At 47.0% G+C, this 68666-nt stretch overlaps 1 protein-coding gene and 1 pseudogene across 1 annotated transcript; both read right to left on the bottom strand.

Annotated features, from left to right (window-relative positions):
- Positions 1-12758: 12758 nt before the first annotated feature.
- Positions 12759-12938, bottom strand: LOC142576925 (U2 spliceosomal RNA; annotated as a pseudogene).
- Positions 12939-17088: 4150 nt separating this feature from the next.
- Positions 17089-28032, bottom strand: LOC142574863 (phosphate-regulating neutral endopeptidase PHEX-like). The gene is made up of 3 exons (XM_075683863.1): positions 27247-28032; positions 23264-24984; positions 17089-17702 (listed from the first exon to the last, which is right to left on the bottom strand). The coding sequence occupies exons 1-3, from the start codon at positions 28030-28032 to the stop codon at positions 17309-17311; spliced, it is 2901 nt and encodes a 966-aa protein (XP_075539978.1). The 3' UTR covers positions 17089-17308.
- Between the last annotated feature and the right edge of the window lie 40634 nt (positions 28033-68666).

The following is a 68666-nucleotide window of genomic DNA, read 5'->3' as shown; positions in this document are numbered from 1 at the left end:
AGCTGTGGGAAGCTAGACGCGGGCTCACCAAGAGGTGGAAGAAACAAAAATACAACAGGAAGCTAAAGATAAAGATCGCAGAAGTCACAGCGAAAGCAGAGGAGTACGCGGCGCAATTGGCAAGGCAAAATTGGCAGCAATTCAGCGACTCCCTCAACGGAACTTTGAACACAGCGAGGACGTGGCATATCCTCAAGGCTCTCATAGATCCGACCAAGTCCAAGGCAGAAAACAACAAAACCATCTACCGGTTCATCCACCAGTTCGAGGGACCAGACTCGGAACTCCTGGAGAAGGCACGCGTTAAATGCTTCGGGGACACAAACCCAGCAGCTTACGCAGCGCGCTACCGCGGAAGAGAAAACGTTAACCTGGACAGACCCATCACGCGAGAAGAGGTCTACGCAGCGATTCGAAACACAACCAGAAACACAGCCACGGGTGCAGACAAGATAAATAACGCACTCATCCGCAACCTCAGTGAAGAGTTAGTCGCAGAATTAACCGACTTTCTCAACAAACACTGGGAAGCTGAGACCGTTCCCGAGGAGTGGAAGCATGCGGAGGTAGTGATGATTCCTAAACCGGGCAAGAAACTGCAAATTGAGAACCTCAGACCGATCTCGCTTACATCGTGCCTGGGAAAACTGTACGAACGACTGGTGACGCTGAGACTACAACAGTACATGGAGGACAACGAACTGTATCCCCACAGCATGTTTGGGTTCAGAGCAAAATTATCGACCCAAGACGTACTGCTTCAAATCAAAGAAGAAGTACTCGGGAACGTCCCCAGGAGTGGGGAGAATATAATAATGGCATTGGATATCAAGGGGGCTTTTGACAATGTAAGCCACGAAGCTATCCTCACGGGCATGAACGACCTGAACTGCGGGAGGAGAGTCTACGGCTACGTCAAAGCCTTCCTTTCAAACAGAACGGCAACGATTGGCCTCGGAGGGCTCCGTTCAGAGAAGTTCCTTACTCCAAATAAAGGGACGCCTCAAGGGTCGGTCATCTCCCCCACGCTTTTCAACATAGCAATGATTGGCTTGGTAAAACAGTTAAATGAAATCGACGGCATACACCATGCCATGTATGCCGACGACATCACCATCTGGGTTAACACAGGCTCGCTCAGACAGAAAGAAGAGAAGTTACAAGAAGCAGCCACCTGCGTAGAGGACTACGTCAGAGCAAGAGGGCTAGCCTGCTCCACTGAGAGGTCCGAGCTGCTGAGAGTTTGGAGAGGAAAGCAAAACCGCACAGTCCCCACCAGCGACGAGTTAAAGCTCCACGTCTACCTCGAGGGGAAGCCGATACCGGAAAAGACGCTCATCAGAATCCTAGGGATGTGGATACAGTCAAACCAACGCTGCACCCACACCCTCGCCCTACTCAAGGCAACCACCCTACAAGTGGCCCGCATGATCACGCGCATCTCACACAGACGCCACGGTATGCGAGAGGAGGACACACTCAAGCTGGTCAGAAGCTTGGTCGTCAGCCGAGTGGCATACACCCTTCCATACTACAGTCCCATCAAGAGTGAGGTACAACAGGCGGACGCGATTCTTCGCAAAGCCTACAAAACCGCACTCCACCTTCCCCACAACACCTCAACCGAAAAGCTCCTAGCCTTAGGACTACACAACACCTTCGACGAATTGAAAGAGGCGCAACTAGTCTCCCAACAACGCAGACTACAGCAGACCCCATCTGGAAGGGAGCTCCTGAAGAAACTAGGCTGCGCCGATCAACTTCAAGAGATACAGAGGACCGAAACAATTCCGGACGAGTATCGCAACCCACTGAAAGTAGCACCCATACCCCGGAACATGGATCCCAACCTACACAAAGCACGCAGAGAAGCGAGGGCTGAATACCTACAAACGACACTAGCACCCCAAGAAACGACAGTATACGAGGACGCATCCACGTACGCCAGAGCAGCGGGGCAGAGCAACAGCAACGCGGTAGCAACGCTGATTGATTCGAACCTACGCGAGATCACCAGCGCATCACTACAAGGCTGTACGATAGTCGAGGCTGAAGAAGCGGCCGTCGCTCTAGCGGCAGCGGAGGGATATCGGTCTAAACGGTCTCTAACAATCCTTACAGACTCGCAAACAGCGAGCCGCAACTACCTACGCGGCAGAATAGGGCACGGAGCGCTCCGCATACTCCGCTCCGGAGACCCCATAACAGAACGACAAACAAAAGAAGAACCAATTAGGCATACGATAGTATGGACGCCGGGACACACGGGAGTGGCAGGGAACCAAGAGGCGGACAGGATAGCTCGAGGGTACACTTATTACCGAGCATCCAACATAGGCGACCTCGAGGAGACCGAACCTGTACTCCAAGACTATTCGGCGATACTAAATTACTACAAGGGCTGCAGAAAGCGGTATCCACCACCGCACAACTCCCTTAGCAGAGAGGACTCTGTCGCGTGGAGGCAGCTACAAACGGGCTCGTACCCGAACCTAAACGTACTCAGCAAAATTTATCCCACACAATACAATGACAAATGCCCCTGGTGCCACGAAACACCCACGCTGTATCACATAACGTGGGCATGCCAGAAGATAGACGTGGTACCCGTTAAACCAAACCCGAGTGCGGAGCAATGGGAGGGAGTGCTCTCGAGCGATCGCCAGGTCGACCAAGAAGGTCTGATTCGGCGAGCACAACTGGCAGCAGCATCCAGCGGAGCCCTGGACTAAGGGCAACCGACCGTTGTGCTGGAAGATGGACGATTCCATCTGAAGACCGCAGAAGACCAGTGAATCTAGAGCTGATAAAGTTTTTCACTCACTCACTCACTCCCGCAAACGAATGGTGGTTCATATAAAGGGCGTGTTCCCTGGTGGAATGATGACTGTAGAAATGCACGAAAAAGGCACAATAAGGCATGGGGAATATTGCGCAGATTGCTGAATACAGAAAATCTAATTGAATTTAAACACATAAAATCGCAGGGAAGGCGGATACGACGTCAGGCTAGCAGAGAAAGCTGGGCAAGGTTCCTTTCAGGTATAACTTGGTACAGAGAGAAGGCGAAAGTTTGGAATGGCGTAAGGAAGGTAAAAGGGCAGCAAATAAATCCGTTGGCTCTGGTGCACGATCAAGGGAATACCTTAGAAGAACTGGCAGACACCCTAGGGGAGCACTTTGATCATGTGTCAAGCTCAATACACTACTCAAACTCCTTCATCATGTACAGACAAATAGAAGAACTTAACGCATTTGAGCGGAAATCTCCACAAAACGCACGATACAACCGTCCTTTCTGCATTGCCGAGCTGAGAGCTGCCTTAATCGTATGCAACAGCTCTTCACCGGGACCTGATAGAATAATGTACAACATGATTAAGAACGTACATACTTACACACAACTGGCACTGCTTCCACTTTCCAACACTATTTGGGCTGCTGGATATCTTCCACCTGCATGGAAAGGAGCGATCGTGGTCCCCGTTTTGAAGCAATGTAAAGATCCTTCGTCAGCGGCAAGCTACCGCCCGTTAGCTCACACGAGTTGCCTACGTAAGCTGTTTGAGAAAATGGTTAACCGGTGACTCATACATATCCTTGAAATCAACAAAATGCTTGATCCCTACCAGTGTGGCTTTAGAGAGGGTCGGTCCACAAACGACCGTCTCGTGCGCATTGAGGGGAATATGCGTGACGCGTTTGTACACAAACAGTTTTTCTTATCGATATTCTTCGATATGGAGAAGGCGTACGACACAACGTGGCGATACGGGATCTTGCGAGACTTGTCAGTAAATGGGCATCCGTGGCAATATGCAACCTGATAGAAAGTCACCTGTCGAATCGTACCTTCCGGTTGAATGTCGGGCATGTATTCTCACGTCCATTTCTATAGGAAAAAGGTGTAACCGAGGGAGGTGTCCTCAGCTGCACACTCTCTATAGCTAAGATCAATACACTCCGCGCTTCATTACCACCAGCTATATTTTATTCCGTCTACGTAGATGACACACATATAGGTTTTAAATCCTGTAACCTTGCAGTGGGCCAAAGACAAGTACAGCAGGGATTGGACAAGATATCTAAGTGGGCAGACGAAAACGGGTTTAAAATCAACCGCCACAAAAGTTCGTGTGTTCTCTTTACAAGAAAGAGAGGCTTGGTTCCAGATCTGTGCATGGAACTGTGTGGGCAAGAAATACCTGTGAAGAAAGAATACAAATTTCTAGGTATAATACGTGACTCTAAGCTTACTTTTATCCCACACATAAAATATCTCAAAGCTAAATGTCTAAAAACAATGAACTTACTCAACATACTATCACATACAACATAGGGTACAGACAGGAAGTGAATAATAAATATTTATAAGAGCATCATTGAATCACGGTTAGACTATGGCGCCGTAGTATACAACTCTGCCGCCCCGAGTGCACCAAAGATCGAATGAGTGGTCACTCAATCTGCAGACATCTTACACCAGCTTCACACATTTCCTTACAGTGCACTCTAATCCTGAAAATCCATGTTGCGAAACTATTAGCGACTCGACATGTAGTGCACTTTTCGGTAATCGACCCTCTATGAGACAGCCTTTCTCACTCTGTGTGATGGAGCTAAGCGTGGAAATGGATGTTCCACTTTTCGAACACCGCTCAATGCCTACAGCGAAGCATCTAGCGCTTTCGGATGGGCGGGTGATAGAATGTGATATATTCATTTTAAGAGTTACGAAATACGCACCAGAGTTCGAAATACGAATGCATTTCCATGAACTCCAATTGAAGTACTGTTGTGCGGAATTCTACACCGATGCCTCAAAATCGCATGTTGGTGTGTCTTACGCGGCTGTTGGACCCGCTTTCTCTGAAGCAGGTGTTCTGTACCACGTTACAAGCATCTTCACTGCAGAGGCCTACGTAGTACTGTCTGCGCTAAAACACATACAGAAATTAAAACTAGAGAAAGCGATAATATTCACGGACTCGTTAACTGTTGTAAAAGCACTAATGTCCTTAAGAAAACACAAAAATAATATTTTCATTGAGCTTTCCTCTCTCGCGTGCAATATTTGTTCGTCTCGTAGACATCTGACAATATGCTGGGTCCCTGGTCATAGATGCATCGAAGGCAATGTGCGGGCCGACCAAATGGCCACATCATTACACCTCCACCCCCCCCCCCCTAGCTGGTAATTACACCACTGATATTCCTGCCACAGACCTCAAGCCTTTTTTTTTTGCGAATGAAACTGCAAAGCTGCTGGCACCTCATGTGGGACCAAGAATTAAATAATAAGCTCCATTTGATTAAGCCAACGATAGGTTTCTGGCCTCCCGTTACAAGAACAAGACGGTATGGTGTCCTATTCTGCAGACTCACAATAGGACACACATATGGTACTCAAAATTTTCCGCTTACTGGCAACAAAGCTCCTTACTTGTGGTAGATGTGGTGAAAGGCTCACCGTCCTCCACGTCCTCGTGGGGTGTCGGGAAGCCGAAAGAGAAAGAAGGAAACATTTTCATCTAGTATACCGGTATTGTCTCCCTCTCCATCGCGGTATGTTCCTTGGTAAGGAACCCCTTTTTACCGCCAAAGCTGTCTTAGGTTTCTTGAATGATGTGGTTTTACATGTTTATAGCCCAATGGTATCGTAGCGCTTTCTCTATCTAGAGGATACTGCTGCGAAAGTAGTCCTTCTATAGCACACGCCTTCAGGTTCTTGCGCTTCAAGGAATCTGTTAGTGCAATAGTGCTTTTCGAATTTTTATCGAAATGACAAATCGTACATAGTAACTCTTTTACATTGCACCTTTCGCGTCCTTGGCACACTTCATAGCCATTGTCATAGTTTTATTACATGCAGCGCTTTCACACTTTACAGTGACCATCTTTTAGGCCTCTCTACAGCCCCGTAACATTCATTGCTCGTAATATATAGCTTCACTTTGATATAACTACAATTGGCTTGGCGCTCTTTGGCCAAACCTGGCCCTTGCGCCATAAAACTCCCCACATCCTCATCATTATCCCAAAAGTGGCGACTCCATCTCTTCAGGAGGTATTTTTGTTGGACCAAAGCATCCTTATGTTGCTGACAAATAGACAGTCTTCGCTTCTGGCTTTGCAGCTCACCCTCTAGTTCTTCGATTCTCATGCGCACAGCAGCCACATTTGTTGTCGAAAGAAGCTCGTTTGATGAACTCCGTAGTAGAAACAAAGGTAAAAAACAAATCGTAAGACATGAGCAGTAACATAATGTGTAATTTTTTAAACAATGGAAATATTTTATGTTCACTTTTGACAATCTGCTTTGAATTCAAACAAGAAAAGCTCACAGTCAACTTGAGCTGCACATACAGGGAGAAGGTTGTGGCTAGCCGATCTAGGACGACTTTGGATGGCTGACCATACTGCAGATGTGTGGCTGGGCAAGGAGGCAGCTAGGAATCCTGAGTGAAAAATATAGCAAGACAATACGACACAGCAGATGGAGTGACAAACGAGCTTTAATATAAACATTTGTAGTTGCATGAAAAATGGATCCCATACTAACCTTATATCTGCGCCCCTGATTCTTTGACACAAGCTGAGAGCTGCTCTGCAGTTCACATTGACGCTTCATTAGCTGGACTCAGCTGCTTATGCAAACTTAGGTCTGCCTAATGCAAACAGTGTAATGCTCTTCTGACCCCACCCTTCATGCATTGACGCGAGCGCATTTAAAGAAAGCCAAAGCCATTTACGGAGGCAAAAGACAACTGACCGATACAGTTTGTGCTAGCGTAATACTAGCTGTAGGTTATAATTGCGAAATTAGTCATGCCACAAGAAGCCAACAAACACTGACACCAAGGGCAACATAGGGGAAATTACTTGTGCTTAATAAATGAAATAAAGAAACGATAAACTCATGGAAGTGAAAGTCGATGAAAAAACAACTTGCCGCAGGTGGGGAACGATCCCAAAACCTTCGCATTACGCTTGCGATGTTTAATTATTCTGCGCGTTGTAAAGTGTACTCAATGTGCCATGGAAGGACTGGTTCTTGTTCTTTCGGAGTCGGCATATCTCTGTTCCGGTAATTGATTTTCCAATGATGACCCAGCTGCGGCGTTAGGAAAAGTGAAATAAATTATTATGTTGTTGTCTTACCCGTCAAGAGAGAAGCACACATTCATTTGATTTAGATAAGAATCTGATTTTTTTCGTTTTTCTAGCACGAACATTATAAGTGATAAACGAAGAAATTTAAACCGCTCGGCGCGGTATCATTAGCAATAACTACGCCTAAATTATTTCCACCACCCACACAAGCCGGCACAGCCAGCTATGCGCAAGTAGTGCCAACGTTCAACCTTTAAACACAAGTGTTCACGGCCTTCAGGCTAGTCTGCTTTCATTAGCGATTGATGTTAATCAGAATCAAACATTTATATCCTATTTGGGTTCATCATCATCATCATCATCAGCCTAGTTACGCCCACTGCAGGGCAAAGGCCTCTCCCATACTTCTCCAACTACCCCGGTCATGTAGTAATTGTGGCCATGTTGTCCCTGCAAACGTCTTAATGTCATCCGCCCACCTAACTTTCTGCCGCCCCCTGCTACGCATCCCTTCCCTTGGAATCCAGTCCGTAACCCTTAGTGACCATCGGTTATCTTCCCTCCTCATTACATGTCCGGCTCATGCCCATTTCTTTTTCTTGATTTCAACTAAGATGTCGTTTACCACGCGTTTGTTGCCTCACCCAATCTGCTCTTTTCTTATCCCTTAACGTCACACCCATCATTCTTCTTTCCGTAGCTCGTTGTGTCGTCCTCAATTTCAGCAGAACCCTTTTCGTAAGTCTCCAGGTTTCTGCCCCATATGTGAGTACTGGTAACACACAGCTGTTATACACTTTCCTTTTGAGGGATAGTGGCAACCTGCTGTTCATGATTTGAGAATGCCTGCCAAACGCACCCCAGCCCATTCTCATTCTTCTGGTTATTTCAGTCTCATGATCCGGATCGTTGGTCACTACCTGCCCTAAGTAGATGTAGTCCCTTACCCCTTCCAGTGCTTCGCTACCTATCGTAAACTGCTGTTCTCTTCCGAGCCTGTTAAACATTACTTTAGTTTTCTGCAGATTAATTTTCAGACCCACCCTTCTGCTTTGCCTCTCCAGGTCAGTGAGCATGCATTGCAATTGGTCTCCTGAGTTACTAAGCAAGGCAATATCATCAGCGAATCGCAAGTTCCTAAGGTATTCTCCATCAACTTTCATCCCCAATTCTTCCCACTCCAGGCCTCTGAATACCTCCTGTAAACATGCTGTGAATAGCATTGGAGATATCGTATCTCCCTGTCTGACGCCTTTCTTTATAGGGATTTTGTTGCTTTCTTTGTGGAGGACTACGGTGGCTGTGGAGCCGCTATAGATATCTTCCAGTATCTTTACATATGGCTCATCTACACCCTGATTCCGTAATGCCTCCATGACTGCTGAGGTTTCGACTGAATCAAACGCTTTCTCGTAATCAATGAAAGCTATATATAACGGTTGGTTATATTCTGCACATTTCTCTATCACTTGATTGATAGTGTGAATATGGTCTATTGTTGAGTAGCCTTTACGAAATCCTGCCTGGTCCTTTGGTTGACAGAAGTCTAAGGTGTTCCTGATTCTGTTTGCGATTACCTTAGTAAATACTTTGTAGGCAACGGACAGTAAGCTGATCGGTCTATAATTTTTCAAGTCTTTGGCGCCCCCTTTCTTATTGATTAGGATTATGTTAGCGTTCTTCCAAGATTCCGGTACGCTCGAGGTTATGAGGCATTGCGTATACAGGGTGGCCAGTTTCTCTAGAACGATCTGACCACCATCCTTCAACAAATCTGCTGTTACCTGATCCTCCCCAGCTGCCTTCCCGCTTTGCATAGCTCCTAAGGCTTTCTTTACTTCTTCTGGCGTTACCTGTGGGATTTCGAATTCCCCTAGGCTATTCTCTCTTCCACTATCGTCGTGGGTGCCACTGGTACTGTATAAATCTCTACAGAACTCCTCAGCCACTTGAACTATCTCATCCATATTAGTAACGATATTGCCGGCTTTGTCTCTTAACGCACACATCTGATTCTTGCCTATTCCTAGTTTCTTCTTCACTGTTTTTAGGCTTCCTCCGTTCCTGAGAGCCTGTTCAATTCTATCCATATTATAGTTCCTGATGTCCGCTGTCTTACGCTTGTTGATTAACTTAGAAAATTCTGCCAGTTCTATTCTAGCTTTAGGGTTAGAGGCTTTCATACATTGGCGTTTCTTGATCAGATCTTTCGTCTCCTGTGATAGCTTACTGGTTTCCTGTCTAACGGAGTTACCACCGACTTCTATTGCACACTCCTTAATGGTTCCCATGAGATAGTCGTTCATTGCTTCAACACTAAGGTCCTCTTCCTGAGTTAAGCCGAATACCTGTTCTGTAGCTTGATCCGGAATTCCTCTAGTTTCCCTCTTACCGCTAACTCATTGATTGGCTTCTTGTGTACCAGTTTCTTCCGTTCCCTCCTCAAGTCTAGGCTAATTCGAGTTCTTACCATCCTATGGTCACTGCAGCGTACCTTGCCGAGTACGTCTACATCTTGTATGATGCCAGGGTTCGCGGAGAGTATGAAGTCGATTTCATTTCTAGTCTCACCATTCGGGCTCCTGCACGTCCACTTTCGACTAACGCGCTTGCGGAAAAAGGTGTTCATTATCCGCATATTATTCTGTTCTGCAAACTCTACTAATAATTCTCCTCTGCTATTCCTAGAGCCTATGCCATATTCCCCCACTGACTTGTCTCCAGCCTGCTTCTTGCCTACCCTGGCATTGAAGTCGCCCATCAGTATAGTGTATTTTGTTTTGACTTTACCCATCGCCGATTCCACGTCTTCATAAAAGCTTTCGACTTCCTGGTCATCATGACTGCATGTAGGGGCATAGGCTTGTACCACCTTCAATTTGTACCTCTTATTAAGTTTCACAACAAGACCTGCCACCCTCTCGTTAATGCTATAGAATTCCTGTATGTTGCCAGCTATTTCCTTATTAATCAGGAATCCGACTCCTAGTTCTCGTCTCTGCGCTAAGCCCCGGTAACACAGTACATGCCCGCTTTTTAGCACTGTATATGCTTCTTTTGTCCTCCTAACCTCACTGAGCCCTATTATATCCCATTTACTACCCTGTAATTCCTCCAATAACACTGCTAGACTCGCCTCACTAGATAGCGTTCTAACGTTAAACGTTGCCAGGTTCAGATTCCAATGGCGGCCTGTCCGGAGCCAGGTATTCTTAGCACCCTCTGCAGCGTTACAGATCTGACCGCCGCCGTGGTCAGTTGCTTCGCGGCTGCTGGGGACTGAGGGCCAGGGTTTGATTGTTGTATTCATATAGGAGGTTGTGGCCAAGTACTGCACCAGGGTGGCCAATCCTGCTCTGGTGAGAGAGTGCGTTACCGGTTCTGGTCACCGGGATCAGGCCGCACTCCAGGCCTGTTTGTGCAATTTTCTCAACACACGGTTTTTTTTTTGTATTTCCCGGTGGAGAATTGCGCGGCACCGGGATTTGAATCACGGTCCTCTTGCACTGGAGACGGATACTCTACCATCCCCGCAGGAGTTAAATTAAAAAAAGAATTATGGTGTTTTGCGTGACAAAAACCACTTTCTGATTATGCACGCCGTAGTGGAGGACTCCGAAAATTTCGACCACCTGGGGTTCTTTAACGTGCACCTAATTCTAAGTACACGGGTGTTTTCGCATTTCGCCCCCATCGAAATGCGGCCGCCGTGGCCGGGGTCCGATCCCGCGACCTCGTGCTCAGCAGTCTAACACCATGACCACTGAGCAACCACGGCGGGTCCCGCAGGAGTTGTACGCCTCATTTAACCTACAGTGGTGCCCTATTTGATCAGTCAAGGTGGACCAATCTGAGCTCGGTTATACCGCATGGATGGCACTCGGCTAGAGAACCTGGTATTTATGACCTGCACATGTGTGGCCACACATAATTGAGGATATATATATATATATATATTTTTTAGGAGGGTTTCCGTACAGTGATAAAAGGAAGGAAAATACATAAAAAAAGGAACATAACATGTGATTTGAACTCGTGATCCTTCAATGTTGCCCGGAAAGGTAGCTTCGTCGGTTGGTTCGTCAAGCCAACGGTTACTTTCAAGAGCCAAAGCTCCTGCTCCGAGCCTCATATTTATGTGGAAAGGGACTGATGTTGTCCGCGGCAGTCGATTTGGTTGGACGGCATAATTTCTTGGAAAAATGGCCACCAGAGGAGCAGCGTGATCTCGAGCGGCTTTATAGACTAGGAAAACTGCCTTAAAATATTTAGACTTGAGGGGAAGCTTCGTTAACAAACTATAAGACGGCAATCAGCACTCGTATACGACGAGATAAATTATTGAGACGTGGAAAATTCCCTTGAAATAAATCTGGTTTGCGAGACAAATGCTTGTATGTATTGAATCTCTTAAAAGATGAGGGGGGAAATATGCGCTCACCGAGAGGGCATCGTCAGCACGAGACCACCACCAGGCGCCTTACTGAGATGTAGAGAGCTTCGCGGCCGGAACAAAGTCTCCCCTCTCTGCCGGCCCAGGGTGGAAAATGCGCTTTCCGATCGCTCAAGGTTGCGCGGACATTGTATAGATCTAGCGTCTAGGAAAAAGCTTAAACAGGTGCGGGGGCGGCACGCATAGCGTGGGAAGCTAGCCGCCGGAATAGCTATCTCAAGTACTGCTGCTGGCAAGGGCGAAATACCTTCGTGTAATTATAATAACCCTAATAGGACTTCTTTCAAAGAAAAAAAAAAGGACAAGAAAAAGAAAAGGGGAAACGGCTCAGAAGACAGAGAGACAAAATCAATTGCGACTGAAAAATTGCCGTGTAGTAGCGCTCGTTCAAAATTTATTTCTATTGAGATCGATATACTTCACGAACTAATTAAAGTGCCATTTTCGCAGTGGTATGAATCGCCTTCACCGATTACGGCACTCGCCTGACTTCGTGACGAACGAAGCGCGAATTGCACGTTGGCCGCAGCCAGTGATCGTTCTCGCTGTTTCAGCTCGTCTTCCGACTTTAAGCAGCCAAACCGAATGTCATCCTTATGTCATAAGTCGTGCAAGGATGGGTGCCTGGATATCAACAGTATCGCTCATTCTTGACACGCCAGTGTCATTTGCCCTAAGTTAATAAAGAAACAGAACGCACATGGAGCCAAGCTAACGAGCCAGTGTTGGAAGACGCGCCCGGGAAACACTGATCTCAAGCCAAATAAACGAAAAAAAGAAACGCTGCCACACGCGTGGTGTGTGGCGCTGCTGAAGGTGGCGGCGCAGAAGCCCCTCCCGAGGCGGGTGATCTGTGAAAACAGCTTCTCCCCCTTGCAAAGCCGAACGATGGGTGGGTTTCACAGGAGCGATTGCTACTTTCGTTAACGATCGATATATTGACCTTCTCAGCCACTTCTGAACATAAAAGGCTGCTGTAGTAGTAAGTTGATGCAACTATGACTGTTTCAAATCGCAGCGATAATGATGATGATAATGATTTATTCCCTTTCCCTTTGAAGCGGAGCAATGACAAATATCCACCTAGCCTGCTTGAATTATTCAGGTATGCTGCACATGTTTTACACTGTAGCATTTTGCAGCGAAGCTGTTTGTGGCTAAGCTTCCATGCTGCTTTGTTCAGCGTTGTCAAAAAACGTGGGCCGACCGCGGAGGTAGTGCAATAGCTGACTGACCCGCGGAGGAAGTGAAGCAAGCTTCAAGCATTCCGCCAAGTCGCAAAAATAAGTTTAATGTCTTGGGTCCCAATAGAACCAGTCTCATATATTAAGCTGGTAAGAACAGATACTACAATTTGACACGCGTCGGCCATGTCTACGTTCGCACCGTCCTCTCTTTGTCGGCGTTCCAAGCGCTTGCGTAACTACTTTCCTTCCGCTCTGCCGTAGTGGCAGTCACGTCGAAACGTCACGTGTGTCTAGTTTCCTGCAGCTACTGTGGACGGTGGTCCCATCGTCCACGCAAATGCTTACAAAAAATCAGAGTAAATGAGTTCCTACCTTTGTTCAAAATTCTGTGTCACCACTGTGCCTTGTGGCAAACAGCTTCGCTGGTAATCCACCTTCACAGAGTGGAATGGCTCATAAGCGGATCCAGTCGTATCAATCTATTCGCTCCGTTTTTTCACCAATAATGTACACGTATCGCACTTATCTCGATTACTGACGGGTTGTTACCTCCGTACACTTTAAGTCCAAGCGCTTCTGGAAGTGGTTCATTACCTACGGGTCTCACTGGGTGAATTTGTTCTGATTCAATTAGGATATGCTGAGTGGTCTTTGGAATTTTTCGTGTGTATGCTGCCGCTGCAGCAGGCACATGTCTCATCTTCTTGCGAATATTTGCTACACTATGTTTTTATCCTTTGGCAACCAGCTCGAGCCTCAAAGAGCAAGGCACTGCCTTTGCGTTGTGCAGATTTTTGCTTCTCATTTCTTACTTCCCATTGTGAATCTCCGTTGTCTTATTACAGCGAAACTGTATACCTCTACCTTCCAAGGAAATTTTCGTGTCGTATGCAAAAAACTCCTGTTACGTGGGCCGATACCGAAGATAGTGCAGTACCGGCCTGACCCATGGCGGAGTTGCAGTTCGCCATTAAGGGGCCCACATAAGCAGCGCCGCTGGTCATCCTTCTTCATAGAGTGGAATGGCACTGATTTTTTTGTTTCCATAGTGATAGTAGTGCTATCTGCAAGCAGTGATGCTGAATAAAATAATTTGTGGCTGATTCCTTTGTAACGGGCGGGCTGCTTTAGAGCGCCCTAGCCGGATAAAATATATACATGGCGTTAAAAAAGCGGGAAATATAAGAGGGGCGGAGTACCGACCCCATTCCTTTGTAAACACAGCCCGACCTGGTGCACAGACATTGACGTTTAGACACCGAATTTGATCTGTTCCCCTCAGAGTTGGCCATTCTGTGCCGTTGCCAAGTCTTCGTTACGCACATTACGTTAGACACCATCGCAACCGGTTCCCGCGCCCCGTTCTCGCACCGAACTCCAAGTGCTGGCGGAAGAGCGGTGTCGTCGGTGTGTCGTGGGGAGAAACCGCCACACTGGAGGGCTAGGTGTTCCAAGTATTCCTCCTCGAGGCCACATGTGCGACATATGAAGTCAGCCGAAAGGCCGAAATCGGACCGGTACGACGGTGGAAAAACAGGTAAGTAGTCTGAACGTGGCTGCCGTGCCGACGATTTTTTCTGTCGTGGGTTACGTTTCTCTCGGCATATGGCGCGGATCATTGGGGGGTCAAATGCCGTTTGCGCTGAAGGGGAAGGGGGTGAGGAGCGAAGGGAAAGTTAATATCACCAAAAGACTGAGACAGCGGTGTCCAGTATTCCCGCCGCTGTTCATGGTATTCATGGTATTGATGGAAAGGACGCTAGAAGGAAGTGATATCGGGTTTAATATCTCACAAAAGCAGGCGGGCACCATAGTAGAGCAGCATCATCCATGTTTGTTTCATGCGGACGACATAGTGTTGCTTGCTAACAAGCAAAGTGATATGCAACGTGTGGCTGCAATTTCTGGACAAGAATGTGAAAATTTAGGATTAACATCTTGCGTTGAAAGTCAGGTTTTATGGGATTCAATGAAAACCATCAACAGACAAGTGTCTCGGGATGGACGTATGCGCCGGCGCCATTGCGCGTGCAAACACATTCTGTCGTTCCTACTGGTTCCTATGCACCTCCCAATTTCCACTCGCGACGTTTGTGGGCGTAGCGCCCCACTCAAACGCCATCTAGACAAGAGAAGGCCTGAGCGCTCGGCGTGTGACGTCACGGAGAAGAGGCCGACGCCGTGCACAGGGATACGGTTGAATGAAGGTATCGCGCCCTTATGGGCAACGTTAACCAGAGCGCAGTTACTGTTTTTTTAGGCAGAGTTGAGCAGATAGTCCCTAGAAAACAGAGGGTGTTCCAAGATTATTTTATTCATGCAAAACTATTTACGCGCTGTATTTTTAAAATGCCTGTCCATAAAAAGTTAAATTATTCAGCCTTAGGATTGAGAATGAATTTTGGGTAAATGATGACAGGGAGCTTGGCTTATATTGAAATGTCACAGTGCTGCCCTCTTCTTCATAGTAGCTTCCTTGCCGTAATTGATCGTCGGCGTCAGAGAGTTTGCCGCTCATGTGACAACAAAAGTTTTCAACAGAATCTTAGCACTGCACCATAACACATATCTCATGACAACTTCACTGGTGGACCCTTCTCCGCATTCGGGACACAAGCTTTTATTCCAGTCTAGATTAGGTTTTAAAGAATGATTTCGCATTCGAGGCATTATTACATACAGTACCGCAGTGCACATATTTACAACACCTCAAATGAGTTTAGCGATGTAGATACAAAACTTTCGTGCAACTATTTACAAAGAAACAGCTGCCTTATTCCACTGAATACCAGCCTTTGTCTTCTTTGCCTTAGCATTGGCACCCAATATTCTGTCATTGATCTTGCGGAAACATGAACGCATATTTTTCGGCCCCAATTTGCGATTGCTCCCGCAATTGGGCACGCAACACTTATTAGGTGTATCCTGGTATGAACTTAATCTACAATCCGCTGCAATAAACGCTTGCCGGACGCACAACCGTAATTGCACCAGAAGCGCCGAGAATACCATGCACGGTTCACGTCCAGAAAAAAAAAAATGCGCTCGGAAGCATGTCGCAGCGTGCCAGGACTTTTCTAACCCGGAAGCTCTCCAAGGAGCAGCGGGGTTCCCGGAACTAATCGAATTGTTATCGCCGTCGTTGCCCACTCGGTCTTCCGCGTATCATTTTCAACACAGCTGCGCCGCTCGTAGCTTCGTAGCACGCTGCACGGAACTTCAATGTGCGTCTCTTTTGCGTGACGTAGTTCAAGGGGAGAGGGTACAGCGAGAAGGCCTTAAGTTCTGTAGAGGGTGATGCCCACTCGCGATGGTTTGCGGTGGGGGCGCTGACGTCGTGGCACAGCCGCACGAGATACTTAGACACTTTCGAATATCTGTGGCAATGCAGCGACTAACCTAGGCCTCAAGTTTAGCGCAGAGAAATTGGGAGTCATTGCGTGGCGTTAATTCAACAGTATACCCATAGTCAATCAATACGAATAGCTAGGAGTTTCTATTTGGCGGGCCCGTGTTAACTTGGTAGGTCGGATCACATCAACGATAAATCAGTGGGGTAAATGAAAAAAAAACATTGTAATAGTAGCGAGTGATTGAGTGAATCAGAATGTGTTAACTCTCGAACGGAAGCTCTGCAAAAAGCACAAGTGGCAGTCACTTGTAGGGAGTGCTTTGTTCTACGAAAGCGCAATAGAATAACTAAGCCATGAGTATAATAAGCACAGCGCACTTTCCACACCTATTCCTTTCATTAATAAAGGGAAAAGACATCCACCCGTTCGTAGCAATTGCTACAAAGGAATCCCGGACCAGGACGAATTTTTCTTCAACTCTGAGGCTTTTCTTTCGAAGAACCCGTATGGGTTTCCTTTGTAGAAATTGCTACGAACGGGTGGATGTCTGATTTTCCCTTTATTAATTACTTCTCTCCACCATGCGGGTTTCCGCAGAACTACTACGTCTATTCCTTTCATTTATGAACGCTTTCACCGCAAAGTCCGCCTCTGCTTGGGCAGGTATACAGTTTCTTGAAAGCTTTAGCTAGGATGCAGCAACATGTGCATCATCACCTAATTTGCGCCATATGAGAAGCCGTGTCATCAGCGATTTATATTGTACAGTAAAAAGTGCAGCAGCAGCTGGCTTTTACAATGAAAAAAAAAAGACGAAGAAGGGTAAAGGAGGTGGCAAAATTGTAAATTGCGTCAGCGTTCCATCTCGCGACTTGCAGATAGAAAATTAAAGCTACGGTCAGGTGGCACCCGTCTTGTCTGAAGTAAGTTAATTCATTAAGATCTCCACACTGAATTTGTAGCGCAACGAAGCCTTACAACGAATATATCATAGGTATTTACTTTTAAATCCTCAGGGAGAGAGCTCGCGCTTTTTAACGTGAGTCCAGACACGAAATAAAACAGTGCGTATGTAGTACATGGCTGGCGACGACATCGCTTTCGATGTTGCACACAAAACTGTATGTGTACACGCCACATGAAGGTGTGTCGTTCGACTCCACGTGAACGTCGTGTCGCAGTTTTTGGGAAGTGTCCCACTCTCACACAAAGAATTTGCACTTCATCTTGGGGTTCATCTGGGACTCGGGCGGGCAATGAAATGCACGGGCGAAGGCCTCCGAACTGCGCACCGCCTTGTTGCAGTCCACTGTGTGCGGACCCACGGCATCGGGTCGCGTGCAAGTCATGTAGCACAGCGTCATGAAGAACACTTGGTCTCCCGAGAAGCCCCCCACAATTCCCTGAAGGCCGTCGTCTCCCCTGTTGCTGACTGCGCTGCGGTACGCCGCGTAGGCAACCTCGAGAGCGGGGATCTCGGGAAAGATGCTGGCCCTCGCGCCGGTTATGCTCTGGGTGTTGTCTCCGCCACTGGTGGCGTGCCCGTCAAGCGCCTCTAGGCAGCCGTCTCTCTCCTCGAAAGCCTTCACGGAAGAGCTGCAGATGATGGAAGATATTGAAACGATGCGTCATCGCAGAATAAGAAAATACTTTGGCGTTAATGACACGTGTCAGTGGTTATATGGCGTTCTGCTGCTGAGGAGGAGGTCAGGTGTATGATTATCGGGCACGGCTGCGGCATTTTGATGTAGACGAATTGCAAAAACGCTCTCGCAAATTTATACCCAGTATGTTTTTTTTAGATTATGCAGAATTATTTTTTTTAAATTCACCTGGGCTAGAAAGCATAATTGTAGTCATTGGGTTGGATTACTCAAAGAAGCGGACATTGCTTGTACGAGAAATCGCATTGGACAATCGACTAATTAAAAAATTTTCATTGATCGGCTTTCTCATTATACACTTAGGTTTTACAACACTTGCTGAAATTTACGAACTGTAGCCGGTACTCAAAACTCGTATCACCCTGAAAATTCATGGCAAGTTGGTCCGTCTTGCCATTCAATCTGTAGCCGGTTAAATGGCAAGGCGTACCATCTTGGTCTGAGTTTTCAGGGTGATACAAGTTTTGAACACTTAAATCCAGAAGTTGGCGATAAAATATATTGGCGCGGCAGTTACGTATGTGCTTCAATGTATAAAACGTCGTTTTAATAAAAATAGAAGCGGAACAATACCTTTTCTCTCAAGTGTGGCGACGCATATTACGGCGCCATCGTCAGCATTTGCTAGCAGTGTGGATACTACTTGCAAACCCACCGACTGCAATTTGTTAATTTCCCTACTTTTCACTACCTCCTAATTGGCAATATGTGTAGTAAATTAAATATTCTAAAAGTTACCTGTTCATTTTCTGGCAATTAAACTATTATTCACTTCGATTTCTTTTGCGAGTAAAGTGTGCCGCTTGGAGTAATCCAGCTCAAGGGCTACAATTTCGCTATCTCTCACGGATGAATAAAAAAAGAAAGATATGGTGCAAAAAACAAAAACAAACAAGAACGCCACATATACAAGGTGCTTTATCTTGTAGCTACAGCCAATTTTAAAATGTTGCCTGTGGCAGACACCATAATTCTAATCATTAGCACCTGCCGTAGTTGCTTACCAGCTTTTGCGTTACGCTGCTAAGCCTCAGGATGAAATCCCAGCCGTGGCTGCCACATATTGATGGGGGAGAAATGCCAAAATTTATTTATTTATTTATTTATTTAAAATACCTTACAGGCCCTAAGGGGGCATTGTGTAAGGCGGGTACAAAATGAAGGGCGAAAAGAAAGAGTAAACAGCCTTCTAAAGTGTAATACAAAAGATACGCCTAAATGCAGGGCTCATTACTACAAAAAAAAAACACGTAAAAGGAACAACTGAAGTAATGAAACGCCACAAAGGTACACTTAAGGAAATAACACGAGTAAAACTCAACGTAAGGTACTAATACTATAAAGTAAAATACACGAAAAATGAACATATCAGGGAGTACAATTCTTGAAGGGATATTTAGGGAAACAGACGCAAAAAAGCTATAATATATACAAGGCTTACAAGTGAACACGTGGCGCAGCATAAAATATCAATACATAGGAGCGAGATAGCAATGAATCAATAAAATAAATCACAAGAAGTTCGAAGCACATTGCACAATACCCGTGTACCCAGCGTTGGGCGCACTTTAATAAACCAAAGGTGGTCAAAATTATTGCAGAGTCCCACACTATGGCGTGCCTTATATTCAGATGTTGGTTTCGGTATTTAAAACCTCCCAAAACATAACTTTATGATAACCTTTGACCTAATCACAAGATGAGGCGGTCCATTACTGCTACGAGAAATGAAAAAGATTAATTGAAGAATTAGCGTAATGACGCTAATTACCGTATTGATTAATTTCTTGGCGGCACATATTTAAATCTACGAGTTGTAGCTAGTGAGTGTATAAAGGGTGCCCCACGTAACTTGAGCCAAGAATTTTAACATGAGAGGCGCGTCGGAAGCGGATGCACCCGAAGGCACACTATTCGCAATATGCCATAGTAACTGTGATAATTTTTTGTTTTCCCCAGAACTCACAAATAGATGAAGTTTGCCGAGGACCCCAAGTATGATAGGCAGACTTGTAGAGCGTCTTCAGAAACCGCCGATCGAGTTGTGCCCTTTACGATACGTCTCACGTAGTCCTTTATTTCCGGGTTGCAAAGGAAGCCTGCGAAATATAATAAAAACACGTGACGGAGCGTTTTCTCAGTGGTATTGTGCTGCTCTCGAGCCTGCGATCGGTGAACAAGGTCATGTGCATCGTGACTGACGACGAGGAAGCGGCTGGGCGTCCCTTTATATCGCCGGCAGCGCTCGGCCAGCAGCATGCATTTTCGCCGTCATCCGACGGGAGCCGCCCCTGTTCACGGAACGCACGCTTGAGAGCAGCACGATACCACTGCGCAACCGCTCCGTCACGTAGCTTTTTCCATACTTCGCGGGCTTTCTTTGCAACCCGGAATAAAGGACTACATGAGACGTATCGTAAATGGAGCAACTCGATCGGTAGTTTCTGAAGGTGCTCTACAAATCTAGGTATCACACTTGGGATTCTCCGCTAATAATTAAAAAGTTGGCTAATCAAACTGATTAGCTAGCGAGTTCTAGGCAAAAAACTAAATTGTCTGAGTTACTATAGGCTATTGCAAATAGCATGCGTTCGTTTCAACTCGCTTCCGACGTGCCTTTCTGTTTTGAATTCTTGGCTCAAGTTATTTGGGACACACTGTATATGCAAGGCATGCTAACATAAAAGAAATTATGAGGGTGGCACAGGTTCCGACATATGCACCGTCAAACTTGCGGTAAGAATTCACTGTTGCTGCTCCCTACTTTTTTGAGGCATTGCTGTTTTATGCATTGAAGCACAGAAGTAACTGGAACGCCAATGTATTTAGTTGGAAACCATGAAAATTAATGAGTAGAAACTGGCTTAGTCCTGAGAATTCGTTAAAGTGCACATGCCTTGCGAAATCGCCGGCTACAATATGCTCTGATAATTACAAAGAAAATGTAGTTATTGTAATTATGTTAATTGTTCAATCAGATGTATTGATTTCTCTTAGAAGTAATTAACGCCTCATTGAGTAGTTCAGATTAACGGTTACAATTGCTCTGTTTGCCTATTTAAAATTTTAAACAATGGAGTGCTTTTAAAATAAAAGCCTCTATATTTACGCGCCCATTAATGGGAAGCTGAAAGCTTTCCAGAAAAAATGACTGAAGAGCGGTACGTCGTGATTTTCAACCCTGTGAATTCGAATATCGCATCGAAATTGATCGAAAGAAAGCGCAAACATATTTTATTTCGACCAAAAGTGCAGCAGCAGACACGCCCAGCTCGCGCGCCTCGTTTTCACATGTGATTGGTCGGGCACCTTGTGACGTCAACAATGGTGTTCGTCCGGACCGACTGCTGCCGCTACACACGAAGCACGGTTCAAGGTAGTTTGGTGGTGTTTTGCTGAGACCGTCATAGAAAATTTCGCGAGCTTGCGTTTCTCTGGGGAGTTCGGCGTTAAGTCCAAACTCTACGAGAGCGATTTTGCGCGCGACGGTGACGGATGACGGCTTCGAGCCACAAAACGGGCCGTCGCTTGAACAGATCGCTCGGTGTTGTCGCTCGATCGCTCGTTTCTAGAAATCTAGAACTCGTCGCTTGTCGCCCGGAAATGCTATGAGCGACTAGCCAATAGTGCAAATCCAAAACTGGATGTACATAACTGAAATACCACTGTTTGTCGCACAGAACGAGCAAACTATGGAATTTTATACGTGCAAAAATAAGAACTAGTGCAAGACCTTCAGAAATATTTTATGCTCCTTCTTCAGTAAACTACATCAACTTAAATTGATAAAGCATGCGTCACGCTAGTTTCAGCGCGTATATTGCTGCCCTCATACCGGGAAGTCGTCGCTCAAAGCCGCCGCTCGTGTGGAGTTCGGCTTGCAGGCGACGAGTGAACGCGACAGACAGCGCGACAGGCGAGGCGATCTCTGTCGCGTTCACTCGTCGCCTGAAACAAGCGAGGCGACAGACATCGCCTCGCTTGTCGCGCTGTCGCTGTCGCGTGCAATATTACTTGTAAGGAGATTATACTTTACTCCCTACGTGTACGAGCCGAGTGCGAAGAGCCGGCCTCTCCAAGAAACAAAAAATGCTGGTGCAAGCACTGCTTTCCACGTGAACGAAGGCGAAGTGTTAGCATCCCCTTGTGTTGGAAATGTTCTTTGGCGAGTATGTTTTTTGCTAACCTGCATTCAGCGTTCCAGTGAGTACGTTTCCGGGCAAACAACTGTAGTGTTATGTTCCTGCATGCCTCCTCGTAGAACGTAAGCGGTGATGCGATCTTCGGCATTTGTGCGCTGCCCCAAAGCTGTCGGCATCCTACATAGACGGTTTAAACGCGGGAAAATTTACCGCCTGTTGTAGCACGGGTAGTATAGAACCTTCATCAGCGCGCCATCCGCACGCTACTTGTAGCCGGCGAATTCCGTCAGCTACGTGAGATGGTCGGTTTCTCTATGTGTGCGAGAGAAGGTGGAGTGCAGCGTCCTGGCGTGAGCAGGCTTTCCAACACATGCAAACTTTACGCTTGCACTGCGTTATGGTGGCTGCCTGCAGGCTGTTTCGCAACACACGTGCGAATAAAAAATTCGCGGCGCTTGCGATGAAACCTGCGTCAGGGGTGGGAGATAAACATGCACCTTCCGTTCAGCGTGCCATTTTCTTTTTTTCAGGAGAAACCAAAGCACACATTATTGATAAACTCCGGTAGTAATCGTCACGGAAGTGGTTAGAGCACAACACTGTTGTTCTTGAGCGCTTGAAGTTGTTTCGCTTCACAGCAGCCTCCCACTTAGCTGAAAGCTTCTTGTCTTTCAGGAACTAATGGAACATCGAAACATCGTCGCGGCCGCAGGTGTTCGTGCAAGCGTAGGCTGCACAGAACGCCGGCATGATCGGCCTACAAGTTCAATTGATGCTGCGCATGTCAACTACCACTCCTATGTACACACAAACAAAGGAATGTAGGGTCGACGAAGCAGATTAGGACGGCACGAACGCAGAAATAAGCCCGGTCAGGCACGGTCGCGGAGACTGCAAAGGAGCGGAACACAAGTGTTGACATCACTAGGCCGCGGTTTCCGGTCTCCGCTCGCATCGTCAGCGTCAGCAGCAGCGCGCGGCGCTCGACGGGGGGCAGAGCTACAGCGCAATTTTAACCAATGATTGCGTCGCTTCTAAGTGAAAAATCACCCCCCCCCCCCCACCCAAATTTTATCTTCATAGTTTATAAGGTTCCCGCATCCGTATATGAGCGTCTTATTGAATTCGATGACTCTTCAGCTCCCCTTTAAAGAACCCCAGGAGCTCAAGATAGATCCGAAGCGCTCCTGAACGGCGTCTCTCATATTCCTATTGCTGCCATAGGGTTTTTAACGAAATTAATGACTCAACGCATCAATCCTTTAATCTGTAAGGTATGCTTGAGGCCTAACGCGATTAAAGAAAAGGAATGCCAGAATACCTATTTCCGCATCAATAACGGGAAGCTTACCTGGACAAAAAGAAGTGGCCGAATGTACCGTTCGGGTGCCACCGCAGTCCCTGTCTGTCTACGGACGCGACCAGATTCAGCGCCATGGAAAAGCCCAGACCCCCGTAGAACATGGCCTCCGTCCCGCCAGGGTAGTACAAGGGCGGAGTAATCGCGCCCACGGCCACCTTGACGTCGCCGCTTGAGGCATCATAGAGCACGTACGGCAGTGCATAGTTGATCGCGAAGCTGAAGACGTCGATGTCAGCGTGCGGGTCATGCGTCTTAGCAGCGCAGCGGCTCGTCTTCACCCAGTACTCGGCAAATGAAAGTTCAGTGCTTGGAAAATCGCTGTACATGCGCTCGAGCACGTCGTTTTCGAGGTAACGCTCGGGGGGCCACAGCTTTAGTCGCGTCGAACGCAGCTTCTCGACCGCGAGCTTCCGGCTCTCAACGTCCAGCCATTGCGTTGCGTTGGCCGCGTCCGCAGCCGCCAAAACCAAGCTGTCGAAGCCTGCTTTGATGTCAGCGCGCTGTGCTGGCGTGAAGCGCGACACGGAGCTGAGCGCAATCACCAGGAGCCGATAGGCGGCCTCGACTAATCGCTCGCAGAAGTACGGCCGATATATGTCGATGCCCTGGTCGTACCGATTGTCGAGCAGCTGGATATCCGCTGCCGGAGCCAAGAGCTGCACGCAAGACCAGGCGATCAGGGACAGCAGCTCGGTTTTTCTGTACGATGACATCACGGTCGCCATAGTCCGGAAGAACTCTACGTTGCCTATGAAAACCTGGTCGTTGGGCTTCACTTCAGGCTCAAGCTCGGTCTGCCTGAAGGCACGTAGCCACAGCTTGGAGGCCAGTGGCGGAGTGAGGAGTCCGATTCGAGCGATTCGCACCAGAGCTGGTTCGATTACCGGAAGACGCCTAGCGTTCAGCAGTTTTCTGAAGACGTCACCTTCCATAACCATAGCCATGTTGATAAGTTTCGTGTCGACCCGATAATTGCTGTAGTTTCGGTTAAGGATGTAGAAAAACGTGGCCCAGTATTTCGCGTATCCGCCGGTGCTTTTGACTGTGAGATGGTGCTGGTACAAAATTGGTATGAGAGAACCGGGCTCTAATATGAAACGCCAATTCGGTGGGGACAAGCGCATAGCGCGCACTTGGAAGAATAGCGGGACCTGCCACTTGAATGCTAGCGTCATCAGTACGTCGAGGGCGCTGGTGTCATTTGGTGCGGGTTTCTCTGGCCAGGATAGTCTACATTCGTTGAGGAACTTCCAGAAGATGTCCAAGTTCGAGCCGTACTCTGATCGGTGGCCCATACAGGACTCGTACATCGCCATTGGTTTGCGGCCCACACTAATGGTTTTCGTCCCTTCGCTGAGTACGCTGTAGAAATGCGGAAACCACGATTTCCTTACGTCATCCATGGCCGAGTTGGAGTACTCTAGGTAGCCTTTCGGAGGCGACCAAGCGGAGCAGACGTAGGCGCTAAAGTTGTGGCATGGATCGAGGTGGCGGTTTAGTCCATTAGAGAGGCGCCACGAGTGGGCGAGGCAGTCGTCAGTCTTGCAGAACGGTGGCGAAGGTGGTGATTTGCCGCCTCGTGCGAACAGAAACACAATGACGATTGTCACGGCCGTCACGATCAGCATGAGGACGATCATAAGGGTGACGTGCTGCACCTTGATTGACACACCTGTTGCAGTTAGGACAACCTGAGAGCTGCGTCGAGCCTGCAAGAAAATATAAACATAAAGAGGCATATAAGCAGATTTCGGCTAAAAAGGTTATTCAAACTACATAGTGAGCTGTCTACTGTGGCGGCGTCCACCATGTTCTCTGTGACGTAGTTGCGAATCGCCATTATGTCGTGCGGATCGGTGATCGTCGCGGTGTGGCTATTCAGAACTCTATACTGTATTGTTCACCTTCATCGTCCAGCGGATCGGGCCAAGGGAACTTCACTGCGCTCACACCAATCAACGAAGCTGCGGCCGTTGTTCTTGCAGCCTTAGATATTCGTCCACACGGCCTTGGGTGGCGTGGTGCTTTGCAACGTAAGCGTTGTCGAGTCTCTTTTCAAGGTGACGTGTGCTGTGAACGTTGAGCCAATTACTCGGAAGAATTGCCCCTGCGCTGACGAATTTCTGACTAATGCTGTTGTGACAGCCATAGACGGAAAGCTTCTATTGTTCCAGGGTATTGGGGGGGGGGGGGGGGTAGGAGCAGGAGCCCGACCAGCTTTCCGGACACACCGCTCCTCCTTGTTTATATATATATATATATATATAACCTTTAATCACGTTCGCACTTGAAGACAGTTCGGGTGATCTCGCAGAATTAGTAACTCAAGTTCCAGCCTAACTGAGCAGTTACGAGTTACGAGGAATAAAAGATTATTGGATAATAGATTATCAGGCACACGAATAAACAAGCATATTAGCACATCAATGAACAAATAATGACACAGCGAGATCCGAAAAGTGCGGAACGACACGAGAGCAAGTAGGAAAAGCGCGGACTACTTTATTGAGCAGCTGATAAAGCATATATGACGAATAAAATTAATAAAGGAAATGTACACCATAGAATATCTAGTTTTAAATAGCGAAACAAAGCGTTTTTTCATGCCCAAAAGGGCTCACCTTGCTTTCGCTGTTATGTACCCCAATTATGTTCCTGTGTATAACTTTTTACGTTCTTTTATACGCGACATGGTTTGCTTGAAGCTTGCCTCTATTCCCTGAAGCTCCCCTCACTGGGTCATTGCCTCGTATTAGCGCGTGACAATTTTTGCCAACTGAATAGCTGATGAATGTCTTGCTGTAGAACAAGCACTCTGTAAAACTGGAGCCCTGGTACAGAACGCGTCAGATCTATGCGATAGCTCCCGACTTGTTTCTTTTATCAAGGCTTATCGCGACGCAACATTCATGAAGCCGCATCGCTCCATTAAAACGAGAGCGAACGATTGTACAAATTAATCGGTTATGCCCAATCAGTAAGTAAGAGCGGGCGTCTTCTTCTTGTGTCTAGAGACCGCGCTTGGCTGTCCGTGCGGCTGGGGAGTACTACATACGCCGGTGGCGCGTTTTATTTTCTGCGCCGCGTTGGAATTTGCAATCCGAGAAGGGTGTTCCTTTCGCGTGCGCTGTCTCCCCGCGTGCCCCGTGTTATGCTTCCGTTGGTGTTGATATACAGTGGCAAATACGCTTCCTTCTCAGCGTCAGACGGGTAATGGTCAAGTACCGACAAGCGACATGCCCACAGTTGGCTCTGTCGTTGGCGCTCACGCGTGTTTGTAGCCGGTGCATACCGAGACGTCCGTAGCCGCGGAAGAAGCGCGCTGGACGCGTGTTTTCTATTTGTCATTTTATTTCTCAACGACGGGATGGACGAACTCGGTCTGCGAACGTTGGTCAGCGAGGACAAAACGGAAGTGTACAATAATGTGACGATCAACCGCACGCGAAACGACTGGGCATTGATAGAAGTTGGAAGCAGCACAACTGCAAACGTTCGCGCGGACATGCCGAGGCCACCGTTATGGAGACCATATTTACTGCTGAAACAGATACCACGATCCCGAAAGAGCGTTCTCCGCAGGAGGCGAGTCCTGCGCCGGGGGCACTACCTAACCATTAGAAAGGCACTTAATTGAAGGAATACCACAAAGGCCATTATCATCTGATTTAGCAAGCAAACACTCCATTAAATGTCATTCTTCATTCCTGCTTCCTCCCTGCGTCCGTGTCTGTTCTCGGGGCGCACTGCGCGTTTTTGCTCGCCTGTTGGCGACTATGCCGGCCGCATTGTCAATACGAGAAAAATATTTCGTTTATTCACACGCATTTGAAACGGGAAGGCTTACGCAAAACTGCTCTCGTCTCTTTATCACTACAATATGTTCTTCGGAAATGTTGGACACAAAACTGTGAGGAACGGCACGAAGGGGGGTAGGAGAGTGAAAAGGTGACAAGTAGTATGAAACTCACGCGACCCGAATCATAGTACGAGGTCCTCCGAGCTTCTGACTTGGTTCGCTGGGCTTCGACGTGTTCTTCGTTGATGGTGATAAGTTCTTGAAGGACAGAGGTGAACGAAGCGTGCTGGTGAGATAAGCTCGCTTGGCGACTTGAGTGGATCTCTTTGCGTCCGTCTTGTGGCTCCGGCTGTCCTTCAGAGAGCGTCGGAGAGCCCTCGGCCCTCTCTTTGATCAAGGTCGCTGACAGCGTCTGGAGTGTATTCGCACCGCTGGCCGCGCACTCCGAAGACAGAGCTGGCAGGGCGGTTTCGCATTCTGGTTGGGGCGCCTGTTGGTACTCCTGGATTGCTTCCTTCTGCTCTGGGAGCAGGTTGCTCTCTCCAGGCTTCTCCGTCGTCGGAGCAGTGGGAGTAGCAACGTGAGGTTCTACCGGACCAAAGTCAACGGAAGCGAGTTGCTGCTGAGGCTCGCTGGGGTCCGAGGTCTTGCGGTGGAAATCGGCGGCGAAAGACAGCCTCCGTTTGAGAGGGGTCTTGTCGCGTGAGGGAATTACTTCGTCCAGTTGAAGGGCGCTGGCCGTGGCTACCGGCAAGTTCGATTCCCGCGCGGCAATCGCGGAGCCTTTCGAATCTTTTTCTAGATCGGTATGGCTGGGACGCCTGCGCGTCGATTCGGACTTGCTCGAGGACGACGAGCTGCGAGACGACACACTTCCACTGGAACTCACGCTATGTTTGCGAGAGCGACGTCGCTTCTTGCTTCTCTTCTCGTCGGGAGCATCATTGCTTGGGGCCATATCGCTTGTTCTTTCGCGGCGAACTCCAGAGGCGTTTCAATCCAGTAAAACGGAAGAAATAGGGGTGAGAGCCCTGGAACCCTCATCTTCTTCTAGTGCTACCTCATGGCGAGAGCAATTGGCGCGAGACCTCGCTGGCCATTTCTCACTGATTTCAGCGCTATATAATTTCGGGGCCCCACCAAAACCAGACTGTTAACAAAGGAAGTTTTATTTTCATTAAAACAGTGATTAATTACCTTTAAAACTATCTCTATCGGAGACGCATACTTGCCCAAGGTTTTATTTCATTAGTCGAAGCGAATTTAGAACTCCTACAGTTTCATGGTTTGAGTGGTGCTTTCAGAGATGCATTTGTGCAAAATGGGAAATCTGCTTCCTTTATAAGATTTTATTTGTAGTCGGCGGCAAAATAAAAATGGAAAGGATCGCCGAATTGTCGACGTTAAAGAAGACAAGGTCGACATACGTACATCGGGGGTGATTATTTCTTATGCATTAGTTTACAACATTCCTATTTAAAGTAAATAAAATCGATAACCTTCTAGTTTGCTTTCGTTTCGAAAAGCACACGTCTACAACTAAAAGAAATGCGCCTAACCTAAGTATGTCTAGCTTAATTCATTGTATAACTTCAAGTGTTGGCTCACCTATACTTCATCCTCAAGTTTTCTCCCCCCGCCCCACCCGTTTTCTCCCCCCGCCGACTTCTTGGTCAATTACCTGTAGTGGGCTCGCGCCATAATAAAGGAAAAAAGCAAGCAAGTCATTCGATTTATATGCCCGAAAGCCTGCGTCCTGCACATTTTGGGCACGTTAAGTATGCCCCTGTGCTCACAATTAATCCGGCGTCCCCCACTACCACGTGCCTCATAATCAAATGTTGTTCCTGGCACATAAAACCCCATAATTAATATGATTTAAATGTTCGTTATATGCCTATGATCTTTCTCTTTCATTCTTTCTTAGAGTGCAGAGCTTAGGCGCCCGTTCCTGACGGGAGCATCGGCACAACCGAGAGAACGATCACATAGAAGGATGAAAGAACGAACGCAGCGGCGGATGAAAGATGGCGAAAGCGAATAGAGCGCGAGGACGAAACCGGAGAAGGAGGGTGCAGCGGAACTTTGAGACGAAAAGCGGAGGAGAAGAGAGAGAAAGTGAGACAAAAAATGCGTAGTGTCGCACAAGACGTGCTCTGCGGCTATGATCACTACAAGATGGCGCGAGAGTAGCACGCGTCTTCTGGGAGGTGTGTGTGCAGCGGCTGCTGTCAATCGCGCCCTTGCGTCACCCACACGCTGCCTCTCGCAATTCTGCGAATAATGAGGCAGTCGCGCCACATTTGGCTCCAGTTTCAACGCACCGCAGGAGACATATATACCGCGCCAACCAGTATATCGCGGAATGAAAGCACGTATAGAGCTCCGCTCAAATTTGGCGTTAGCCAGCATCGCAACTGTAGGTGAACTTTTTCGTTCTCGCTATTGACACATTTCCTATTTATTTCGTATAATCTGTGTCACGCGCAATTAAGTCGTCCTTCCGTTGGTTAACCGTTTCTTTTTTCGCGTTTGAGAGTCTGCAATGCGCTACTCGCCTCGGTTTTCTTGTTCATCTTTCACGCTACCGCAAGGCATAAATTCTATTAGCCCTGAAAGTTAATTCTTTTTCAGAACAAGCGCCACAGGCACGGCCGGGTGGCTCTTTGCTCTCTCGAATACTCCGACCCAGGTCTGCGCCGACTCAAACTCTAGTGTCGCGGTAGATGCTCCCTAAGGGAGCACAGTTGCGCATACTTTCGCAATTTTTTTCAAACGCTAAGCGGTAAAGCAACTCATCGTTCGCGCAGGAGCCCAACTTAGACGAGCGTCTATTTTATATATTTTTTATTTAATATACTTTCAGGGCCCATGACACTACAGAAAGGAGTGGGGAAGAAATTTCAAGGCGTGCATCAACAAAACAAAGACAAATATTACAAGGCGTCTTGTAAAGCGATCTTGAACTTGTGGTTATCAGCTATGCTGGCGATTTTGGAGGGAAGGTGGTTCCGTGCGACACTTGTTCTAGGAACAAAAGAGCCATTACACAATTTTGTGCGACAGAAGGTAGCCCTACCTTGAAGCGATGATCGTTCCTTGAAGATATGTAATGAGGTGGATAAAACAAAACGTCGTTCATCTCGTTGTTATAATAATAGATTTTATGAAAAAGGCTAAGGCGAGATGACTTTCGACGCAAGAAAAGGTTAGGCAAGTTTAGGGTTTCTTTTCATAGATGTGACACCGGAATGACGTGAATAATTAGACAAGATGACACGTGCGCCGCGATTATGAATGGCTTCAAGAGTTTGAATGCGTGTAGTCTGAGTAGGATCCCACATGGAGCATGCGCAACGTATTAAGGTTTTGTGAACTGTTAACTTCAAGGACGATGCGGCATCAAAAAAGTTTCGACGCAGATAACTAAGCATGCGATTGGCCTTGTTAATTACATATTCTACATGCGTATTCCACGATAGATTAGAAGAAATGTGAACACCAAGGCGTTTATGGCTGTCAACAGATGGTAATAGAATATCATTGAGGCAGTAAGTACGCAGACAATGATTAGTTCTGTGGCGAGAAACGTGCGTACTTTTAAATTTAGTTGTATTAAGAGTCATGAGTCATTGACTGCACCATTCAAATACCCTATCTAGATCACGTTGCAGATTGAGATAATCGTCATGGTTAGTTATTTTCTGGTAAACCACGCAGTCATGTGCAAACAGTCGGACAGTTGAGGAAGAAAGGCAAGTAGGAAGATCTTTAATAGAAATCAGGAAGTGCAGAGGGCCCAAACGGTCCCTTGCGGGACACCAGATGTTACGGCAGAATTAAGTGCAGAAAAGTCGTTAGAAGTCACATACTGACTACGGTTAGAGAGAAATTCCTTAATCCGTGCAAGTTCATTGGGGTCTATGTTAAGTTCATTAAGCTAGAAGTTAAGTAGATCGTAGATCGAGTAGAACAAGTCGTTAGTAAAACATAGCAATTGCGTTTCACACGAAACTGCTTTACGGAATCCATGCTGATAAATGCTGAAGAAGGAATTGGACTCAAGGAATTCAATGAGGTGCGAGTATATTATATGCTGTAGGATTTTTACTGGAATGGATTTTAATGATATGGGGCGGAAATTATTGAGGGAATGTACATCACCAGATTTGTGCACAGGGACCACCTTCCCTATCTTCCAATCAGAGGGCAGTGTAGACATCTGTAATGACTGTTGAAAAAGCTTTGACACTACCAGTGAAGACTAAACTTATGTACACTTCAGCATTTTTGATGAAGTACAATCTGGACCGGCCGACGAAGACACTTTTAAGTTGACAATCAGCCTTTCGACACCAACTGCATCAATAGGGATATAATCCATTGGGAAGAAGTTGGTTTTTGGTATATGCAGAAATACTGTGGGAGTGCTCTTCTGAAAATGAGTAGCAAACACATTGTTCAGAACATTGGAGCATTCACTTTGAATTACTGGGACATCAGATTGGATTAACTGAATGTGTGTCCTTTTAGTGCCGTTAATAATGCTCCGAAATTTACGGGGATTAGAACGAAGAAGCAATGGAAGAGTTTTATCAAAGAATTCCTTCTTGGTTTTTTAGAGCGCAGTACAGAATTCTCTGTTAAATTTTTGATAGCAAGACCAGCGGCCTATTCTGGCTGTGAATTTTATGCGTCGAAATATCCGCTTGTTTTTGTTGCGCATGCGCTTTAACGTGTTGTTGAACCATGGTGAGCGAGTACATAATGAAACTTTCCTCTTAGCTACAAAACGATCAATAAGAGACAAGAGTTTGTTTTGATAATGCAACCAGCTGTCCTCAACAGGTCGCTGCTCAAAACCGGCGAAAAACCGTTCAGCAAAGACCTGAAATTTCCCATTCATTTACCATTCCCATTTACCGTAGTCTTGGATGACCCTAGTTTTTTTTCTTGTTAGAAATCTTTGCCCGTAGAGTAAAGTGAATTATCGAGTGATCGCTAATTCCCGGTGAATGAGTTGAATGAATGAGAATGAATCTAGGTCTGATGCAGTGGTAAGTATTAAGTCTAGAATATCAGCGGAAGTGGAAGTTATGGGAGTGGGAAAGTGAACAAGCTGAGTTAAGTTGAAGTCGTGACAAAAAGCTAAAAATTGTTTGCTTTCAGCTGAGTTCTGTTTTAACGAAGCCAAGTCTCGTTCCCATCTGATGTCAGGAAAATTGAAGTCGCCAAGTTAGAAGAGGGGCGATTTTGGGTATCTGACGGACAGCTGATTGGGAACATCGTGCAGTTCATTACAAAAGGACAACGACGCAGTTGGTAGCCGATAACAGAAAAAAAATTATTTCGCGAGAATCAATGAGCACGAGCGCACACACAAGCTCAAGCGAGGATACAATTCGAACAAGATGGGAAGCAAGGCTATCGGCAACGGCCAGCAGAACACCACCACCAGACCGGTAATGACGATCACATCGGTAAAATTTGTAGCACTTTTCCCAGTCCAAAATTTCTTCATTTTTAACTTTTGCAGAAAGCCAACTCTCCGTCAGACCAACAATATCAGCAGAGCAGGAATGGATAGCGGAAGATATTTCCACGCGTTATTTCAAAATACTCAGTACATTGGAAAGAAAAATGGAGGCGTCTTTTGCGCACGATCTGGGCGGGCATAGCTGTGATGCTCTGGAAGTGCCAACACGTGCAGTTACAGTACCAGCGCACCCGCCGTGGTTGCTCAGTGGCTATGGTGTTGGGCTGCTGAGCACGAGGTCGCGGGATCGAATCCCGGCCACGGCGGCCGCATTTCGATGGGGGCGAAATGCGAAAACACCCGTGTGCTTAGATTTAGGCGCACGTTAAAGAACCCCAGGTGGTCAAAATTTCCGGAGTCCTCCACTACGGCGTGCCTCATAATCAGAAAGTGGTTTTGGCACGTAAAACCCCAAATATTATTATTATTACAGTACCAGCGCTATCATGCGTGTCTACTGATCGTGCTGAAGCGATTTCGCGTACGCTGTAACTTACTGAGCAGTAAACGTACGTTTTAGAGCGCAGCTCTTGGGCGTCCGTTCCTGGGTTTCGCGTCGTCGTCGGCGTTGTCGTCGGCCTCGTAACCAGCTCCGCCCCCCTTTCATCCCCCCAGCGCTAGCAGCGACCGACTGATACCGCTGGATGCCGCTGTCGCCGCTAGAGAGTCAAGATAACGTGACTGCATAGAACACCGTCGCCGCCATGCAGAAAGAGGAGGAAAGGGTCCCCCCCCCCCCTGTTCTTGTGTGGCGGATAGGGTGCTCTTCAGTTGCATCAGTCAGTCGCTGCTATCTCTTCCCTCCTCCCTTTATCGTGTTGTCCGCTTGCTGCGCGCGCTTCTGCCCCCATCGTTTGCCGCTGGGTGTACACGCCGCCCCCCTCCCCCCTCTTCCTGCGAGTCTCCGGTTGTCAAAGCGCCGGCTCGAACTTAATTCCTTTCTTCGCTCCTCCTCCAATGCAACCCCTGTGCGGTGGCAATCAGAGAGCCAGATCGGTGGCGGCGGATCTGTATATGTGCACCGCCCGAGCCGAAATTGCCGCTGCCGTTCGCCCTGTGCGGTGGCAATCAGAGAGCCAGATCGGTGGCGGCTTGACATAAAGACAAACAGCAATTTCCTAACACTTATGCGGGAGAACATCCCGTTCCTCTCGCTCGTAACGCGTCCCACGGCTGTGACAACCTCGCGAGGCACTTGTATAGATCTCGTCTTTGAGAATCAAGCATTGGTGTACCAAGTCGAACATATATCAGTCTATTTCTCCGACCACAAAGCTTCCTTCATGACTGTCAAGAACTGTTAGTGGAGTCTTTGTTAAAGGAATACGTGTGAAAAATTAAAAAAAAATTCTGTGATAGCGCATACATGTGTTGCTCGATTTCTTTGCCTCAATCTATCGAAAAGGTGAAACAGCTTATTTGCTGCGCTCAAATTTCGCATTAGGAAGTAACGTAATCGTCGGTAATTTTTTTTTGTCCATGATCAGTTTATTCATGCGAAGAAAGTACGTCTTCCCGGCTATTTTTGCAAATTCTGTTAGTTTCCTCCTCGAGTTTCACGTAGCTCTGCAATAATCTTCGCTAGCTGATGCACCAGTCTCCTTGAGCTTATATTTCTGCGCCCAGACTCCATCCCTGACATTAGTCGACGCAAACTTGATGATATTTGGCCGAGTCTTTTTATCTGTGTAGGATCCTAATCTGTGCGCTGGGGAAACTTCCGAGTCGGAAATTTGTATCTTAAGGGGACGAGACAAAACGTCTTGCACAAGGTCTTCTGACTGAGGCCATGTCTCAGTCGGGCAGTCCGGTATTCCACAGAACAATAGGTTATCTCGTCTCGACCTATCTTAAAGATCGTCTAGTCGAGAATCCAGTGCCTGGCCTTCCATTCTGACAGCTTCGGGGATTGCACGTGGTGCATGATTAAAAGCTGCAGAACCGTCAAATGATTCAACGAAGGATGCACTCGCTCATAATCTTAATGATAGGTTAGCGACGGCCTAAGGCCTCCTGCTTTGTCTTTAGGTTGTCGAGAGCTGCTTTAGATCAACGTGATGGTGGTCAACCTTTTCAGAAAGTTTAGTGATAGCATTAAGTATTTCTTTGTTCGTACGACCAGGGTTGAGTTCAACGTCACCGCAATACATTAGGAGCTTCGTAACAAATACGCATTTGCACAAGTACTGAAAGACATAGAAAGAGAGGGGGGGAGCTACTAACCTGCACAAAAAGCAAGATCGGGTTTTTGAGCGTCTGCATGGCTGCCGCTCCACCGTTCCCACTCAAGGGGCGTAGGATTTCTAGTCCTCTTATATCCTCCTGCGTCGCTGCAGTCGCCAGCAGTGTTGTCGACCGGCTGACCATGGAAGGTATGTGCCCGGTAAACCAGAACTGATGACATGAGGACGCATTATTGAAGATCGGGACCGTCAGCAACGCTGGTGATGGACAGCCGGTGATCGCTGGATCCGAAGGTTGTAGCCACCTGCCAGACCGAGCGATAAACTGCACAAAAAGCAAGATCGGGTTTTTGAGCGACTACATGGCTGCCGCTCCACCGTGCCCATTGACCCTTTCCGCGGAGCAGTTTGTTCTAGAGAAACGATCGGGCGCTTTCGGCGCAGCACAACACGTGGCCTCAACGACAGCGCACAAATACAAAACCGTTACCGCGTCTACCTTGCTTCTCTGCGATCAGCTGTCGCAAATGCAATTGAGTTTTCGCTAATTCTGGGGTGGTAGATTTAATACGTGTGCGGTAGTTGGCTGCGAAGTTAGTGACTGGTATTGAAGGAACAGAATGATTCTGTGTGACCAAGCTTGCGGACCACTGCTCCGAAAGGATAGGTTGCGTTGCCAGCCCTTAGCGATGCAAGACTTTCCCACAGAAGAAATGGCTTCACTTGTCTGCCAGCGTTGTATCGCCAACGTCCAAAGAAAGGATTTCAACACCGGAACATTGGCAACAGTGGGTACCGCTCGTTCAACAGTGACAAAGGGAGTAGTGACGCTTCCTGTAATAGTAACTTTCACACTCCCTATCTACACAAATCTACCTGAGCTGGCACGCCTACTCTGTTGCCAACGGATAAAAAATAAGTGAATGGACGCACAATTGAATCTGTGCGAGCTTCATAAAGACGGACTACGACGACAAGACAGGAATGATCAAAGCTGAATGTTTGAATGTTTCATGACGGTTCACAAGAGTAAGCGATTTACTAGCGATAATACATCTTTGCAACAAGGTATTACAATGCACAGAACAGTTATTTTTCAAGGCTTGTGCTCAGTAAGAAAAAATATATCGGAACTGAGCAGACACGCATGCGATTAGGCAGAAAATCATCGGGTAGTGACCGCAGCGAAGAATTTTACCGAGTCAGAAACGGGACAAGACGCTGCTTGGAAGTATTTGCCAAATAAAGAACTAAGAGCAAAACACGCTGATACTGATTATTTTCATAAGCGAAAAGTTTGGACAGCTCGGAACGCATATTTAGCCCCGCTTTCAGAACAAGCATTATATAGCTGCTCGTGCCGCTTGGACATAGCTTAATCAGCTCCAATAGCGCTTTTACATGTGCTGTGAAATTGTGGCCGGCCAAGGTTTCGTGTCGACCACCCAGTCACCGTCTACGACATCTCCCGAAACCGAATGCAAAACAGCACCGGCCTTGTAAACATGCATTGTAAGCGCAAATGCAGCTTAAACAGCCAATGGGTTCGTCACCACTTGATAAAACATCGTAGCGTCCAAGGCATCGCCGCGAAAATGGTCAATACGGTTCTGCAGCCATGCTGTATTTGAAGCATTTTTTGCCTCCTTTAAGCGCGGTGAGTGAGCAAGTGAGTGCGCGAGGGAGCGAGCGAGGGAGGGAATTGATTGGTTGGTTGGTCGGTCGACAGAAGGAAAAGGCGAGCCCTTCCTTCTCTTCGGGTTGTGCAAGTTCGCGCGGTGCAGCTTGAATCTCTTGCCGTTGCGTGCTGCGAACGATTTGGAGATGTTGTCTAAAATTGGTGCAGCGCAGCATACAAAGGAAGAAACAAGCCGAGCTGACTAGAGAAAAGAACAGCTCGGCTTGTTTCTTCCTTTGTATGTTGCTCTGTAATAGTTTTAGAACGCAATACCAGCTCGGCCAATCCGCAATCCTTGGATATGTTTCAGCTCGTTCTCCGTTAAGGTTGCGTGATGTCAGTCCATACCAGGTCCTCGAAGTACCACAGTGTAGCCATTCGCTGCTGCGGTAACTATACAGTATGGACATTTCTGTGGTCTCCTCAAACATGCGACGCGCATGATCTTTCGCGGTTTGGTTGATGATGGGGGGGGGGGGGGGCAAACAATAAAGCCAACTGAAACAAAATGAAAAAGCCAACTATTTTGGCTTACAGTTTTTTATTCAACGAAGAGCTGCGATTTCTTTGGATTGCCGGCGTGAATAGGCAAATCTCGCTGGTCGCTAGAACTAAAGATGAGTTCTCTCGAGTACGGCAAACCTATTGCAACCGCAATACATCGAAGCGCCAATAATTAGAAATTATTTGCGTCTGCGACCGGCAGCGTTCCCACGCATTTCAGATCTACATTCTCAATCATGTCATGCGTAAAGTTGTAGCGTATAGCCAGGAAGCCAGAGGAAAAATGTAATGCCTATAAGTGGCTTATTTAGATGGCCCAACACTTTTGTGCCAGCCGTAGCCGTCCTGGCGCGTAAGCGGCCCGAACAGCAGGCCGTACTTTTCTCAGCGGCCCAATCTCATAGGCGCGACACGATATAGCCCCGGAGATTTTTTAGTCTGGCGTCCTGGCTATTACAAGCCCGCGTATAGCGATGTGTTGATTCTGCGTGACTGGAGGTCCGAATTGTCTTCGTAACAGGCGGCTTCCTGAATGCGTGGCCTTCCTGCGTCCTGGCTATAGAGGTGTCTATCTGAAGCGGCGAAAAATATGTTGTTTTTACAGTTAATGGTTGTTCTACTGGGCATTTGGATGTTATATACGCTTGTTTATCACGTACACAATCTACGCAGAATTAATACTCTTTGAAGTCTATCACAGAAAATGCACCACAAACACACAGCCTTCGAACTCGCGTACATTGAATCAACAGCACCACATAGGCTAACTGCTACACCACGCCACGCTACGCCCGAGAACGGAAAAGAACGCAGTTATATAAGCACCGTGGAAAGGCTGCAGGTTCTAGAACATTAGTATAGAAGGATTCCTTATACTGCACTGCAGCCTTTGCTGATACAGAAGCAAGCAATTAACGTCTTTCATGACGTTCGTGAAAGTGTGTAGGAGGTCTTCCAAGTTGCTGCTGGGAGCGCGCTTCGCGCGAATTCGCGTGCATCGTGAAAAATACAACTTTTATTGCATACACTGGGCACAGGCACATCAGCAAGATATCAAGAATATTTACATTCACATTCTGGGTGTTTTACAAGTCTGATATTTACTCATCTCAATCTACATGTTGCCGGTGATATTATTGATTCATAGAGATTGAAACCTTCACATGAATGCATCAGACTTGAGGTACGTTGTCCGAGAACCTAACGAAAATGACTGCTGACAGAGTGCCAGAGTTCCGTACACGTTATCCGTGGGCTATTTGCATTTCGTGGGCTGCCATGCGACGATGGTTTCGATAGTGAACGGCAAGATTCGCTTGCCGTATAGCATTTGCTCGGGATCCGTTTCTGCGGTAGCCGCACAAGAGCGAGGCCAGTTACCGACGTACAAGTGGCCACGTTCTATGCAGCGACGCTGGTACCGCTTCACCGCCGATGGTCGCTGGGCAGGGCGTGGACATCGTCACAATACCCTTTTCGGAATATATCGAAGCAGTAACCGACGGCGCTGCAGAACTTACCACCGAAGCTCGCGAACCACAATGTTTTCTTACCGTTGTTGGCGTTTACCCTCTACTCGAAACAACTCTACAGTAAGAAGAAAATACGATTATATTCGTCGTTTTCTCAGCTACGATGCTGGCACGGCTTAGGAGCTGTGCCGTTCGGCGTGCAGTGCATCTGAACTTCGTTTTTGTGGGAACTCTCTTTCGTGCATGCTAAATATTTGGCAGTAGGCGCCGCTTCACCTGAAAACTGTAGCTTGCGGATTCCATCATGCATTTTTATGCCTGGAATAGAATGTATATCGGACGTTTCCGTCGCCGGTGACGGCGATGAGCTGGCGCAGACTGCATGCATCCTTCGCGGTCGCCTTGGGAAGCTGGCGGGTTTGCCTTGCGCCATTCTGACGAGGAAACGAGCAGCAGTTTCACTATATGTTTCTTGAATGTACTTGTGCCGCCAAGCACTTTCTCCATAGTCTGAAGAGCAAATCATATAAAAGAATATTATTTGTACATTGAAGAGCATCTGAGAAAATTTAATAACCCTTCAATAAGAGGAAACGCAGCCTAAAATTTTCAAAAATGTTCTAGTTCTGCTTTCACTCAAGAACGCATGATTGAGATAATCATTCACTGCACACTCTAAACGCGAATACTCGCGAGAAGTTTTCCATACTTCTTTCTATTTGCAACAGTAGCGCATATGGGTACATTGCTCTACGATCCCTTGCATATATGCCGGTGGGGCCCATTCTTCACTAAAAGAACTGGATCGGTATCTGTCACTGTTTCATAATTGGTATAGAATCATTACATACATATTAGTATGCAACGTAGTTGTCTGTGTACATGCCTGTCGCCACCATTCTTCTCTCGATAAGCATCATACATCGCCTTCGTTCTTGCGCGCCTCTTGCGTCGGCGTCCCACATTGGGCATGTACGTCGGATTTGGTTATTTACATTTTGGCGAAGCTTGTGAAGGCCACCGGGCAGGTAAATAAACTGTCTATGAGATGGAGGCTGTTACTTACACAGTACATAAACAGGAACATTGCATGTGACTAGAAGTTGCATATGATCAAAATTTTATACTCGGCTTTATTTAGAGCTGAGATACAGGCTAACGTAAACGATAAGGAGATGGAAACCACCTCATTCATTCTTTCTGAGAGCACGCTCTACACGTTCTCAAACGAAACTTACGTCTGAAGAGGAATATTTAACATTCCGCATAATTAAACCTAACCAATCAACTAATCGCACTTGAGTAATATCTGAATTTCTGCAAACAATGACAAAGAATGTGCCGCGGTCTCGTTTGTCTTAAGTGTACCTGTGAGTATTTTAAGGAACACACGATATATATATATATATATATATATATATATATATATATATATATATATATATATATATATATATATATATATATATGTGTGTGTGTGTGTGTGTGTGTGTGTGTGTGTGTGTGTGTGTGTGTGTGTGTGTGTGTGTGTGTGTGTGTGTGATCGCGCACAAAGTTAAATGAGTGCGCGTTTATTGTTATTCAGCTTATATATATATTGAAAATCAACGGTTTTGGATGCTTTTCTTCCAAAAGCAGGAGCTAGCATGCCGGCAATGGTGATACGAAGGTATTGTGATGGTTATGTACAAGTGAGAAAGATGACGTGCATAATATAAATGATCGCACCAATTGCCCCAGTGGACGGAAGCGACTAGCCTGGCCGCAAACTAAGCAAGCGTGTGTGTGTGTGTGTGTGTGTGTGTGTGTGTGTGTGTGTGTGTGTGTGTGTGTGTGTGTGTGTGTGTGTGTGTGTGTGTGTGTGTGTGTGTGTGTGTGTGTGTGTGTGTGTGTGTGTGTGTGTGTGTGTGTGTGTGCGTGTGTGTGTGTGCGCGTGTGTGTGTGTGTGCAAGACGAGCCGCAAAGCGTGCTTAAGAGTAAGGGCAGGCACGACGGATACGAGAGACCGTCGCAGTGTTTTCCAAAGAAAGCCGTTGTGCTACTAGTTAACGTTATATTTCTACATAGCGCTGTTTGAGGTGCTGCACTGGAAAATGAGACAACGTTCTCGCCTACAAATGCACACTGCTTGTACAGAGCCCGTGCAGAAGTTTATAAATAGGATACCTGCAGCTCGGCGTTCAACTAGTTTAGAGCAACGCACAAAGTTAGAGAGGAACCGCTACAAGAAACATATTAGTCGACTCTTTTTAAGAACCATTGGAAAACATGTCCCTCTGCTCAACCTGAACTCACCCTCCTTAATTGACCTTTTCATGCTCCCTTCTTTATCACGTAGTAAGCAGGAAGAGGACAAAGAATGACAAACTACGACAGAACTCATCTTACGATTGCTGTCGATGCTTATGCGACTAGCATTCGAGCAAAGTAGCGACAATGTATTCGTCTGGTCACTTTTACTTAATATGTGTCAAGGTCATGCTCACAGTTTCGTTGGTTCAGCTATACTCGACATATTCCGGCATTGCGCTCGCGCGCCTAGGTCGGCCATTAGCATGGTGGCATGACGACGACTCTATCACGCCGTCGCAGTGAAGATGATGAAATAACGACGAAGGACTGACGTGGTCGGAATGACAAACGCGGTATAAAGACCATGGCATGACAACAGTGAGCTGTCGATTCTTAAATCATGAAGCTTGTAGAACGACGACAGCGTGACGATAACGGTATGACAACAGATGCAGGAGCGTCTGTCCGACGATGACGCAATAAAAAGGATGTCATCACAACGGCGGCATAATCATGATTGACTGACGGCAGTGTAGCGAAGTGAGGCAGCTGCTAACATTCGGACGCATCAGCTCAGCAGGCAAACCATGACGAAAGGGGGGTGAGCTGCTGCAGAGGCAAGTGCAGATCGGCAGGCATGACGACGACGCAATGTGGTACTTGAAAAACTAGGATTATTAACTCGTTAATAATTTATTGCTATACTGCATGAATATTTCAGACAAACAATGTCATACTGATCTTCCACGGCCTGCCTTCCCGGCCTGGTCTCCCGTAGTAAAGTGGCGCCGCGCTCCGCTGTCTTCTTGCTCACCCCGTAAATGCTGAGACCTCCGCTGAAATCGGTTTTTGCAGTGTCCAAGGCAAGCGTTGGAAGACACAAGCCTATCCATGAATCGCCTGCTGATACCAATCAGGCATGAAAACATGATCCACTAAGGGCCAGAGTTTAAGCGACCAGACATGGCCTCGAAAATACGCAGAGGAAAATGCGCAAACGAAATTATTCGTGACTGATGGGCAGAGCCCAGCGTGAACCGACCACGAGACGTACACACACTAGTCCGCAGCCGTTTTTGGGATCTGCTCAAGGTCTGCTGCATGCGGAAGAATTGCTTGTACTGTGAGCACGCAAAGTGACTCTCAGTTAACACTGCGTCGGCCGGGCGAGACTACATTCCCGAGGTGCTGTCGGCGTCATTGCCACGCAATGACTGCAGTCGGCCCGGGCGCTCGTTTTTGTCTTTGCACGTCTCGGACAGCCCTCTTTGCCCGGCTCATCCGCATCCAAGACCAAACAGTCACAAAAACAAAAGAGAGAGCCACAGCATGCTTTCTTCGTGAACCTCCTCCCCACCTCTGCCCATGAAGAAGAGTCCCACTCGTGTTTACAAACGACTTCGACTGTTAGAACAAAGAGAGCACTCAAAACATGGGTATGTGAGGGCTTCATGTAAGAAAAATAAAGTAGGGTTAAAGAAAGAATGTTAAATGATCTAAAAATATAAAAGTAAAATGCATGTTTAAACAAATCTGAAAAAAAAAGAATTCAGAGCAATCACGAACTACATGGAAATTAAACAGTAAACTTAATTCTCTTGCGCTTTAATAGAGATCAGTGTCTCTGTCGTAAGCAGCGACGATACTGAGAAAATACTCGTTGGGAAATGTCCTCGAGTCGAAGCAAATTTGGTCTCGTCCGAGCTTTCGGCTTGGCGCACTGAATCACGCGTCTCAAACTCACAGACACGATCACACGTGGCAAGCCTCCCGTCAGCACGCGAACCGCACTTGCGCACATCACCACGACTGTTACGCTCTTTCTTTCTTTTTTTTTTTGATATTCGTCAAGAGACTCGTCGTGCATCAAAGTGTCACATTTTTTTCGGTTTGGTCCACTAGATTGGGATCATCAGGTTGGAGTTGGTGGGTTACTTTCCTGACGTCGTTGATTCCCTGCTGCGCGCCTAGGCCTTTATTTACATGAAGTATAAGCTGAATCTAGAATGCCACAAAGCGGGCGACACTGAGTCGCTTTCCAGTTAAAGCTCTCGATTGTGGCAGTCAGAGCAGGAGAGTAAGCGCTTTTTATCATGCGATAACATCTTTGGCCAAAGGCAACGGCGGCGAACTATCCCCCATGTGCGCTTGACGTCGTGGTTGCCCGCCGCAGTGTCAAAATGACACTGCTTTAAAAGCTCGGAATTCACACCCTCCCGGACAACGAGTTCCGTACAACCTTCCGGAAAGCGTTTCGCCCTCCTGTGCAAAACACCATCGAATAACCCAAAGCTCCATGGCGTCCTTTTACCTTTTTCCGAAATTTGTATTTACATACAAAACGAGGTCATACCCTGGTCGGCGGCCTGCATGACTGGCCTGGTTTCCTATGGTGAGGTGGCACCGATGGCTGCTGTCTCCTTGCTCACCCTGAAAAGACTGGGACCTTCTCCTTAAATTGCTTTGTGTAGCATCCAAAGGACCGCGGACCGCTGGGAGAAACAGGCCTCTTCATTAATGGACTACTCAGAACAATCAGGCAAGCCGACGTGAACCAATAGGCGCCAGAATTTAATCGCCCAGACATGGCCTCGAAAAGACGCAGTGAACAAATCAATCAAAACTAAACCAATCGGAAGTAACGTTACTGATGGACAGAATCGAGCGTGGACCGATCGCCACACGTACACACGCTCGTCGCCACCAGTTTCCTGATCCCTCAAATTTGCTGTGCGGGCGTAAGAATTCCCTGCACGTCGCGCACTCATAGTGACTGTCAGTTAGGACTGCTTCGGCAGGCCGAGAGCACATGCGCGAGGTGCCATCGCGGTCATTCGCACGCAAAGGCTCCAGTCGCCAGCGCCGCTCGTCTTCGTGTTTCCACGTCTCCGACACAGCTCTCGGCCCGGTTCTTTCGCTTCGATAGAGACAATAGACACAAAAAGAAAAAAGAAGTACTCCCGGTATAGTTTATTCGGGGCAAAACATGATTGCTGTAGAATGACAAGGAAGAAATGACGTTGATAGATAGACGAAGGTGATTTGACAACTACACTCTAAGCCCGGTCCTGGATAACAGCCTGGCTAGAAACGTCACCCTTCGACGTACTACTTAATACAACGGCTACGGGCAGGCCGACAAAGGGAGATATACGTGACACTCTTCACGCGGCCTCCAAACCAACTAGTACTGCCTATATGCACTCGCTGATACGCGGCCCATGTCCGTATACGGCCCCGCACACCGATGTTTGTGCGCGATACGCGACCAAATGCGCCGAAACCGAAATGGCCGAAGCGCCATACATAAACGAACTCACCACGCATGCGCGAAAGGAGAAGTCTCGGATTGACATCGGAGGAGCCGTGCGGACGCGCCTTGTCGAAGCTCCCGTTCTGCGGACTGTTTGTGCATACCGGTTGGAAAGTTTTGTAACTGTGTTGGCGGCGCCCTTCGCGTGCGCAGCAGGCCGATATGTTTTCACCAGTGGACATGAAAGGTGCGTTGCGAGGCCAATGCAATGGCACGCAATGCGAGTGCGACGGATTTTGCCGTTCCGCGAACAATGAACCTGCTGCACCATTCCAGGCCAGTTGGCGCTCATACTGTGGACACAGCGCAGTAAAACATGCACGAATTGGCGAGTGGCACTTCTTTTTTTTTCTATTTCTATGTCGGGAGGTTTACTGACGCGCGTACAGGTGCAGTGCCACGCAGTATCGCTAAAGAACGCTACTCATCTGAAGCGCGCACAGGTGCGTCTTGGAAGAAAAGTTTTGCAGGGTACATAATTTAGTACGTAATTTACACTAATTACGCTCTAACCACGAGACGCATATTAATTTGACTATAGTATATTGCGCGGGAAAACCTACAGCGAATTAAATTGCGTGTCAGCTTCGTGTGTATACATATATTCTTTCCTATGCATTAGGTTTTTCGCGTAATGCATTACCAGTTGGCAGCCTGTCTTATAATGTGTACTCTGCTTACATCACATTTCTTTACTAGTTTACTCGCTTGTTTTGCGACTTAATTACGAAATGCCGGCGTATATACATTTTCAACAGTTGACATAATCCTGTATCTGTTGTAGGGACAACCCAGGACGTGTATTTCTCAGCACCCAGTCAACAGCCAGAAGTGGCTCAAACACAGGCCACCAGCAAGTGGACATCAGTTGCAATTTCACATTACCCAGTCGGCTGCTGGCTTGCACTGAGGGTTTCTTTGTTATTGTTTTTAATGAGGTGGTGATGTCGTTCTAACGTGAATTTTGACCAAAAAGGCGCGATTGTGTCTCACAGAGGTATATATGGTTGCCATTCTCTACAAGGGACATGTGCTCGTGTTCGTGAAGCATTAGGCAGTATTGTCATACAATGAGTCAGGTATCAACACTGTTGTTTGCCAGTGCCATCTAGTAGTTGCGAGAAACACGATATATTATGACGCTGTAAGGTTATTTTATTATTTCGAAGGAAGGTCTTGCAGCAGGAAAGAGGTTGTTATTCCAGGTAAACGTGTCTTTTTCTGACAAGCTATATAACCAAACTGTGGATGTGTGAAATTCGTAAAGTATGAATGGATTTTAATTCACCCTTTAGTAATGCTTCTAAAAGAGACTAGAAATTGCATGTGACTACCTCTCCAATCAGCATATCATGCACATACGGTAGTTCCATGCAGTGCCGCACTCTACATAACCTTTCCTTTCAGCAGCATTCGAACTTGTAGCTGTGTTTTCTGAAGGAGAAGTGCACTTGACACTGTATATGCATGTGTGAATTTGGTTTTCTTTGCATGTGTTGGCTTACTGACACAAACAGTGCAAAAATCAGTTGTACCATGAGGCTGACGACGACTTCTGCTGCTAGAAATGCTGCACTTCATCTTTTATAGTACTTCATAAAATTTAAAGCAAAGCTAGCGCATAAAATCATGAAGAAAACTAACTGCTCTTATAGCTGTATTCCTCAAAGGAACCTTGTCCTTTAGAGGCTGTGTTATTCAGAGTTCTCCGCTGATGTTTCAGTAGTATTATCCCTTATTGAGTGAGAGTGGGGGCAATTAATCATGTTAGTGTTTAAATGGTCTTCTAATTATGTGCATTTCTTCCAACAAAGTTGTCAAGATTACTTTATTGTGCAGTGTACAGCTTATGAAAGCGTCAGCAACTACTGAGTTGCTAACATGCATGTGCATTTCTCACTATGGAGGTGGCACTCAGCTGTACCACTGCAGTGCTGCGGAAATTGCCAGCACCAGCCACTTTGCAACAGCTGTTTCACAGCATGTCGGTATGTGCTAATTTACAGTTATGTTAGGATGGGCTAGTATTATGGACCAGTGCTACTCTGTATTGTGACAGATCCACATAAGAAGTGATGTAGTGGGTACATCGAAAACCTTCCAATATTTTAATATAGTACATAGAAAGGCTCTCCTTTTCGTCACTGGAGCCGGGGAGAAGGGTATGCAGGCACTCCTGAATTTCAAAACATGACACACGTACACACACACACACACACACACACACACACACACACACACACACACACACACGTATATATATATATATATATATATATATATATATATATTATACAAACACATACGAATAAGCTAAAGGCAGGGACGTTCCCTCTTTCATCTTAAATTGGCTTGTACAGCATACAAATACAACTCCGACCCCAGAGGAGCACACATGTTACAGATTGGATATGTACGTTATTTCAACAGATTTGATACTTCAGGTGTGCTATTTTACACAAGAGGAAGGGAAAGGGGAGAAAGTCAGAAAAATTAGTGCAGTGGAAAAAAAAGCAATCATGCCACAAAGCATAAGAAGCATCGTGCAGCCAGGATCACCAGCAGGACCCCTATAAAGCACTGATAACATTACATACAAGACAACCTTACGTATTGTTTGTTCCAATCAACCCAGATCACATGCAGCCATTACTGCAATCAAGTTGTTTCCTTATGTCATATTAGGGAGTGATGTTGGCCCAAAAAACTGTTTAGAGCTGAAGCATTATGTTTCAAGCTACTCTCTTTGCTTGCTTTTTTATCATATTGTTATCAGCCGCTTATGTTAGGGACAAAAAGTCAGAGTACGAGCTGTTTCCCGATTCGCCATTCCAGGCAACATGTCTTTGTGACTATATGTACATGCGGATGATACATAGATGAAAAATATTCAGTACAGCAGAATCTCGTTGCAAGAGACACTTGGTTGTAATAGACATTTGAAAATAGTTTGATTCGTTTTTCTATGTTTGCCAGGTTAACAATACTGTATACAAGAGACACCTTTGTTACTAAGGGTGACTTTTTAAGTATTCTTCACTATTTCGAAGGCACACAACCCAGAGACATTCACTTCGTGCACCTTCTGTGCTTCGAAAGAGTAAAGATCACGCAATCCTCACACAAGGCAATTGCGCATGTCTCCTTAAGCTTGCAGTAGAAAAGGAGGGCAGCGAGGACAGTACAGGGCAGAAGGTGTCGGCAGTTGAAGCTGACGAGCGTCTAAGAGCACCTCAAAGGTACTGCGAGCAACAAGGAAGCTTGCAAAGTGAAGTGTTTAACTTCCAGATGTTGGGAAGGAAGCTAACACAATGTACAGTCACCAAAAAGCTGTGAATGTCTTCTTTATAGGGCCCCTAAACCACCGTGGTCGAAATTTAGTTGCGGTGTTGTAGTTGTACACGATAAGGCAACGAACACGTAGCCACGATGTATTTTCGAAACGGTGAAGTAAAAGTGGAGTTACGTGTGTTTGATTATCGAAAAGTCGTCCCCGCTCAGTTCAATCTTTCATCTGGCACGCGCCATCTGGATAGTATCGTGTTTTCTTCGTCGAGTACACCTCCAAATGTTACGTGACAGGCTATCACCAATGAGCTCTGTTGCTGCCGTGCCGGCCCATCGTCCTGCGAGGGGTGCCGTTAATGACCTCGCCAATACAATGGAACCGTATGGTGACTCGCTGTGTTGAAGAGCCTCATAGCCCCTTCTGAAGAAGAGCCCCTTCTGTCGGCGTTTCTGTTCTTTGACCCCATTGGTTGCCCACAATGGCATCGCGAGCAACGCGACGAGGAAGAGGGAGTGCGTGTAATTTCTTGCAGACCTTGCCGCCAGTCGTACACCCTCGTTCAACCAATCCACAGCACCAGAAACGGGTAACATCATCAGAGACAGCCTGGTGATATCAGGACAAACTGAGGGGTGCAGGATTAGTCCGGAGAGGTACACGGGGTCGTTTTCTTCATATTGTGGCACTCCCGCATTGCTACGCACTGTGGCGTTTGGCATAGTCGATTGTGACGGCATTCTGATTTCGGTACGCGTGCTTATTGAAATGTTCACAAAATGTCGAGAAGTGGTTTAGGCGCCCTTTAAGGCACCCTGAGCAATTATTCCTTCAGATATATCTGAACATACTTTAGTGATGATGCATAATAACGTGATCTAGTCTGGCTCCTCAGTGTTTTAAAATTTTTGGTTTCGAGAGACATGTTTCCCGTGCCTCTTGAGTATCTCTTCTAATGAGGCTTTACTGTGCACACATAATTGTGTAACTCCTCTTGCAAGTATTATTCATTAAGCCTTGTCACTGATGTGCAAAGCTTGTGGTTAAGTTTTGATGTCCGTACTTTTTAGAGCTAAGTTTATTAATTCAGGCTGTTCTTATTGGTTCTTCGATGCAGGAGACAATGCCTACGAAAGTAAGCCCTGATGACGAGAACCCTCAAGGGGCAAACGACATCTCTCTTGGAGAAGTGAGCCCGATACCACCTGAAGTTACCATGACAGATGACACAGCAGCAATAGATACAGAGACTGCCATGTCTACTGCAGCTGCAACAGTGTACGAGGCAAGCAGCAGCGCTTCAGCAGCAGCAGCAATGTCAGAAGGAAACGCACCACGCCTGGTAGGGCAGCATGTGTGTTATCACTGACTTTTTTGTAGTGCATACAACTCATTTGTCAACATACAAAAGCTTTTCACCGCGAATGTGACCCAATGTTCTTGTGCAGCAAGTGCAAGACTAAGTTAGGTGTTATAACACAGTAGAAGCGTCATTTTAAAATATGCTAACATATTACAGTTGTTGCCTCCTAAGCCAGCTCACACAGCGACAACAATGTGAAACACATGGTGGGACACACCTCTCCCCCATTAGAATATGGTAGAGACTGTAAGTGTTGTTGCTAGATTAACTGGTCTTTGTAGGCAACTAGAAAGACAACACCGGTGTCATAAGATTGTTGTTGATGTTGTTGATGATGTTGTTGCTGAAGAGGTAAAAAAGAAGTTTGATGCAGCTGAAGTGCCAACTGATACTGAGCAAACCAAGAGCAACCGTCTGAGAAAGCAACACTCGAAATTTGGGTATCTATGTGCTGCCATCTCTGGTAACGATGGCATAGGACAGAAGTGTGATGAAAATCACACAGACACTGCGGTTGCATCACTTGCCACAGTAAGCAGTGACTTGTAGGGCAAGTGAGTCAACTGAAACAAACATTAGGACATAGTGTCATACTCCCATGTGACAACTTTCCATGTTATTTTGCATGATGCAGCTCAACTTCCAGAAACGAGACCGCAACTTGTCTGTAAAAAAACTTTCAAAAAAATTATTCATAACACTATTAACAAAGCAGTAGCTTTTTTGTGTGGGTTCGAGGTTCCCGGATGTTCATCAATGCAAAAAGTGAAAAAAAAGAACACGTGTCGTACTTACACCTTTTTAACAAGTACGAGGGGGACAGAACTTTTCTAGTCATGCATCTTCATCATACCATCAAGTTTTTAAATGCTATTTATATTTATTATTAACAGTTATATCTGAGTGCATTGTATGTATGTAGCAGGCGTAAAATCAGGTCAGTTGGATCAGATGCCTTATCTGGAAGAGAGCCCTATATTCAAGAAATTTGAATTAAAATAGGTACGTTAGACGCAGTCTTTCAGCACTTTATTGCGTGTGCTTTAAGTATTGCTCAATACTTTTGTGGATGGCAGTTTCAACCAGCAGAGCACTGCGCTTTGCCACAGTCACATGTGTCTTCAAAGCGGTGTTTATCATTTGGGTTGATGTGTTTTTGTATGCATAGAGCAAGTTTAAAATTTTTTTTTTTTTCGCATTCTTATGATTGCACTAAGCTTGTATAAGGCAGTTACAAAATGTGCGTCACTATAACGAACTGTTCTGTTGTGCTTACGCTTGCAAATAATAGTGTTCAGATTGCCGCACTTCTATGTAGGTGCACCGCTAGCTTTGTGTATGTTGTCATGTTAGTATAAAGCTTACATATGCTAGTTATAAAATGTATGTCACTAAGCATTGTGATACTCTTTAAAGAACTGCTTAGTTGATTTTACACTTGTGAATTAGTACTGAGGCGGCGGTATTTCCATGTAGGCCCACTGCTAGCTTTCTGTGTGCTCACGTGTTTGTATTAAGCTTTTACAAAGGAGTTACAGCATGTACGTCACTAAGCGCTGTGATATTTTCTAAAGAACTGCTTTGTTGGTTTTACACCTGTGAGTAATAGTACTCGGGTGGCACTAGTGATGTGTAGGTACGCAGGGACCATTTGTATATCTTATGCTCATGTCAAGCAGTTACAAAGTGTATGTCACTAATCACTGTGAGATTTGATCAATAATTGCTGTGATGGTTTTACACATGTGAATAATAATGTTCAGGACACAGTATTTGGGATGTCTAGTTGAATTTATACAGTGCCAAGACATGGGCTGTATACGTACCAAAAGAAATGTTTGTCATTATTTTGTTGTGATTATTACTGTTTGGATTTTATTAAACTGTAATAAAATTGTTTCTTGTATATATTGAGGTATGGCAATTTGTCAAGCAACCAAACTGAGGACCTAAACATGTGCATACAAATAAACAGCTAATTTAAGAGTATACTGCTCATATTCTGTTAAACCAGTTTAACAAATCTCGTACTACAATGCTGGAAAAATGACAGAGCTGACTGGGATGTACAGAAAGAGTTCTGCACTGGCTGAAGGACTGACCAACACTGGAGTCGGTAATGTTGCGTTTATTGGAGTGGAACAGAAACTGCACTTCTATTAAAAATGCGACAGTCAGTGCAGAAACATAAGGCAGGCGAGCAAATGTGGCACATTTTTTTCAGGGCCCTCCATGCCTACTACTGCATTTCTAGTTTTCTTGTACTCTGCGTATAAGTCCCTGTTCAGCCAGTTTTTACTCCATGACAGTTGTTCTACAGGGTTCGTAGCAATATTGAAGCAATAAATTCAAGGGTTTTCAAGGACTTTCGAGGCCCCGAAATAGTAACTTCAAGGACCTCATGCGATGTGTTTAGTAGCCTGGACAAGCAATAACTTGTTCAACAACGACATCGTTAATGCAAACAAAAGAAAACCAAACAAATCAAATCGTATTTCACCGATTTCAAACATTTGAAAGAATGTTCATTTGCCTTTCACCGCCCTTCACTAAACGCACACAGTGTCTTAATGCACACGCAAGGAGGCATTTCAAGAAAGCGCTCGAAGTTTCTCTGCAATAGAATAGTTAACTGCTTGGACCTGCAACATTTGCACTTTTTGGAACACTGATTTCACAGTGTATGTGATGTCATTTTTGCCTCAGCTTTTCACCATCAAATAAGCAATAGTCATTTCTTGTTCCTTTTTATTGTGTCTGTAGCTCTCGATTTAGTCCTCACGACTTCTCTTCGAATGCCTGAACTATTGAGCTTCCTGCTTCTGCTTCAAGTACACTTGTTACCGGTTCCATGTGCCTAAAACTGGTATCCGTGGCTCCTTTGTAATTTCAACTTTAAGGATGCCTCTTTCCTTCTATCACCTCCACAGACAATTCTCTGTGACATGTGAGAGAGCCACAGAAGGAAAAAAGCGCTTTCCAATGTCTGCTAAGTCTAGCCAAGTGTACAAACTTAAGGACTTTCCAGTACTTCTACAAATTCAAGGGTTTTCAATGCCTTGAAAATGGCATTTTAGAAATAAAGGGTTTTCAAGTATCGCTACAAACCCTGGATTCTAGCACCTAAATAATTTCAAAAGCTTATTTTGGCAAGGAATTCAGAAATTGATGCCTTTTAACTAACGCTGCACTATCTCTGTACATTGATGCCACGACAGCGCAAACATTTTGGAGTAAAAAAAAAAACGCTGAAAGCCTTTAATACCACTCTTTTTTATATGGAGCTTCCTATTGCTTAGTGAAGTTTACAAATGTGCCTGGTTTTAATGGGCGTTTCTTCGACGTTTTCTGTGGGAAGCAGATGACTAAACCCTGTATTCAGAAATGCATCTTAATTTGAAACTCATGCTTGACTTGATATAAATGACTCTTGGTGCGAACTCCCCCCAAGACGCTCATTGCGCTTCTTTTGGTGCGTTCACAACCTGCGTCATTTAGATCAAGCATGGGCTTCAAGTTAAGATGCATTTCTGAATACGGGGGTAAGCGTGCACAATTCGACCGCGGGGCAAAGCACTGTTCCACTGACACTGAGAGGAAACGGGGAAAACAAAGTTAACCCCCCATGCTCCGAAACTTTCGTGCACCTGTGGTGTGCATGTATCGTGGAAGAAGAAACAGCGCAAACACGAGGACGACGAAAAAGCACCAACCACACCAGCGCTACGTGGTGTGGTCCATATTTTTCCGTCATCCTTGTGTAGCGCTGTTTCTCCTAAATTGCTCAACCGACTAGCCGGCAAGTCCATCCTGCGCGTATATATTGAACACGCGCATGAGCGTAGATGGCCTTCGACGCTTTTAGAACGAGCACTGCCACAGGATACGAGCTGTGCACGCGTAACAAGTGTAGACATTAGTAATTTAAACATGCCTGCCGATGAATGTGACGCGGCTATTAGTAGACGCAGTTTCCAAATGCTGGAATGCGTTCGCTCCAAAACGCTAACGATCCGCTGCTAATGCGGGACAACCGCTTACAACGGCGTGAACCAAACTCTAAACTAATGCACTTGAAAAGAACACCTACATGGCAGTGTGAGGCACGTCGAAGAGCCTGGTATTGGCGTCGCAGTTGACCATATAAGAATGGAACTGGCGGAAAAAATAAACAGAAATGCTCACCAGTAAACGCGCGAATTAAATTCACATAGGTGAATGGTTGGCGCGATACTTTCTATTCGCGTATTTTCGGAGAACATATAATGCATGGACTGGAGAAGCACTCGATCATGAGCTGAACGCCACATTTCTTATTTTCTTGCGGTGACTACAAGCCGTGAAGAATAGTACTCACTTTGTCGTCTACGTTGTCTTCCTTCGTCAGTCGTAGCAAAGAATGGAAATTATGCAAACGCAAACATATTCCAATAATCAATAGCACAGCGCTGCAGAGAAACGCCAGCCACCGCCGCCGATTCCTCAAATACGTTTCGTAGATATATAACCCCTAAAAGAACCCCCAGTGGGCGCCGTGGCGATGTGGTGTAATGGTTACGAAGTGTGCTTTTAATTCTATAAGTGTACGCGGGTTCGAATCCACGGGATGTGTGTAGAGTACTATGAACTTTTCGTAACTACGTGATTGCTTTGTTGACTGTACAGTGAATGTGCCTCGTGATTGCCAAATTTGCGAAGATAATTGCGGATATCACTTTTTTTCTTTCGCGCTGGCGTGCGGGAGGCATACGCACAGGCCGCCGTCACAGCAGTCACGCCTCATGGTCCACAAATAGCCAGGAAAAATTTGACTTAAAATCCTGCATACCTTTGGTCACACCTGTTCTTAAGGCCGCTTAGAATTGGGCCGCCTGAAACATGAGCCGCTTGAAAATGGGCCGCTGTCTCCAGGGGGCCGCCTGTGGAGCCGCCTAGCCAGGACTTCGCTAAGAGTGTACGGCATGTCCACAGTAAAATGAAGTTATTGAAGCGATGACGATGGTAAAAGGCTGCGTGACGATGACTGTGTGACGGCGATGGCTAATAACGACGACATTACGAAACTGGGATGTCAAAGTTAGAATTACCATGGTGAAGCGATCACGACTTTATAACAACGGCGCACTGGCGACGATGACATGAGAAAAATGTGGACACAATAAGATGACGACTGGCCTATGCTGATGACGGCGCGAAAACAAACTGTATGAAACCTGTATAACGACGTAGACGCCACAATGATGACGTGACGACGATCTGATAACGGACACGGGATAGCGACTGCCTTACGAGGGATGCCTGAGTGACTGTATGAAGATGACTACGTGGCAATGGCGGCGTAATCGCGATTGATTCACGACAGTATGATTACAATAGAATTACAAAGAAAGATCGACTTCAGTGGAACGATGGAGGCATTATGACGAGGACAGAATGATGACAATGGGAGGACTATACTGAAGCGATTACGATGGCAAAGCGACCGCGTGACGACGACGGTAGGACAATGGCATGACGACGACTACGTGATGACGATGACGTGACGACATTATGACACCTGCATGATGGGAGTTAGATGACTAAACTGCAATGACGACAATTCAACGACCTTTAGGGCATCACGGCGGCACTGTGACAGCGAATATTCGCCGACTGTATGACGACGATGGCGTGAAAACGACGACATGACAGGGGCCGGCTGACAAAGCAGGACTGACCGCAATGTAACGACCTCGACGGCATCACAGCCACGTGCACATACTTAGACATAGAAGTTGTGACGACGGCGGCATCACGAGAGTCAGATCACGAATGTGGAATGACGACGATAGACCGATCACGACGGAGATAGATAGATATATAGATAGGCTGAAAACGACTGAAGTAGGCAACGAAAGCTAATCGCAATAATAAATATAATAAGGTGCGCCAAACGTTGTGCTTTTCCATTGGTTTTACTCCCTTTCCACCTTATTTACCGTCAACACCATCAGTAAATGGCATGAAGGTATCAAATTATCCTCAGCTTTGAAATTCGGTCTTCACTCGGGCATGAAATCCACTTCAATGTTAAACGTGATAACTCGGCGTAGAAGGTGTGACGACGACGGTATGAGAAGAGTAAGGCCACGAAGATTGAATGAAGACGATGGACCGACCACGATGGCATTAACCACCAGCATTTACCTAGCGGTTCAAGCAGGTAGGCAACATAGGGCACTGCGTCGACGAAAGAGGCTAGATAGATAGATAGATAGAAAGATAGATAGATAGATAGATAGATAGATAGATAGATAGATAGATAGATAGATAGATAGATAGATACTGATAGATAGATAGATAGATAGATAGATAGATAGATAGATAGATAGATAGATAGATAGATAGATAGATAGATAGATAGGCTAACGCGACCAAAGTAGGCAAAGAAAGCCAATCCCATTAATAATTATAACGTGACGTAAATGGTGCGCTTTTCACGTGGTTTCACTCAATTTCCACCTTGCTGACCATCAACGCGGTCAGTAACAGGCATGAATGTAAGAAATAATCCTCAGCTTTGAAATTTATTCATCACTCGGGCGCGAATTGTACATCAATGTGCAACGTGCTAACAATCGAACGTTTAATACATTGGACAAGTTGGCACGACAACAGAACGCTACGCTTTCTGTGCAGTTTGCTTTCATTCGTCTCGAGAACCGCTAACGAGCGCTGCGAGAACCGCAGTCGAGCTGCCAGACAATTCGCCGGAAACAAGGCTTTATTCGCTGAACTCTGTGTGTGGCAGTTACTGGAGAAATGACACGAATTATTTGGCTCGGGAAGCAGTTCAAACCTGTCGAATATTAGGTTGTTTCAGGCCTCCCGTAAGTGTGCACCAGGTGCCCTTCAGCCGACTGCAGAATATTCAATGGTGCAGCGCAGACGGGCATAGAAAACACACGCTAGGCATCCGCGAATTACAAAGAAAATCTTGATGAAATAAAAAAAAATTCCCTTTAAGCACAGCCAAGATATACATTGGACATTGTCTTCGAAAACACGTTCATGAATACGGCTTCGCAAACGAAAATTAAACAAAGTGTAAACAGCCCGCAAACGCGGCAGATGTCGTCAATGTTTTACGACGTCTGAGACACCCAGATGGGCACACTGTTGCTAACTAAAGGTAAAATTTTCAAATACAAAAGAAGTCAGAGAGCGGAAGAACGGGCAATAAGAAGAAAGCAAAAACAAAAAAGCGCTAAAAACGTACGAAAGAGGCGTCTTGTATTGCGCGCCCGCCATGAAACGTCCAAACAAAACGCGTCAGTATTTCAGTGCGTCGTACGCCAGAACAAGGCACGTAGACGAAGTGCCAGTCGCACTGGTGACGCCCTGACGCAAAGAGCGCCATCGCTTTGAAGAAGACGGCAAGCACATTTCAAGGAATTGCAAGGTCCAGGTGACAGCTATATTGTCTGGCGTGGTAAACATCGCGTATGATTTGGGTCCTTTCCAGCCCCCACTTATCGGGTGAAGAATGTGCACTTCTTCTTGGGATTCATTTTTGATCCGTACGGGCATTGAAAAGCCCGCGCAAATGCCTCCGAATTGCTCACAGCCTTGTTGCAGTCCACCGTGTGCGGACCCACGGCTCCGGGAAGGCTGCACGTCATGTAGCACAAAGTCATGAAGAACACCTGATCGCCCGAGAGATTCGGGGAAATACCCTGCGGACTGCCGTCGTCGCTTTCGCTGACGGAACGCCTGTACGCTGCGTAGGCCACTTCGAGCGCGGGAATCTCGGGAAAGACGCTGGTCCTGGAGCCGGGTCGGGTCTGATAGGTGGGGGAGTCGACGACGGGAGCCTCCTCTGCAGTCGCCAGGCAGCCGTCCCGGTCTTCGAAGGCTCGAGAAGCGGCGCTGTAAAGAAGCTTAGTGTAATCTTTGATAGTTATAACAAAACGGAGGTGCCGCGTTAATAGCGCACTAAGTAAGACAGGACATTTTAAATTGTCGTTGGAATTATTAAGTCAGCACTTTCGGAAAAGCGGAAAAATCGGAAAAAATTCTGGTAGAAAACATCCAGTTCTGAATATTGTGGACAGAGCAATGCGCTTTTAGATAACTTCTACAATGTGAAGTTCGTATAGTGTTTGGGTGGCTTCACTCTGTAAACATTTCCCAGCTATTTCGAAATGCAGTCGGCCGTACTTAAGAGCATATCGCGATATCAAAGTTCTTAAGTCATAAATCAGTTCAGAAACTAGCTAGCTCGATTATCAATATACGGGAACATCCGTCTATTATTACAGACTGATTCTAGAAATTTCTTCGCACAATTGCCTACAAAGACTAGCTTAGTTCAAACAACCGTGTCATGGCCAACGATAGCGCATCACCATGAGCTGTGACTTGGCGAAGTAGCAAAAATAATGGGTTGGTTATGTCTATGATATTAGGAAAGTAGTCTATCTGTGTTGTTCTGGAATAACCTGCCATGTAGAAGTGAAAATTATCACATTCGCAAAACTAGGCTGAAGAAGCTTACTGGGACAAAAAGGAGTCGCCGAAAGTGCCGTTTGGATGCCACCGCAGTCCCTGTTTGTCCATGGATGCGACGAGGTTCACCGCCATGGAGAATCCGAGTCCTCCGTAGAACATAGCTTTGGTCCCGTCAGAGTAGAACAGGGGTGGAGTAATGGCACCCACAGCTACCTTCACTGCGCCACTTGCGGCATCGTACAAGAGGTACGGCAGTTCGTAGTTGACCGCGTAGCTCAAGACGTCGATATTGGCACTCGCATGGTACGTATCAGCGGCAGACCGACTCGATTGGATCCAATATTCTGCAAACGATAATTCGGCGCTCGGAAAAGCCGCGTACATGCGGTCGAGTGACTCGTTCTCCAGGAAATGCTCTGGGGGCCACAGCTGCAGGCGTGTCGAAGCCAGCTTCACGGCGGCAAGTTGTCGGTTCTCGGCATCCAGCCAGTCTGTGGCGTTGACCAAAGCGCTGGCGGTTGCAACCAGGTGGTCGAAGTTCGCAGAGATGACGGCGCGTTCCTGTCTTGAGAAACGCGACACAGAGGTGAGAGCAACCACCAGGAGTCGGTAGGCGGTCTCGACAAAACGTTCGCAGAAGTATGGCCGGTAACGTATGACGCCTTGGTCGTACCGGTACTTCAGCAGCTGCAAATCCACTGCCGGTGCCAGGAGCTGCACGCAAGACCACGCAATCAGGGACAGCAGCTGTGTGTCCGTGTACGAGGCCATCACGGCCGCCATGGTCTGGAAGAAGTTTTTGTCGGTTATGAGAACCTGGTCGCTGGATTCCATGTCAGGCTGAAGCTCTAATTGCTTTAATGCCCTTAGCCACTGCTTCGAGTCCAGAGGCGGAGTGTAGGATCTAATCTTGGCGATTGGCACCAGTAGTTGTTGGACTCCAATTGCACGCATGGCGAATAGGAGCCTTCTAAAGACGTCCTCTTCCAGCACCATGGCTCTCTCTATGAGTGTCTGGTTTATCGTCGCGTCCTTGTCAGAGCTTCCCTTGAGGATGTAGAAGAACGCAGCCCAGTACTTGGCGTATCCGCCGGTATTTTTGATCGTGAGATGGTGCTGGTACATCAGCGGTACGAGTGGGCCTGGATCTAAAGTCAAACGCCAATTCGGTGCGCGTCCCAAGCGCAGTAGTCTTACTTGAAAGAAGAGTGATACTTGCCACTTGAACGCGAGCGTTATCAGTACATCGAGGGCGCTGGTGTCACTTGTCTCTGGCTCATCCGGCCACGACAGTCTACATTCCTTTAGGAACTTCCAGAAGACATCCACGTTCGACCCGTACTGTTTACTGTCGCCCATGCATGTGGTGTACATGACTAGCGGCTTGTGGCCAACCCGAATTAGCTTCGCGCCTTCTCTAAGGATTTTTTCGAACAGTGGGAACCAAGATTTCCGTACGTCATCCATGGCTGAGTTAGAGTGCTCAAGGTACCCCTTTGGTGGGGACCAAGCGGAACAGACGTAAGCCCCGAAGTTTTGGCAGGGATTGAGGCTGCTGTTTAGTTTATAGGAAAGGCGCCAGGCGTGATCGAGGCAATCATTGGTCATGCAGTACGGCTTTGTCGGAGCAGTTTCTTGCTCTCGTCTCAACAGAATGACGACGCCGGCTGTCACGGTTGTCACTATGAAAATTAAGATGGCCATGAGGAGGATTTGCCGCTTTGTGATAGGTATCCCTGCTACTCTGACCACTATCCGTGAACTGCGCTGCCCCTGTAAAATGAAGCACGAAAGAAATATCTCACTCAATCCTAATACCAAAATCACGTGCTGAGAAAAAGTGAGGGCGCGTGTATGTTACCAGAAAGAAGGCACATGCGCTTTTCAAATTATTTTTTGCTTTTTTTACGTGAATATTCCGACACCTGCCGTTCGGGCATGAAGCAAATCCTAGAAACATTGATAATGACGCAGGCCAGTGGTTGTTCTGAATTTTCATTATGTAGATTTGCGTGCTTTTGCTGAGGAAGCAAAGCATGTGTTATATTGTAAAATACGCTGGCGGGGTTACCCAGGAAAACCGGGTTTATGCGTTGACACTACTTGGAATTTTTAGCTCGCCATTCGGCTCCCCTGTGACAGAATTGCGTGCCGCTATGGTGAAGAGGCTTGTCGTGCAAGGATCTATAGGCCAGAATTTCAGTGTTTGCATGCGGCAGCGGTAATCTTGCCAGCGATTTCTGGAACGAGCCAGCGAACGTAGCCATAGCGCTCAACCTCTGCTTGTCGTATGCTTACAGCCAGTGTTTGCGTGACTCAGCTGTCGCGTCAACAAACCAGGCGAAGCTGTTCTACTCGCCGTGACATAATGGAGACTGTGGTCGAGAATGAGGTGCAGTAGCACCATCGCTGCGGTTTCAGCCGTTATGGTTTGGCACGACGTGCTTGATTATGCACTCCCAACTTCGAGCACTTCCAGGTAGTGCGGCGCACGCGCTGTGGTGCTTTTCACACAAGCATCCTCGATCGGGGGTATTTGTGAGGCACCGGATTGAGAAAATGAACGACATTTCGTTACTGCGAGCCCCGCTGCACTCCAACTGGAAAGAGAAGTCGGTATACTAGCCCTCGCAATTATAACACCGGCCGCTGAAGTTACACAGTGTGGAGCGAAGTACTAATAAAATGAGGTTGTCTCGCGATTTCCATACTCGAAAACATTTTCTGTGCTCCTTCCGTACATACGTGCCTCAAAGAAAAAACGTCGACGGATACCGTGCACTGTGTTAATCGATATAAGCAAAGATTTGTATGCGCTTTTGTTTATTTTTTATTTATTTATTTATGTATTTCATTACCCTCAGGACCCGAGGGCATTACAGGGCATTGCTCTGATTGTCGATAATTAGCGGATATGTTGCCGGCGAGTGCGTAAGTTCTTCAGCTTTTAGACCAATACCAGAATGGTGAGTTAATGTTGCACGTTACCGTGCGTGGGCCGCTGCTGTTTGTCTGCGTATTCCACAGAATACACAGGGAGACATGTGTGCTTGATACGTTGTTGCGCGTCATTGTATATAATGCATGAGAGGACTGGTCAATAGCATTGCTTCACATGGCACATCGCATCGTGGCAGAAGTGTTAAATGGTATTATATAGCTGCACGTAATTCAATAATTATAATTGCATGTATGCATTGTATGCATAGATTCGGTGTCTGTACCACGTTTCGCTGCGTAGCGAAGACGCTCCTTATACGCGCGACCATTCTTTCGGGCCTGGGCATCCTCGAAGCTGAGTGCATGCTTTGCAGCCATTTTGCTGGCGCATGTTTACCTGCTCCTTCTGCATTCCTGGCGAGCATGCTGTCGAGACGCTTAATACGCCAGCTCCGAGGGCTGTTTTCAGGTTGTGGTCGATTGTAATGTTTACACTATCAGAGCACAGCACGCGACCTCCACTGGTCAGCACCTGCATTTCTGTCGGATAGGAAAGCAAGCGTAGCATCTGCCATACGCACAAACTGTTCAACGCGGTCACAGCCGTGCCAGTCGGGATTCGCGGAGGCGCGCCATCTGGTAGTGTTGCGAGAAACCCAGCGGCACTCACGGCACGACCATCACAGCAACGCCCGGAAAATCGTGAGAAGAGGGAAAGAAATCTTCGCTTTACGAAGAAAAAAAATGAACGTGACGGCGAGGCAAGGCATCGGGTGCTGTAGGGTTCTGAAGTAATACCGACATACATCGCTGATCCTTAACGTCTGCGTCACCTCCGCCGCGGGCCGCCCAGCATTGCCCTATCGTCGTGTTTTTTTTTTCTACATGCGGACCCGGTAGTGGGAAAAGTAGCCCTTAACAGCTTCGCTGTAAAAGTTAATTAATTCACGTCCCCAAAGGTTGCAGCAAACGTCCTCCGTTGGGCTTCTTTATCGCGATTTTGCTTCCCACATATGTTAAGTTGTCGGTAAGCTTAATCCCCTAATCTAGCTGGTGGCGGTAAGTACCTTTACAAAGGCTGTCACCACCCTAAACCAGTGCTTTCATGTAGGCTCCCTAGGCATGCGCGGAGGCTAGTGCCATCTGGTAGAGCTGCAAGAAACCCAGCGGTACGCGCGACAAAACGATCACAGCAGCAGCTCCCGGAAAGTTGTGAGAAGAGGCAAAAAAAGCTTCGCTTTGAAAAATACAGCTCAGGATTCGCAACTCAGTGACTCCCATGATATGTCGCACATTGCAACGACTATATCCTACACCTTCTCGATTACCAGAGCTCGCACACTGACAGCTGAACCTGTGCACTACGGCGTGGGCTCACATAAGAAACAGCTCGCTCACGTGTTCCGAGTCCCAGATCGAAGACTTGCTCCCTCGTCGCGTGGCCCGCTGCTCTGCAATGCGATCTCTGCTCAACGCCTTGAGACCTCTAATGAAGGACGAAAACGAAGCTTCGCGCTGGGACCCCGAGTCTTGCGTCGACGACTTTCCTGAGTGTCCGCTTCTCGAGGCCGCGTCGATGGGCACCGCCAGAGTGACGGTAGAGCCGGAGCGTGTCCTCGCCTTAACCATACCAGGCGGTAGCTTTGCACTGCGGACTTCGGCCGTCAGGGTTGTCTCGGCTGCTTCTTTGTTCGATGTGGAAGATGTCGCAGCGGCTGTGATCGACCGAGCGCCGGCAACAGACTCTAGTGCCTGTGTCGGCTGCGAGGTGTGGCGTTCTGTTGGAGGAGGCTGTCCTTCGGCTTCGGCGACTGCTCGAGCTTTTGTTGGACGCCCATCGGTGGTTGCTGGTCCTGCCGAAAAAGGTGCTTCCGTCGTAGAAGCGATGCCCCGTTTGCGCGTGCCATGTTCGGTGCTACCGTCCTGTTGCTCCTGAGGTGCTGTGATGTTGGGTGTAGAGGGCTGGACGGCGTCATAAAACGACAGTCTTCGCTTACTTTTAGGAGGTCCGTTTTTGGGAATTTGAGCGACCGATCCGGTGGCGCTGGCCGCGCCTCTCAGTAGAGCTGAATACAAGGGGGCGTCCGCGGGAGCTCTTTGATTGGGATAGCTCGGACACTGGCGGGTCCCTTCAAGCTTGCCAGAGGAAATGGTGCTCCGAGAAGATTCGCGTCCATTGGAGCTCGCGGAGTTTCTTCGAGGACGAGGTCGCCTCTTGCTCTTATCGGCTTGATCCTGAGAGCTCGGAAGCATCTCTTATTTGCTTGCTGTGGTCGCAAATCGCAGAGCCCAAGATGTGCAATCCGAAATGCCGTTCCCCTGCTTCTTCTTCTTCTGGTATAGTTCGAAACAAGCTCGTGACATTCGCAAAGAACCAATGGGGCCGGTTCTCGCAGGCGACGCTAGCGCCGCCTGGACTGTAATGGTAACTCCACTGATAACAAACAAAAATGTTCACTTACTAAATTTAAATGATGTTTTCAATATTATTCACTTATTATCTAAATTTAGAAACGGCAGGCGACGTCTTAATATTTTAGTTCTTTGAAACTTGAAATGTGTGTTTCGGTGGTGGTGCCACGCCAATGCTTGGACGCGAAACACACCACATGCCACGGGCTTGCTCGTCGCTTGAATGATGCATGGCCTGAACAGAATTATTGTGATGAATATGTTCCGCTGTTGTGGCACATACCCGTATGTCCCTCGAATGGCGTGACGGAACGGCGCGTAAACTGAATAATTATTGAAAATTATCAAAAGAAATGTGCAACCGAAAAGAAGCAGGAACGAGGAATATATTGCACAATTAACCCGTTAAAAAGTCAGTGCTCCAAATGTCGTAGTCACGAGCAATGTCGAGAAATTCTGCAAATTTCTCTTGACAACTTTGCGCAATGAGCATGTGTAACTGAATGGGGAAAATTATAAGAAAATTTATACTTCAAAATATCGGCCGACGATCAAAATCTTCAACGTACTATTTCGAGAGGATAGTTACTTCTAGCATCACTGGTACGTTCAAGCAGTGTTTTAGTCAGGGATGGGTGGTGAAGACACAGGACCGGAGGAAATATTTTCGCACCCTCCCGGCAGAGGGCACATTGATTTGAAGAAGCGCTAAATTTATATCGTGCAGCGATTCATTACAGATGCCGTTGGAAGAGCAATGGTAGGGGGAGTGTATATAATCAGTCTGCACGCGCCGGTGTTTGAGAGGCAGCTAGGACAGATATATCTATCTATATATATAATGCGTGCGCTCGTCTGAAGCGTGCATGTGTATGGTTGTGTATATGAGTGTGTATGTTTTGTGTGTATGTGCGCGCGCGCGAGTGCCTCGGTATTTTGAATTTCCATGTGCGCGAACCACGGTATGCGTGTGTGCATGCGTGAATGCGCGTGTGCGCGTACACGCGCATTATTGCATATGCCCGTGCTCTTGCGTAATTGAGGCGCATGCGTGGACGCGTGTCAATGTGTAAGAGTACGAACGTGTGTGTTCGCGCTTCAGCATGCATGCGTGCGATCAAACCGGTGTTTGTTTGTGTGCGCATGGATTTCTGTGCGTACGTACTGCGTGTGTGTGTGCGTGCAAGGGATAAAGATAGAGAAAGAGCGCGTGCGTATGTTTCGGCCAAGGTGTAACTCCTCGCCGGTACTGCCAGGTTTGAAACCTCCCGAAGGAAGTGATTTGTTTCTTTGATGTACGAGGAGAATGAACATGGAATGTCCTTGATGAGAATGTCAATAAAAGGGGATATTTTCTCGGTCGCTGTTCCATTGTTGGATACGAGAGGGCGGCCGCAATTGTTTGTTTTGGGAATTTGGGGTAGTAAGTGTAAACGGCCGGGGCCGGAGTTTCGCGCTATCAAGGCTTTGAACGTCGCATCGGTTATCTTCTCTGCCATAAACAGATTGGTCAGGGCGTTCTTTATGTCTCTTTCAAATTACTTTGTAGGTTTACTTGGGAGTTCTGTGTGAAAGTTGGAGTTGGCCAACTGACGGAAACTTTCGGCTATGTAGAGACTCCAGTCAAGTAGCACCACGGCGCCACCTTTGTCCGCTGCCTTAATGACAATTGTCGTATTCTCACTCAGAGTTCGCAGCGCCTCCTATTTCTTACTTGAGTGGTTTCTGTGGCCAGGACGGTGCCTCTGGCATTATTTTATAATTTCTTTTTGAACCATGCAAATGTATATGGCCAAGTATTTGTCGCGTACCTCACCAAGTGTCCATGATTTATCGGAGAGCCCAGACACCACAGGGGCGTCTGCGCAAGCAGGTGCTTGGTGTGCTGCGACATCACGCACCAGAAGACATGAGGGTTGGACCCTCCCGCGTGTAGCCGTGCGCGGCTAAGCCGTGTCTGCGGAAAGGGGGATCCTGGTGGCTGATCCGATGCTGGGCGTTTGGACCTTAAAGGGCCCCGGCAGAGGCAACAAACCTCTCTGGCCTCTGCTTTACATAGATGGCACCTCCAGTCTTCGTGTCTGTCTCCCACTTTCTGGCCTTTGGTGTCTTCTCTTTTCCATTTACTTCCTTTCTCCTTGGCGGCTACCCGCAGTGGTTGCTCAGTGGCTATGGTGTTAGGCTGCTGAGCACGAGGTCGCGGGATCGAATCCCGGCCACGGCGGCCGCATTTCGATCGGGGCGAAATGCGAAAACACCCGTGTACTTAGATTTAGGTGCACGTTAAAGAACCCCAGGTGGTCTAAATTTCCGGAGTCCTCCACTACGGCGTGCCTCATAATCAGAAAGTGGTTTTGGCACGTAAAACCCCATATATTATTATTATTATCCTTGGCGGCAACGCTTAAACTTGTTGGAAATGCTGCCTAGGGTACACCATATTTGGTTAAAGCGACAGCGTACCTCTGGCGTTATGCAGACTTGCATAACGTTGGGTTCTCCCCGTTGGGTTCCGTGGTGGGCGGTCGGCGCTGCTGCCAAATATTTATGTGTTTTCGTGGGAACTTCTTTCTCCCCCACTTCCTGATCGCCCTCAGAAACGAGGGCGCAGCTAGATGTCAAAGTTTTATGGCAATCGTACACAGAACTTTCCCCGATTTCATGTAATCCCCTCTGATAAGCCTGAGAAGACGGTAAGAATGATATCACACTTCGTAGTCTTGAAATCTTTGACGGAAGTTTCCGGTCCGGGATACAAAGCATCAAAATTGCTAATGGTGACCTGATGGAAACAACATGAAAAACTGTCCAAACTTGTACCTTTTGGGGGTGTTCCACTAACAGTGACGCCCCACCGCACAATGAATACTACCCACGGCATTGCCTCCGATGCTGATCTGTTAGAATTGTCTGAAGGCGAACTTCTATACGGTTGGAATGATTAGAACGTGATCAATGTCAAAATAATTCCGATAAGGCGTGACGGACAAGAAATGGATACCAAGCGCCTAATATTTATATTTGGCTCAGTCAATCTACCCGACACTATCGAGACAGGGTTTGTGAAAATCAGAGTGAGACTGTACATCCCGAATCCTTTTTGACGGTTCAAGTGCCAGCGATTCGAACACAGTTCACAGAAGTGCCGAGGGTGTCAGACTTGTGCGAAATGCAGCGCTAACGAGTACCTCTCTGAATCATGTGAAAGCTTTCTCCGCTGTGTGACTGGGATGGGTAGCACACGCTGCATACTCGCGGTCATGTCCGTCTTGGAAGAAAGTAACAATCAGAGAATATATCATTCAAGGAGGCACGCAAGCGGGATTGATACCTGCCAAAGAACACCTTTGCCGATGTGACGCGTGAGGGGGCAGCGACACAACGGCTTCAGGCGGCTGCCGACCCACACGCAGTGAGCAGGCAAAGATGGGCAAAGTTCGATGAATTAAAGCGGGATAAAAGCGCCTCTAGTGAATGCGGTGTTGCCTTTGCAACGGTCTGTAGAAACTTATACTGCGGTGTATATAGGTAATTATGACCATGTAAATTACAGAAGTCGCAGTTACACGAGTAGCGAAGTACGTTCCCGCTACATTTCATCTGCGCTGTGCGCACACGCAGAGCCATCTTGCGGCAAACACAGAAGACGCCCTCCTCGTAATGTGCGGCGCTGCCCCGACACGTGGCGCGCCACTCGCCCGCTTCTTCTTTTCGGGCCGCGTGGAGACCGGTGCAAGGATTCCCCAATACCCTTGCGTTTGATAAGTTTTCTCGCTCTCTCTCCTTCTAACTTCCAGCGTGCATCACTCGAACCCTCCAGTTTAGGCGGCGCGGCTCCTTTTTCAGCTCTCAGCGCGATTCCTAGGCGCAGCGACCGATGCGGGATGCCTCTGACGTGATCGCTGCGCCGTAGCGCGTCTGATGACAAAGCATCCCCTGCGATGTGTGCCGAGCTGCTTCCGAGGAGTCATGCGTCTGCGTGGTGCTCCCAAGCAAGATAGAGGACGATACCATCGAGGCGTCAGCCCCATGATCGCGTCCGCCTTCATGGCGCGTCGCGGATCAGCTCTCCGTGCCGATCACGACGTTTGGCTCGCGTAGATCTTTTCTCCCTCCGAAACACCGAGTTCTTTGGTACGTTCCGCTTGCTCAGGCGCACGTTTCGTTGCCGCGCCGAACGCTGTGTGTGACTCAAGAGCATGCCGAGCGAATGAGCGGGCGGTGCTAACGGGGTGCGATAACGCTATCGCGTTCCACTCTTGAAGGCGAAGCTTAAGCGTCCTCCAAGTTTTTAATAAGTTGGTCAGTGTATGTATCATTTATATACCCCCGAGCCATCATCTCGAAAAGACAGTCTTTTATAATCTTATTGATCAGCTTTCCTAACCTTATACTCGTGGGAGAGTTTAACGCTCATAACACGTTGTGGGGAGACTCAGGATACGACACGAGAGGTCGACTCATTGAAAATCACCTTTTAACCTTGGGCGCGTGCCTCTTTAATAAGAAAGAACCAACGTATTATAATCCACATAACAGGCCGCCATTGGAATCTGAACCTGGCAACGTTTAACGTTAGAACGCTATCTAGTGAGGCGGGTCTAGCAGTGTTATTGGAGGAATTAGAGGGTAGTAAATGGGATATAATAGGGCTCAGTGAGGTTAGGAGGACAAAAGAAGCATATACAGTGCTAAAAAGTGGTCATGTACTGTGTTACGGGGGCTTAGCGGAGAGACGAGAACTAGGAGTCGGATTCCTGATTAATAAGGAAATAGCTGGTAACATACAGGAATTCTATAGCATTAACGAGAGGGTGGCAGGTCTTGTTGTGAAACTTAATAAGAGGTACAAATTGAAGGTGGTACAAGTCTATGCCCCTACATGCAGTCATGATGACCAGGAAGTCGAAAGCTTTTATGAAGACGTGGAATCGGCGATGGGTAAAATCAAAACAAAATACACTATACTGATGGGCGACTTCAATGCCAGGGTAGGCAAGAAGCAGGCTGGAGACAAGTCAGTGGGGGAATATGGCATAGGCTCTAGGAATAGCAGAGGAGAATTATTAGTAGAGTTTGCACAACAGAATAATATGCGGATAATGAACACCTTTTTCCGCAAGCGGGTTAGTCGAAAGTGGACGTGGAGGAGCCCGAATGGTGAGACTAGAAATGAAATCGACTTCATACTCTGTGCGAACCCTGGCATCATACAAGATGTAGACGTGCTCGGCAAGGTACGCTGCAGTGACCATAGGATGGTAAGAACTCGAATTAGCCTAGACTTGAGGAGGGAACGGAAGAAACTGGTACACAAGAAGCCAATCAATGAGTTAGCGGTAAGAGGGAAACTAGAGGAATTCCGGATCAAGCTACAGAACAGGTATTCGGCTTTAACTCAGGAAGAGGACCTTAGTGTTGAAGCAATGAACGACTATCTCATGGGCATCATTAAGGAGTGCGCAATAGAAGTCGGTGGTAACGCCGTTAGACAGGAAACCAGTAAGCTATCGCAGGAGACGAAAGATCTGATCAAGAAACGCCAATGTATGAAAGCCTCTAACCCTACAGCTAGAATAGAACTGGCAAAACTTTCTAAGTTAATCAACAAGCGTAAGACAGCGGACATCAGGAGCTATAATATGGATAGAATTGAACAGGCTCTCAGAAACGGAGGAAGCCTAAAAAAAGTGAAGGAAGCCTAAAAACAGTGAAAAAGAAACTAGGAATAGGCAAGAATCAGATGTGTGCGTTAAGAGACAAAGCCGGCAATATCGTTACTAATATGGATGAGATAGTTCAAGTGGCTGAGGAGTTCTATAGAGATTTATACTGTACCAGTGGCACCCACGACGATAGTGGAAGAGAGAATAGCCTAGAGGAATTCGAAATCCCACAGGTAACGCCAGAAGAAGAAAGCCTTAGGAGCAATGCAAAGGGGGAAGGCAGCTTGGGAGGATCAGGTAACAGCAGATTTGTTGAAGGATGGTGGTCAGATTGTTCTAGAGAAACTGGCCACCCTGTATACGCAATGCCTCATAACCTCGAGCGTACCGGAATCTTGGAAGAACGCTAACATAATCCTAATCCATAAGAAAGGGGACGCCAAAGACTTGAAAAATT

Source organism: Dermacentor variabilis, chromosome 3, assembly GCF_050947875.1.
Source record: "Dermacentor variabilis isolate Ectoservices chromosome 3, ASM5094787v1, whole genome shotgun sequence".
NCBI lineage: Eukaryota > Metazoa > Arthropoda > Arachnida > Ixodida > Ixodidae > Dermacentor > Dermacentor variabilis.
Note: the sequence above shows the minus strand (reverse complement) of the source record. Positions and strands in the feature narration are given on the sequence as shown.

Coding starts and splice junctions, on each gene's coding strand:
- LOC142574863 (XM_075683863.1), bottom strand. CDS start 28,032: ATGGCCCCAAGCAATGATGCTCCCGACGAGAAGAGAAGCAAGAAGCGA. Junction 24,985..27,246: donor CGTACTATGATTCGGGTCGC/GTGAGTTTCATA, acceptor ATTTTCTTGCAG/GCTCGACGCAGCTCTCAGGT. Junction 17,703..23,263: donor GGCCACTTCTTTTTGTCCAG/GTAAGCTTCCCG, acceptor CATCATCTGCAG/CTCTTCCGTGAAGGCTTTCG.